Source organism: Magnolia sinica, chromosome 14 (genome assembly GCF_029962835.1).
Source record: "Magnolia sinica isolate HGM2019 chromosome 14, MsV1, whole genome shotgun sequence".
Lineage (NCBI taxonomy): Eukaryota > Viridiplantae > Streptophyta > Magnoliopsida > Magnoliales > Magnoliaceae > Magnolia > Magnolia sinica.
In genome coordinates this window covers 194,254-248,546 of record NC_080586.1, presented here as the reverse complement: position 1 = coordinate 248,546, position 54,293 = coordinate 194,254, and the positions used below count along the sequence as shown (strand labels likewise).

General features: G+C 42.1%; 2 protein-coding genes and 1 long non-coding RNA gene across 3 annotated transcripts; 2 read left to right on the top strand and 1 right to left on the bottom strand.

Annotated features, from left to right (window-relative positions):
• The first annotated feature begins 21,169 nt into the window (after positions 1-21,169).
• On the top strand, positions 21,170-22,596 carry LOC131225451 (uncharacterized). The gene is made up of 2 exons (XM_058220982.1): positions 21,170-21,757; positions 21,933-22,596. The coding sequence occupies exons 1-2, from the start codon at positions 21,470-21,472 to the stop codon at positions 22,353-22,355; spliced, it is 711 nt and encodes a 236-aa protein (XP_058076965.1). The 5' UTR covers positions 21,170-21,469; the 3' UTR covers positions 22,356-22,596.
• A 6,994-nt stretch (positions 22,597-29,590) lies between these two features.
• LOC131225452 (uncharacterized) lies at positions 29,591-31,415 on the top strand. Its single transcript, XR_009161357.1, has 2 exons — positions 29,591-30,931; positions 31,047-31,415. It is a non-coding gene; the product is annotated as an uncharacterized LOC131225452 (long non-coding RNA).
• A 4,232-nt stretch (positions 31,416-35,647) lies between these two features.
• LOC131226088 (CBS domain-containing protein CBSX3, mitochondrial) lies at positions 35,648-54,084 on the bottom strand. Its single transcript, XM_058221773.1, has 6 exons — positions 53,939-54,084; positions 37,360-37,622; positions 36,986-37,067; positions 36,275-36,348; positions 36,112-36,172; positions 35,648-36,028 (listed from the first exon to the last, which is right to left on the bottom strand). The coding sequence occupies exons 2-6, from the start codon at positions 37,615-37,617 to the stop codon at positions 35,886-35,888; spliced, it is 618 nt and encodes a 205-aa protein (XP_058077756.1). The 5' UTR covers positions 37,618-37,622; positions 53,939-54,084; the 3' UTR covers positions 35,648-35,885.
• Positions 54,085-54,293: the final 209 nt, after the last annotated feature.

The window sequence follows — 54,293 nt, the reverse complement described above, 5'->3', positions numbered from 1 at the left end:
GTCCTTGATCCATATGAAAAAGAAGCAGTGCAAGCCCTGCAGCAAGGGGCAAAATACCCGCAGCAAGGCAAGTCAGAAATCGAGGAGCTACGAGAGCAATTACAAATGATGCAAAATCAACTCTAGAGACAGCAAGGGGTGGATCACCCATCCACCAAGTTCAGGGACCTTTGTCCCTTCCCAGATGCCTGGGTACCTCCAAACTTTGAGGTACCAAAATTCAAAAGGTATAATGGTAACGGGTGCCCCACAGCACATCTAAAAACATTTTGTGGGAACTCAATGCGATAGCAGGGATTGATGGAGCCTTGATACGACTCTTCCAGAAGTCCCTTAAGGGTGACGCTTTGGATTGGTACACCTCGTTGGACAGTCATCGAATCAAAACCTAGGAAAAGCTCTCCCAGGCATTAATCAACAGATTCTCATACAATCTGAACATGGCTTCAAGAAGGTCTGACTTGGTTGCCCTGAGATAAAAAAGTGACGAATCATTGTCAGCATACGTGGGACGATGGCGGGCCATAGTAGCCTGAATGAGAAACCCCATCGACGACGAGGAGCAGATATCCATGATCGTACATTCAGCAAATCCCAATATTTCGGGATATCTAATCTTGTATCCCTACGTAAATTTCTCCCGACTCATTCGGGCTGGAGAACAAGTAGAAGCTGGGATTAGAGCTGGAACCATTTCCCCATGGCCACACCAGGCCCACTCAGTCAAAAGAAACAAAGTCGAGGGGAAACCTGTAGGATACGGGAATGGAAACAATCGCTCCTGCACAGCGCACAACGGAGGTTAACAATATCGTCACTAACACTCAGGGCAATCAATACGCTCCGCAACCGGAGTCATAGTAAGACAGGCGGTATTAGCCACAGTCCAATAGGCAGTACCAACCACAGTAAGCCCAACAGGGATATCAGGGACAACCATCTCAACAACAACAACAACAACATTGGGGGAATGCATCAGGCTCATACAAACAGGCAATGTTAGGGAGGAAGTTCACCCCTTTAGCACAGACATATAGTCAGGTTCTGACAATGTTAATGCAAAAGCAACTTCTGACACCACTCCAACCAAGACTTCCCCCTAACCCCTTGCCGCCTGGTTATAACGAAAATCAATACTGCGCATATCATCAGGCTCTTGGCCATTTGACGGACCGCTGCTTCGCTTTGAAACATGCGGTCCAAGATTTGATCGAAAGCCAAAAAATTACGATCGCTCCACAGGCTAACAATGCGGCTCAAACCAACATCCTCTAAAATCCCTTGCCATCGCACCAAGCAGGGCCCAGTACATCTAGCACCTCTACCGTCAACCACATTGAAGGAGGGCAATCCATGTATCCCTCTCCGCATCATTCCATACAAGCAATCATGACCGATACAGCAAATCGGACATGGGGTTACCAACATACGCCAACACCGGAGCCACGGCTAGTCCTTGAAGCAGCACCAGTAACACAACCCCTCATATTCCTGGAAGCAGCACCAGCAATTCAGTCACTCGTAACCCTTGAAGCCGCATCTAACAGGTCACACTTGCAGCATCCCATCCCCCAGGGGGGACACTCCACACCAATACATCCAAAAGCTCGAATTCCGAACCTATCATTCTCCCAATAGGCCCCCCTGATCTAGCCTCGCTAACCTTGCAAGGGGCACCCCCGGTTCAAGGTTCAAAATTTCGGATGCCTCACCAACTGGCACATGGCCAGAGGACCCCTCCCACACATCAAATGGAGGAAGACAACCCCAGTGTCAAATCTCGCCAAAACTTGGTGGTACCTCAAGAGAAATCACCAAGTCTACTACAAACTGTTTGAGCCACAACCCCTCAGCCTCAGGAACCACTAATATACTTGAAAGGAATGACGGTTCTGTCCTACAACCCGAAGGCAGTCCCATGGCATTACCCAGAATGCGCCGAAGTGGGTAACAATGGGAGGTACTTCAGGAGAGATAACCAGAACCCAAAAGAAACCTGGGGAGTTTTGTTGAGGACCACCTGCAAAACTGATGCTGCTTATGACATAACAGCCCAACTCAAGTCCATCCTGTACAAATATCCATCTGGGAACTTTTATACACATCAAGATCACATTGAGAAATCTTTGCGGAGACCTCGAATGATGTACATATCTCTCCTGATGTACCCCCCCCCCCCTCCCCCCCTCCCCGGCGAAATGGTGGCAAGGATGATCGGACAACTCTTAGCACCTCGAGCCATCACTTTCTCCGATGATGAGTTAACTACCTGAGGGTTGTTAACATGGGCGCTCACTAAACATAGTAGCCCGCCACAAGAATCCCACTCGTGCTCATTGACAATGGATCTAACCTTAACATTTACCCTTTGAGGACTGCCGAACGGTTAGGGATAAAACCATCTTCTTTCAGGCCCAGCACCATGAGCGTCAGAGCTTTCGATAATTTCCGAAGGCAGGTTGAGGCAGAAATCGATATTGAACTATAAATCGAACCAGGCCTAACCCTTGTCACATTTCAGGTCATTGACATCCCTGCCTCATTTAACCTTCTGTTGGGGCGGCCGTGGCTCCATGCTATTAGAGCCATTCCCTCAACCCTCCATCAAAGGGTTAAATTCCCTCCAGGAAATCAAATCATCTCAGTGTTGGTCGAACTAGAAACTGTCCTGCCAGTAACGGTTAATATCCCAAAAACTGACATCCCTGTGATCAACATCCAGCACGTGGAGGGTGATGTATCATATCACAGTTTTGAGTTCGAAGTTGTAAACTCAATCGCTAATCCTCGCCCTCTTACTGCTGAACATGTCATTCCCCCTGCTGAACAACTAATCTGGAACTGCTGTACTGAGTTCCACGAGAAAGGTATAGTAGTAAAACCAGCACGTGCTAACATGCAGAGACAGAGATTGGGATATCAACCAAAACCGGAGGATCAAGTTGAAAGGTCCAAAAAGGGGCAACCATTTAAGTGCACACCCATCAAGTCCATCAAAGCTGAGACAGTTTGTGAAGACACAGTGATTCCCCTTGAGGACCACCTCTAGCAGCTCCAACTCTCTGAACATTCCTACCCGGAGCCCGTCTGGCCACCAATAAGGTGGGACAAAATTCTCAAAGTATCAAGAGCACATTTGACGCTAGGGGCGGAACCCTTAGACCCATCACGTGAGGCCAGGGGCATGTAAAATGATCCGCTCACAAAGGACCCAGAACCAGGAGTGTCCCTTGAAGGGGGTACAAGCAAGAACAGGGAGACACCTATCCCCATCCACAATCAAGGGGACACATCCTCGTCACCAGCTCAGCAGCACTAGGGGCAGAAACAGCCCATCCATTAGATTGATAAAGGGAAGTGGGCTTCCCTTGATTGGACAGACATCAGGATACCACCGCAAGGTGGATCTGAGGAGCCCGAAGAGCTCCAGCTCCTGAGCGAAGAGATCGATTTAGACTCCGACTCTGATCTCAGCCCAACAGACATCATGGTCATTAGGACAAGTGACCCTCAGGAACGGACAGAGCAAAGCAACAGGATCGAATGGGGGAAAGAACCAAACTGGACAGCCATCCCCCTAACGATCGAATCAGCCGGCGAACCATCCATGGATCCCGATATCAAAAAAATGCCAATGTAAATAGTAGTTGGTACCCCAAATTAGGACAAGACCAATCATGGTTTGCAACGCCGTCCTGTTCGGGATACCTTGGTGACACAAAAAATTTAGAAAATTTTTAAAACATAAAAACATTACATACTCCCAAAAATACAAGAAATCAAATATTCCTCAAAACCACAAAACATCAAAAAATTCTCAAAATACAAAAAAAATAGAAAAACTTTCAAAAATCACTGTGCCAAACACCTTACACACATTGCAGGGGTTTGAGGTCGACTCATATGATTTCGATTTAGAGTTGGACTTCGAGCTCATGGGTTTGGATGAAGCCCTGGATGAGAGAAATAATGATACAGCTCTCAAATTCGAGGATTCTCTCAAAAAGTTCGAAACAAAGGTCAATGTTGTAGCAGACGATTTTGAAATTGTGAACTTAGGGTCAGCGGAACTCCCCAGAGAGGTGCGCATCGGAAGATCGCTATCCCCGGAATATAAGCAGAGGATGATGGAGTTTCTGAAACTGAGGTTGTCCAACTTCACTTTCTCTTACAAGGACATGTCAGGGCTCGATGAAGACTTGGTGGTATACCGTCTGCCAACAAAGCCTGACATGAAGCTTATCAAGCAAAAGCTATGGAGAATGAAGCCAGAATGGGCCCTAAAGGTCCGTGATGAGATCATCAAACAGTACAACGCGGGATTCCTGGTAGTCTCCAACTACCCAGAATGGCTCGCAAACATTGTACCAGTTCCAAAGAAGGATGGAAAAGTCAGGATGTGCAAGCCCCAAAGACAACTTCCCTTTGCCTCATATCGACACACTGGTAGATAATACTGCAGGACACAAGGTCTTCTCCTTCATGGATGGCTTCTCAGGCTATAATCAGCTCAAGATGTCCATCGAAGATCGTGAGAAGACTTCTTTCATCACACCATGGGGAACTTTCTGCTATCGAGTTATACCTTTCGGACTGAAGAACGCAAGAGCTACATACCAGCGAGCCATGACTGCCTTGTTTTATGACATGATAAACAAGAAAATGAAAGTCTATGTGGACGACATGATCGTCAAGTCTCGCACAATCAAAAGACATTTCAAAAAACTTAAGAAGCTCTTCGATAGGCTAGAAAAGTTCAAGCTCCGTCTCAACCCGCAAAAGTGTGTCTTCAGTGCGACCGGAGGCAAGTTGCTAGGCTTTATTGTCAGTAAAGAGGGTATTCGTGTGGATGAAACTAAGACCAAGGCAATCATCAAAATGCCACCGTCCAAGACTCAAAAAGAAATTCGGGGCTTCCTCGGGCGGATCCAGTATATCAGCCGATTCATCGCACAACTCACTCCGGTCTGTGAGCCCAAATTCAAGCTCCTACGGAAGAACTCGCCAAAGGAATGGAATAACGACTATCAAACGGCCTTCGACAAGATCAAAAGATACCCGCTAAATCCTCCAGTGCTCATGCCACCTACTCCAGGTAGGCCATTGCTCCTATACATCTCCGTCGCAGCAGAAGCAATCAGATGCGTCCTTGGTCAACACGACGATACAGGAAGAAAGGAGCAAGCAATCTACTATCTAAGCAGGCGATTCACGAGCTATGAAGCTAAATACTCCAGCTTAGAGAAGACATGCCTCGCCCTAATCTGGGCAACCCAACGGCTACGACAGTATATGATCGCCCATCCAGTCCTCCTGCTCGCTCGCATGGATCCGTTGAAGTACTTGTTCGAAAAGCCAGCACTGACAGGCAGGATCGCAAAATGGCAATTATTGCTCTCTGAGTTCGACATCACCTATGTCACTCAGAAGGCAATCAAAGGGCAAGCACTGGCCGATCATCTAGCAGCACATTCTTTGCCTGATTATCAACCACTGAAGACCTTCTTCCCTAATGGAGACATCCTCCTAATCGAGGAAGAAGAAGAAAGAAAGGCAGGAGAGTGGACTCTCTTCTTTAACCGAGCTGCAAACTCGAAAGGGAGTGGGGTAGGTGCCATACTCTACTCTCCCGAAGACGTCCCAGTTCCCATATCCAGGAGGTTAGCATTCCAATGCACCAACAACGTAGCTGAGTATGAAGCATGAATTGCCGGTCTAAGAGAGGCTATAATACTCAATGTAAAGAAGTTATAGGTCTTCGGGGACTCGCAACTCATCATCAATCAGACAAATGGCGACTGGAAGACCAAGGATGAAAAGCTGATCCCATACCACGTCTATTGAAGAATTTAATCGAAGAGTTTAAAGAGATCTCATTCTCTTACATGCCTCGAGTTAAGAATCAGTTTGCAGACGCTTTGGCTACCCTCCCCTTGATGCTGGAGATCTCAAAAGGAGTTGCTGAATGGGAACTCACTATTGAACTTTAGGAGGAGCCCGTATTCTGCCTACAGATCGATGAAGTTGAGCCACCCTTGAATGATCGGTCGTGGTACACAGACATCAAAGAATATCTCGAGCACCAGAAATACCCGGAAGGAGCAACACTGATAGATCGTCGCACCATACAACGACTAGCGGCACAGTACGTGATTACCGGGGGCATCCTCTAAAAGCGATCCTCTAATCAAGTCCTTCTTTGGTGTGTGGATGAAACGGAAGCAACGTAGATCATGTCAGAAATCCACGAAGGACTATGCGGCCCACACACGAATGGACACATGATGGCCAAGAAGATCCTGCGGCTCGGCTACTATTGGCTCATGATGGAGACAGATTGTTGCGAACACGTCAGAAAATGCTTCAAGTGTCAGGAGCACGCGAACTAGATCCATGTGCTGGCTTTCGAACTCTACAACCTGACGGCACCATGGCCCTTTTCCATATGGGGATTGGATATCATTGGCAAAATCAATCCCAAAGCTTCAAACGGGCATGAGTATATCCTAGTGGCAGTAGATTATTTCACCAAGTGGATAGAGGCAGCATCATACACCACCATCGCAGCATCTCATGTGGTCAAGTTTATGAAGAACAATATCATTAACCATTATGGGGTCCCTCAGGCCATCATCACTGACAACGAAACTCTGTTCGTCAATAAAAGGATGGGTGATTTTCTCGACAAATTCAAGATTCAACACCATCAATCAAGCCCCTACCCTCCTCAAATGAACGGTGGAGTTCAAGCTGCAAATAAAACTATCATTCACATACTGGAGAAGATGGTGAAGACATATTGTGATTGGTCAAAAATGCTTCCCTACGCACTCTGGGCCTATTGGACATCTGTATGGTCTGCTACAAACGCAACTCCTTACGAACTCGTATACGGAATGGAAGCAGTCCTACCAGTTGGAATCGAAATCCCATCACTGCGGATACTACTGGAAAGCGAAGTCGAGAAAGGCAAATGGCAACAAGCAAGGTATGATCAACTGCATCTAGCAGATGAAAGCGCATGCGAGCGCTAAGCCACTCCCAGTGTTATCAAAGAAGGATAGCTCGAACCTATAACAAAAGGGTCCGAAAAAGAAGCTTCAAAGTTGGCAACATGGTCATGAAATGTATCTTGTCACCAAACTTACCAGATCTAAGAGGAAAATTCAAACCCTCATGGGAAGGACCACTGATCATCGATGAAGTACTCCAAGGAGGCGCTCTTCGACTCACCAACCTGAAAGGGGAAGATCTTCCCGAGCCCATCAACGTCGATAACGTGAAAATCTATCACGAGTAACCATACCTGACTTTGTCAATGATTACAATCGTAAAGCTGCCCCTTCATTCCCACCAAAAATAAAAAGTATATATATTCGCCACCTCACCTATCACAAACATCCGGCGTCTCTCCTAAAAATCTCAAGAAAGAAAAAAAAGAAGAAAGAAAATCTCAAAAAGAAAAGAGAAAAAGAAGAAACACAAAAAAAAGTTCATCCCAAATCTCCAAATAATCCCACCAAAAGCAGCTTACGATTGTGCTCAAAGGCAAGGACAGGAGGTAACCAGTCGGCCAGTTATGAAGGAAATCCATCCGTCACTCTCAGTACTCCAAAAGCCAAATCTCAAAAAAAGAAAAGAAAAGGGAAGGCATGCCTAAACAAAATGGGCGAGTTGAAAACCCGAAAGGGCAGCTCGAGTAAAAACAGCAGGCACATAACAGGCTTGGTGAAAACCTGAAAAGGTGTCAAGGGTAAAAATAGCACAGCTGCCAAGAGGCAGGCAAGATCAAAAATCCGGGACGTAGTGAAAATTTGAAAGGACGTTACAGGCAAAAATGATGGGGAAAGCTGGACATAGTGAAAACCTGAAAAGGAGTTACGGGTAAAAATAGGAAAAAATAAAAAAATAATAAAATAATAAAATAAAAGTGCAGGTACAGGAGAAGCTGAAGCAGCAAGCGCCACAACGAGATATAAGGAAAGATCAACTTTAGATCAGTACTCTAGCAAACTTTGCTCAAATCCACGGAATGCGATCCCGGATACCCTCTCAGGGAACCAAGACCTTAAGGACACAATCTAGAATACTGCATACAATGTGGGCTGAGCCCAAGATTCTGATCCTAATCATCCAAAGCACAAATTCAAACATAAGCGAACATTGGCAAATTTGGCACAAACAAAATTTTCTTTCATTCCTTTAAAATTTTCTTACAAGTGCATTGTCTTCTTTTTTCCACAAAAAGCCAAAAACACAAAAAACAAAAGGTTTCATGCATACATAACAAGGCAGTTAATCAACATCGGGAACGGCGGGTAAGCTCCTATCTCTTGTATATTGACAACCTCTGCCTGAGCCTTTCTATCTCCATACGCAGGTAGAAGGCCTCATCTCTCTCTAGGCGGTGCGTCGCATGCATATTCTCATCATATCACTGCCCCACTGCCAGCCGGCGAGCCATGTCCTCACATGCATGACGAAGAACAACAATCTCGAAGATCAGGTGACCATGCGTGGCTAGTAAGAAGGATGGATCGATAAAAGGGTGCTCCTTAAAAGCCTCAAATGAATCATCGACACAGGAAGAGGATGAAGCAATATCACCCACCATATCCTAATCGGCAGCCTCATCCGCCAAGTGCCAACCCGGGACCTGACAACACAGTGACTGCTCTACCACTCATCGCTGATACGGTACTGTCACCATGGGAGGAGCCCAAGACTCAAGATCCAAAGCCATCACATCCAGGGAGCCCTGCCAGGAAATCCAGATGCGCCTGTACAGAGTGGTCAAATCATATGAAAAGGGGGCATGCCCAAATTCAGAAAAGGCAAAATCTGGGATATCCTGCCAAAAGCCGAACTGCCAAAGAAAGCGCACAGGATGGTAGAAGCAATACCCCCGAGCAGCAATAAAGGAGTGCTGGGGAGCGACAAAGCCAGGGAGCCTCCCAATTGATCTCCCACCCCCGTAACTGAGAAAACATACTACGGTATAACGGCTCGATAGCTTCTGTGCGAAGAGGAAGGCCATCAAGCAACAAGCGCAGCACGTCACCACGACGGGAATCCGGCTTTAAAAGCTGGGGAGTCATCAACAGGTGCTCTCACAACCAAACCTGTAAGAAGATATGGGTCAAGATCAGGTGGCGAGCAGATAACCACGCCAAGAAAAGGAAAGGAAAAGAATAGATAATACCTGAAGGAAGGCACAACAGCCCCGGAGGATGTGGGTCCGCCCCAACGAGCATTCGGTCAGCCCTAGAAAGAGCTCCGCAAGCGCCACGGAAATGATACTCCTACGATGTAGGATGCAGCGGAATACATCCAGCAGAACCACCAACGAGGACTGTCGCCATCCTGAGAAAAGTAGCTCGGCTAAAACACAGAATATCAACGCATTCAGGCACTGAAGCTGGCGGTCCAATCCAGGGGCACCTCGGGAGGTAGAATAGCGATCATACAGGACCACAAGAGAAAGCTCATCAGCCCTGCCCTCCACAGTAGGTAGAGCAGTGAAAAACCTGAACTAGGAGACCAGATCTAAAAGACGGACCAACTCAGACGAAGGAACATAAGGCTCTCGGGTGAGAGGAAGACTAGACAAGTGTGAGAACTCCTCCAATGACAGGCCCAGCTCCAGATTGTTGAAGGAAAACAGGTTCAGGGAAGGAACCCAGTCATACAACGCTGCACTCAAGAGTCGCCAATCTAGGCAGACTCGGTGAAAGTGGAGAACCTCTCGGAAGCCCAAAGAACTTAGCTCAAAGATCTCGGACTCAGTCAGGCTCTCTATCTAGAGGTGCAGTCTCTCAGAGTAGGTGACATGTGGTTGTAATCGACAGGTCCGGACGAGCACACCCTCCACAATCTGGATCCCCAGGTCAACGGGGGAATCATAAAAATGGACATCTCCTCGTCCAGCAATTTTATCTCGTGGTCCTGAAAGAAGCCAGCATCACTCATCGCATCATGCAAGGTGTCCTGGAAAGCCGCAACGGGCGAGCTTGAGCCGCCAACGACTGCCACGTCAGGAGCTATTTGAAACGCACAAGCCCCAGGGGCCGTAACACCCAAAAGTGTCCCAATGGCTGACAGGACCAACACCTTGAGCCACGACCACAACTGCCTGCCCCAACAATGCCTCGGTGTCCGCTCCAAAATCTGAGCCAAGCCGTCTGCAAGAAATTCATCACCTGCCAAATCCAAACCGCTTGGGCCACCAAAATAGGGCCCGTCATCCATCGAGGTCCGATCTATCCCATCAATCTAGCCATCCACCATCGCCATGCTACCATCTACACCACCCATAGACATCACTCCATCAATCCAGCGGTCCACCATCGCCATGTTACCATCTACACCACCCATCGACATCACTCCATCAATCAAGCCATCTCCTACCATCACCACACTATCCTCACCACCCAAACCATCCGTCCTCATATCCATAAATCCTGGCGGCCCATCTAGTATGGATCCATCAAACACACCAAAACCTCTCGTCCTATCCAACCCAACCTTACATCCTCCATTAATGGTGGTAGGAGTAATGTCACAAATGGCATTGATCTCCCCAAAAGAGCCCATTACTCCCCCACCAACCTCCATTAACTCATACATAAACGGGTCCCCTCCACCATTATTGGACCCACCTACCTCCTCACCACTCATGAACCCCTCAATACCCCCATCATGGCTGGCCATAATCAGTTCAAAAAAAAAAAGAGGAAGGAGAGGACAAAGGGAAAGGGACAAAAGGGAATATGATCGGACAGACAAAGGCAGGGAAGAATATCCGGAAAAGGGGAAAGAGAATGAACAGAGAAGAAGGGTACTCGCTGGAAGAAAAGATGAACGGAGGCGGCACCCCGATTACCGCCCGCGGTACTCTAATCATCGCCCTCAGAACTGACATTTTTGCATCGCTGCAGCACTGACAGGATAGAACGGGAGGAAAAAAGTCAGTGGGCAGCATCCCGACTACCGCCCGCAGCAGTTCGGATACCGCTTGGGCCCACTTTCGGGCAAATTTCGAGCAGGGTCCGCTCCTAAAGGCCAGAACCCAAGAACAAACATCCGTACACTCAATTGGGATCGCAAAGGTGAATAAAGGCAATGATCAAAAGGGGAGCAATGTTGATCAACTAAGATTTCATATAAACATAGAGAATACACATCCAAGGATTCAAGATTACATGACACAATAAACTAATCATCATCAGGAAGAGATAAGTGCCTGTATCCTTGCGGTGAAAATGGAGGCCCAAGATCCCTCATCCAGCAAAACGTGCACCACCACCAGGATCATAGCCGGGCTGTAAGATCAGACCGGTGCCATACTACTCGCACTAGGAACTGTACTCTCTGTCCGGATCAACGAAGGCACTAGCATCGTAACCCTCCAAGGCGGTCGTTAACTCTCTCTCAGGCACCGATCTCCAGTCAAAAGGCCCGGACGGCGGGCTAAGTAGCACCATGGGACTACCTGTCAACTGTCAAAAAAGTCTCTCCCCCAGGTACCATTTCGTCACACGTGGATCCTCCAGAATGTGACGTCAACGTGAGGCCTGAAAAGCCTCCTGAGCCCCAGGAGTAAGCGCCGCATTTGATCGAAGGTACAACCTGGTATGGAACTGCAAAAAGGAAAGTCAAGAGCTGAGAGATAAGCAGAAAGCAACACATGGGCAATGCGAAAAAAGGGTAGATCACTCACATCACCCGGAACAAGGGCATCGATATTCGACCTCCAGGCAAGATTGAAAAATAGGCGCATGCGGCTGCGGTTATCCTTATACCACAGCATCATGCGAGGAAGTGGAGGCGAATGATAGATCAAAGTAGGGGCTAAGTGGGAAAAGTGGTCGAAAAAGCAGACCTGCACAAAATTACGATCAGAAAAGGACAAACTAGATCATCCCCAGGGAGATATTGCAGAGATGGAGATCAAGAAAGTACCTCGATGATTGGATAAAAGCTAGTCAAGGATCGACTGATACAACGGCTGACCTTGTCCAACCCTTCATACAAATTGGCCAGAAGGGCCGCATTCCAGTTGTACGGTGTGGGGAAAGTGATGTCTGCCACGAGTGACAACAGACGGGAACTCACAAGCTCATTCCCGTGGCAGAAAATCATCACACTCATAGTGTACAAGATCAAGGCCCGAGCCTTCACCATAGCCGTAGCTTCAGTCTCAAGGATGCGCCTTGCAAAGTTTGACGATAGCCAGAGAAGTTTGAATAGAGGACCAGTAAAATCCGTATCTTCGGGCATCATCCCCAATAATCTCATCCAATCATCCTCAGTGGGCACCGGAAGGTCATCCTCGAAAGGCACGGATCCTCCGTCGTACCCAAGACCCAACTGCATGTATATGTCATAGGGGGTAATGCCCCACTCTCCGAAAGGCAGCTGAAAGGTATGGGTCTTAGGGTACCACCGCTCAGTCAAAGCAGACAAGAGAGACATGTTTGTCCTGCTCAGACGAACTCGAAATAGGTGGGCAAATGGAGTGCGCTCCAAGACCTCAAAGAACAGTGGCTACGGGTCATGGAACCAATTCGGCCAATGCGTCCTGACTCCTTGTCCTCTGAAGACCACGGGCGCACCACCTTCCCGGGCTATGTCAGACAAATGTCGGCCCTCTCTTGGCACATAGCATGGGTCGGGTTACTGACGAGAAGAACTAGCCTCATTTCTACCACGACGGGGCATGCTACACGGGCAAAACACACAAGTAAGTACACTTCCGTAAAAGCCCAAGGCCCATTTCAAAAAGTCCATCTAAAAGCCCATTTCAAAAAAGCCCAAGGCCCATTTTAAAAAGTTCATCTCAAGGCCCATTCAAAAAGTCCCAAAGCCCATTTCAAAAAATCCATCTCAAGGCCCATTTCAAAGAGGCCCATCTCAAGGCCCATTTCCAAAAGTCCAAGGCCCATTTCAAAGAGGCCCATCTTAAGGCCCATTTCCAAAAAAGCCCAAGGCCCATTTCAAAAGCCCATCTTAAGGCCCACTTCAAAGCTCATTTCAAAGGGCCCATACCCAAGCTCATTTTCAAGGCCCATTTCCCAAAAACTTCATTCCAGGGATCACTTTCAAAAATCACCCTCCACCAAAAATCCATGTATCTGGACATGTCAGGAGCATGATCTGGGGCCCACTTCGAAAATCTCACCGGTCCATCATTCACCAAAAATGGTCAACCATTACAACCCATGCCATTAACACACTCAAGTAAGCCCCAGATCATCCATCCAACGGTCCAGATCATCACCAACAATTTCAAAAAAAAAAAAAGATAAAACAAAAAAAATCAAAATGAATAAAGGGTGGGGCCCCTTTTCTTATCACACCCCACTCTAACATAAAAAAACAAAAATATAGCATGATAATAGTCCAGCCAAACATTTGGCCCAAAACGAATCAGTCCCAACGGATCAGATCCAATCAGGATGGCCCAACGGTCCTGATCATGGCCCTCTCCACACCCAAAAAGAAATCCAACTCATTAAAGACTCCTCAAGAAAGTGGCCCAACAGAGATCCAGCAAGAGTTTATTGCCAAGATTACCTGAAATGGAAGGGAGGGGGGAAATGAAAGGAAAATGGGCTGGAAAAATCTCTCCAAGAAAGCTCCAGGGACCATAAATGGGTCCTTGGACGTCCCAAATGGAGGATTTAAATAAGGGAGAGGGTGTCACCAAACGGACCAGCCCACCCTTCGGACCACCGCCCGACCAAAAGCACCCATATGCCAGCACACCTATCCCCTAGGGCGGTCAAGAGCAACCAGTCCCACCCTCTGACCGTTGGACAATATCCAAAAAATGTGTTTTTTAAAATTACCAAAACACCCCCATGTTTCAAATTTACCAAAACAACCTCTAAGTTTTCAAAATTACCAAAACAGTCTCCAAACTTTCAAAATCACCAAAACAGCCCCAAAAACCAAAAAAATCCCAAATTTTTTAGAAAATCCCAAAAAAATTCTGAAAAATCCCAGAAAATTCCAAAAAATCTCTAAAAATTTTCAAAATTTTCAAAAAATTTCTAAAATTTCCAGAAAGTCCCAAAATATTCCCGAGTTACCAAATTGCCAAAAACAGAATGAATCCCCAAGGAGTATAGCCTCAGAAAGGGGTTGTTTCTTCTAAATCATTAGCCCCATTAATTTATTAGTAGAGCCATCTTACTTTTCTATAAATAAAAACCAAACGACGACGCCCACCCGCGAAATCGAACGGATATTTTTCAAAAAATCCAAAAATATATATTTTTCAAATAAAATCCCCAAGGAATCTAGCTCCAAAGGGAATAGCTTTCAAATAAAGTTTTCAAAATCGCACGCGGCGCACAGAACACTGAAGAATCTTTCATATTCTCCAATTGCGGCTAGTGCACACAGCTAAATAAGATTTGATCTCTTTTGGTTTCCCCGAAGGACAATCGAATCCGTACATGATACATATACGATTGGCCCGATCTTTATATCTGGACAGTCGTACAAATGCTAGTAAAAATGAATGGATCTAGCTCTAGAAAGAACCATCAAACTCGAAGTGACAATAATCCATTGTAACCAAAGTATCAAAATCAACAGACTGCATGGCAACAGATTACCTGCACATGCCTAGTCCGGGATGTTCGAAAAATTTGATTGAGTCTAAGTCGGCGTAGTGAGTTCCACGTAAGTCCGCACTAACGCGCAGGGCAGCTAACCACTTTGACAATCAAACAGACCAAATACTCATAGGGTGATTACGTAGCAAAGGAACAACAGACCAAACAGTATGGGAATCCTCATAAAGCCGCGACGAATGCACAAAGGCCCTTACTTTTCAGACTTACCCTCCAATGCTATTAACAATCTGACATGAAAGGGTTGTGATTGGTGATCCGTAAAGCCACGACGAATGCGCAGGAGGCAATCACAACATTTTCCTCAACCCTCATGATATGTGCAAGTCATCTCTTTTCCATACAGCCAACTGACAATGATACAATGGCAGGCAACGGATTCGAGTCACTACCCTTTTTTTCTGACCAGAAGGGTGGGGTGTCCACTCGCTTTGACCTTCGGCTACTTGCAACCTCAGTCAAAGAGGGGCATTTGTAGACACCCCACCCAAGCTACACCTTGAGAAGACTAAGACTATCTGGGAACCATGATCATACCTTAAACCAAACCTTAATCGCAGCCTAAACCAAACCCTGACCAAAAAGTCCCAAAACCCCCAATCCGCAACTTGAAACTGTGATCCAAACTGTTCAGCACACATGCAGCCCCGCCTATACCCTATATCCTAACCAGGACCCCCTTTTACCCAAGCCTAAACCCATTTGTCTAAGCCACAAACCCCAAAAGAAGACCTCCAGGTGAACCCGCACAACGTACAAAACCCACACCTACAAACTCGGCTCGAATGAAGCCCGGGCGGCAGTCTGACTGTCGCAGGCAGTAGTCTGATTACTGCCTGCAGTACTTCGAATGTCGCCCCTCGCGGCCCGCGTGTGGTCAGCTGTCCCAGTGCCCAAAAGTCAACTTTCCTTCGAATTTACCCCTTCAACCTTCACTATTTACCTTTTTACCAACCCCAACAACTAATGAGATGCCACGTGGTATTCCTCTCTCCACAACCAACCATAGCTTGCCACCTCACCTTTTACCCCTCCCAAACCCCACAATTACTATAAGACCATCGGAGAAGGCTATAAATAGCCCTCTCCTCTTCACATTTTCATCAACAACTCTTCACTTCCAAGCTTAAGTGAGAAGGAGAGTGAGAGGGAGAGAGAGAGGAAGAGAGTGAGGGTGAGGAGATGCTCCCAAGCCTTCAAGTTCAGATTTTTCAGCTATCTTCTTAGCCCACTCCTTGCCTTCCTAACCTCCCAGCCTAGCCCAGTTGATCATAGTTCAACCCACATCTTAGCCTACTCAAGATCAAGCCAAGGATCTATTTACATACAAGCATTCATCATGACATATACTCCCTTCTCGACCCTATGCTTCCTAGATCTCTAGTGAACGTATGCTCTGTGGCTTGTCGTACATCGGATCCTGTCACATCAGAAATTCCTAGTGATCTAGTTCATTTTTTTAGTCTTTGCATAAGCATCATCACATCCACCTTCTAGACACGCCGTTGGACGTATGCTCTGTGGTTTGCCGAAATCTCGGATCTTATCACATCAGAAATCTACGTGTGTGCCTAGTCTTATCCTGACCACATCATCCATCCCTTGAGATTGTTTTACCACACAAAGTAGAGACCGTATGTTCATACGGGCAGAGAGGATGCCTAACACCTTCTCTCTTTGTAACCGAAGTCCCTTACCCGAAATCTCGGATTGCAGACCAGGAGTCAATTTAAGGTAAGGAAGTCTTTGAATTTCCCCCCTTACGAATTTCGTGGTTCTAACCGACTATGGGATTTTGAGATTTTTCGGCTAGTGGCGACTCCAACATCCATAATTAGCCTATCACCCCCTAATCACATCACAAATATAAAATCAGCGTAGGCACCGATTTTCAGTGTCTACAAGAATCTGTTCGACCCTCGATTTTCAGGGCGTTACACCTTCTCTAGCAAGCGACCCGCCTATTAAACCCATCTCACATCTTGTGTGGGCCCCATTAGATCGTCTTGTCACATTTCGAAGCCATTCACGTGAAAGTGGTTTTAATTTTATACAATTTGCCCGAGTTTGAGGGAAAAACTCATCACGAATGAAACATCGTTGAGAAAACGGTTCAGAATTAACTCACAATGTTAATGCAGTTGCAGGCCACAGACAACTTTAATTTAATTTAATTTTGTTGTGAAATGATCTTATTGTAAGTTCATGGCTATTTGATTAAAGTGAATTGATTAGATTGGCTGAGAGATAGCCCCAATCATTAATTTAGTGGGGCCCACACCTCAATTCTCGAAAAACATTCTCAACTTCCACGAAAAACTACCGTTGTATGAGGGGTTGGGTGACATAGGGGCATTTTCACCTTTAAAAAGTCAAAAAATGCCCATGAGGTTAAAAAAGATATGGATCCAAAATTTGTTGTCAACGCCCTTATTATGTCATAATTTAGGGCTATTTTAATTAATAACCTTGGGAGGTGCATCCACTGAGGTGGGTGGATCCTTGATTGTGGGGCTCACTTTGATATATGTGCCTTACATCCACGTTGGTCATCTATTTTGAAAGCTTATTTTAGGGAATGGTACAAAAAAAAATAAAAATGAAGTAGATACAAATCTTAGTTGGACCACACCACTGAAAATGTGGTGATTGAATACCCATTATTAAAAGCTCCTCGAGGGTCACCAAAATATTTATTTAAAATCCAACCATTTGATAAGTTAAAAAAGACCTGGATGAAGAGACCACACAAATATTTGGTTGATCCAAAACTTTTGTGGCCTAGAAGAAGTTTATAACGTTCAACCACTACCTTTTTTTATGGTGTGGTCCGCTCGAGATTTGGATCTTCTTCACTTTTTAGATCATGCTCTAAATTAAGTTGTCAAAATGGATGAGCAGCATGGATGTAAGGCACATACAATAAGGTGGGCCCTCCAGTTAGGGATCCACCCACCCTGGTGAATTTGGACCTAAGCCGGCTCCAGCAACTTAGTTTGGGATTTTTATGAAAATGGCTCTATGGTCATTTAAAAAAAATAGCATTTCTTTTCATTTTATACTTTTTCAAACCTTACGTAAGCTTTTTAACTTTTTTAAAGACCAAAATGTGAGTTTTCCATTATCTGATCGTTTGCACGAGGTAGTCATCACGTGGTAATTTGACTTATTTAAAGACATATCCAATCCATTCATTCTCTTCGTGGCCCATTGTTTCAATGAAAATACATTAACCCACTATTTTAATGAGAATACATTAACTTCAGCCTAATGCGAACTCTCTATCGCCCAAATAAACGATAATGGTGTCCATTCACTCTCAATTGTTTCCTTATGGTGTGGTCCACCTGATCAGTGGACATAGCTTATTCTTTGGTACATGACATTTTACAAAATGCCGACTCTAACAGATGGAGTGGATTTGACACATACTCGATGGTGGACCTCATAGACAATATCCTTACGGTGTTAAGGGTGAAGGTCGAGGCTGTCATGTATTGAGGTCAATGTTGTTCATGTGTTAAGGGCCGTGGGGCTTTGGACATAGTCTGTGGGGCCTACAATATGGTATGTGTTGAATGTCCATTCTCATTGGAATTTCATAAAAGGCCATGGTTCCAACAATGAGCCTCATCTGCAGATCTTGTAGACCACAAGAAAATAGTTGATAGTGAATAGCCACCATCATCGTTTATCAAATTTTGTGGGCTACAAAGATCCCATATCAGTGTGAGGTTAGCACCTTCACAAGTAAATATAAGGCCATAAAGGAAATGAATAGATTGGATCCGCCTTCCAATGGGTCCAATAACCAAGTGGTGGCCATACAATGTCTCGGGATGGAAGGTATAAAGCTTCTCATACGCTCAACGTTTGTACAGAGCATTCCATTTTCGTCTTTAAACTTTGTGAGTTGTTACAAGAGCCGAAAAATAAAACTTGATAAAGGGAGGTCAATCCCGTAAAAACAACATACACTGGGTTAGTCTGGTCAAAATCCCACTCTTAATATTTGGTGAGGAGCGGATTACATGCGATCCGGACCTCATCCAACATGGTGCGGCCCTGGGCCAACTTGATATATGTGTAGTACATCCACGCCATCCAAACCCATCCATACGTCTCTGCAACTTATTTTAGAGGATTAAATAAAAAATGAAGCAGATACAAATCTTAAGTGGACCACACCACAGGAAATAGTGCTGATTGAATGCCCACCATTAAAAACTTCCGAAGGCACTGTGACATTTATTTTCCATGTAACCCGTTGATGAGACGATAAAAACCTGAATGTAGTGTGTGTATATATATATATATATATATATATAAAATTGTTAGAAATTTGGATCTGCTTAATTGTTGGGCCATGCTCTAAAATAATTGCAAAAAAATGGATGATCAAGTGGGTCCCTCAGTCAGGACGGCACCTAATCCACTGCGGATTTGGTGGTGACTCATCCATACTGGACGGACACGGATTGCGTCCTACCCCTGCCCAAGGTAAACTGTCCGGGCAGGGCTCTGTGGGGCCACAGTGATGTAAGTGTTTTATCCACGCCGTTCATCGTTTTTATCATATCATTTTAATATATTATTAAGCTAAGCAGGTCCATAGATCTAGTGGACCACACCAAAGGAAGCTGTAGTGATAATGACGCCTACCGTTGAAACGTTTCTAAGGGCTATCGTGATTTTTTTATTTTTTATTTTTTAACCATCCAACCCAGTCATGAGGTCATGTAGACGTGGATGAAGCGAAAAAACAAATATCAGCTTGATCTAAAACTTCTCCGGCTCACAAGAAGTTTTGAATAGTGAACGTTCAATCCCAACTTTGTGGTCCACTTAAAACCTTTACCTGTCTTATTTTTTAATTGTCCCTTAAAATGATCCGAGAAAAACGATAAAAGGCGTGGATAAAACACTTACATCAGGGTGGGCCACACAGAGCCCTGCCCGCCCGGACGGGGTAGGACGCAATCCGCGTCCTCGTGGATGGGACGGGGATTTCCTGCGAGGCCTTCCGTGGGAAGTTCCTGCGTAAGGATGCTGGGGGGCCCACCAACATGTTTGTGGGAAATCTACCCCGTTCATCTGTTTGGAGATCTCATTTTAGGACAATTGAGAAAACATCAGTTGGATTCAAAACTTAGGTGGGCCACACGAGAGGGAAAATTGGAGAAAGAAATATAAACCATTGAAACTTTTCTGGGCTCCACCTTGATGTTTATATGCCATCCAAACCGTTTATGTCATTACCACTGGAATGAAGTGAAAATACAAAAAGTTTAGCCTTACAAAAATCTTTTATGTTGACAAAAATGTTTCAACGGTTCTCACTATATTCCCACTGTTTTCTCTCGTGTGGCCCACTTGAGTTTTGGATCCACCTCATTTTTGGTGGAATATTTTAAACTGAGCTTGAAAAACTAATGAAAGGGATAGATTTCTAACAAACATGGCGATGGGCCCCACCCGGCATTCTTGCTTAGGAGGAACTTCCTTTCGCGTCCTCTTGAATGCTTGAGCTGGGTTTCTCATCCAAGCCATCCATCAATTTTTTCCTGCTCATTTTAGTACACAATCTAAAAAATGAGGCATAATCAAATCTAAGGTGGACCACAATGAGAGTGTGGTAATTAAATGTTAAACATTAAAAACTTCATTGGGCACAAAATTTTTGGATCCTATTGGTAATTGGGTTTTCCGTTAAATCACGTCTAACCATGGATTGCAAATAAACATTATATTATAAAAGGGGTTAGAAAGTTGTTAACATAATCACCGATGTTTCATGCGCTGTGGCCTATCTGAGACAACCATTTACTTATAAAATTTTAAAAAAATAAAAAAATTAGGGATAATGCTGGATGAATTACGTGGATAAAACAAATACAACATGGCTGGGCACAAAATTTTTCAGCACCGACCAGTACCGAGGTGTGTACGGGCGGACGCGGATTTCCTGGAAAGCCTTTCCCACGAAGTTCGTGGGAACACAGGTGGGGTCCACTGTGATGTTTGTTAGAAATCCTCTCCGTACATCCGTTTTGTGAGTTAATTTCACTACATGAGACCAAAAATGAACCGTAACCAATTCTCAAGTGGGCCGAAAACTTGATAATTGAACATTCATAGAACACAGAAGCTTTCAAAGGTAGAAATTTTCATAACAACCTATTCCTTTAATATGGCCCACATGAGTCTTTGATCCTGCTAAATTTTGGTCTCATTTCCTAAAATAATTCATAAACGGATGGACGGAGTGGATTCCTGAAAAACATCACGGTCCAGTGCAGGAACTTCAGGCATTCGCAGGAAATCAGCGTCCGGTACTGGCGCCGTCACTACCGAATCCGAGTCCGATTAGGCGTCGCTGACGTGTGAAGAGAATCCGAGGTGGAGCAAAAAAAACGCGAACAAAGTGCGAGAGAAGCGCGTGGGGGAACGTGCGGGCTGGTGCCTAATGCATGCTTGCCACGTAAGCCACGTATTATAAAAGAAACGCAGAGGGCGAAGTTAGAGGGGGAATTCCATTGCGTGGAGGAAAGAGAGAGATAGAGGAGGAATCTCTTACCATAGCAATCGATCCGCGAGTGCGAGAGAGAGAAGAGGCGGCCGCTTGTCTCTCTATCTCTCTGTCTCTGGTAGATAGAGAGATTTAGAGAGGATTATAAAGCGGAAGAAATTCATATCTGTCTCCTTCTCTTGCCTTGCCTTGCCTTGCCTTTTATTATTATTATTATTATTATAAAACAGAAAAAGAAAATCCCATTCATCTTCATCTCGTTTGATCGGAGGGGAAACAAGATCTCTCTAAATAAGCAATGGCTTCTTCTCTGGCTCTAGGATGCGGGAAGGTGTTTCTAAATGCAGACAAAGAGGCCCCTCGTTTCTCCCGATTGCAGCTTCACAACCGTCGGTATATGATGCGATCAACTTGCTTCAACGAAAACGAAAATCTTCAAGGAAGAGGAGGAAACATGACAAGTCGTCTTTCCATTTATGCACCAGATTCCTGCAAATTAAGGGAAAAGAAGATGAGCTTTCACGAGGATCCCAATCCCGTTTCCCTTGATAAGCTCGACGAATGGATGAGGGAATCTGTTACAGAGGTTCGTTTAAACCTGAATTATCTTTTTCTTCTTTTTTTTTCATCTTCATATCCCAGCAACAAATTTAAGTGCGTTCCTTTTTTTCTTTTTTCTTTTTTTTTTGAGAATGCTTATATTAAAATGAAAGAGAATTCATGGATTCCCCCCTTTTTATCCTTTTCTTTTCCACAAACAGATAGTGAGGAATATAGGAGAAGCCCCTTTTCTCGTGCACGTCTACTCCAACAAGGGAGATGGCTCTTCCTCCACAACGACAAGATTGGAGAGACAGTTGGCAATGTCGGAGAAGTGGCCTTACATTACAAGGAGGTGGAAGGAAAGGAGCTGCCCCACACCAGATGGGGTTATTTTAGTAGAGGAACTCAAGGATGATGAAGATGGAGGTGTGATGAATTGTAGTGTTGGCAGTCAGTGTTCTAGAGCATGGGGCATAGTCATCCAAGGAAGAGGGCTTGATTGTGCTGCTTGCTATATCTTGAAGACGAGCAGAATTTGCTCATCTGTGGGCTTCTGCACCCATTTCTGCCTGGTGAGGGCTAAGTGCTTTGGTGAAACAACTGAATTGCAGCTCAGAGATTGTTGGTTGAAGAAGCAGTGAATTGCCATTGATTGGTTCAAGATCCCCATCATGAACTCAAAATTCCCCTTGCTGTAGACTGTTGTGTTTTATTTTCTTAATCTCTTTTTTCATTTTGGAATTTGAAGAATTCTTCGGAAGGGGATTTTAAATACTCCTTTGCTGGGATGAACCTCTATTAGAGGAACGCATGTACATACTGATCTTTAATCCTATTAAAAAGAAATAAGAAGAAGAAACCCTGAAACTGGGGCTTGTTTTACACCATTGGGTGGTTGTATTGAGTTTACTGCTTATTCCCATTTCACTTTTTATGGTTATTATCTCCCTGCATTATGCTTTACTTATGGTTATTGTCCCACTGCATTTATGCTTTACTTCTTTTCTTTTTTCATCTCGACCAAGAAAAGGGGGAAAAAAAATCAAGTGGAATAAAACATTCTATACCCTTGTATTGTATGATAGAATTTAAAAGGAACAACTGAGATAATGGGTGATTAAAAACAGAAGAAGGCAAAAAGGCAAAAGAAACAGTAAGGAGAGAGGGAGGGAGGCTTGATGAAAGCAGGCTTAGACATCATTCAATCTGAAGAAATGTGGGGAATTTGGATCCCTTTTTTTCTATTATGGTCTTCCCAAGTGCATTCGCCACTTTCCTCTGATTCCTTCACTTTGATCTCTCTAGGTGGCCAATCATCAGGTGGGGCCCAATGTGTTTACTTGGTCACTCTGTATGAGCTCATGGCCAGTTCCTTATTCTTTTGCCCATCTGCCATTTGTGCATTGCTTGACTCTACACCAAGAACTAGTTGGGGACATAAGATAACATGAGAGTTGAGGAGAAAGCTCTGTGTTACACTTTATAGTAAAGATAACACTTGCAAGCAGTGGGACTCATATTAGGTAAACACTCCTTTGTACATAGACTTATACCTTACATATATGGCTTGGATTGTGCCACGTGCCATTTGTCCAATGTCACTGCGTCTCCTATGCTACCACAATAATGCATTGTCAATGAGGTTCATGATAGTTGTATGTACTTTGGGCTCTGTCCTCCAACTTAAAAGCCTCAAAGTACCACTCCATTTGCCACAAGAAATTCTTGCATTCCTTGATTTCTTGTCCCATTGAAGTAATTACGGTTAGGCATCCTAATCGGTGACCTCCCTTGGAGTGGTCCATCATTGGCTATGAGCTTCTCCATGATGATGACCCTGGCACACCACCACCATCATCTAAGCCTTATTCCAATTAATTGGGGTTGCCTACGTGAATCCTATTCCGCCATCCCACTCTATTAAGGGCCATAACTTCAGTTTTTTTTTTTTTTTTTTGACGCACACACCTTCACAACCACACACCACAATGGGTACTCGAACCCATGACCTTAGTGTTGAAACTCTTGTGAGTCTACCACTTAGCCATGAGTCGGGACCCGGGTCGTAACTTCAGTTGGACAATATGTCATCAAGTCTTTTCGTAATACCTCCACCCATATCCTTATGGGCCTTCCTCTTGCCCTTTTAGAGCTTTCAATTTGCACCGACTCACTGCTTCAAACTGGCTTAGTTTTTTGCCTCCGTTACACATGGCCAAACGATCTAAATCTACTTTCCCTTATTACCAATTGGTGCTACTCCTAAGTTCCCTCAAATGCATTCATTTCTATTTCTATCCTTGTCTTTCCACTCATCCATCTCAACGTCCTCATTTCAGCTAGACTCAACATGTTGTTCCTTAGCTGCCCAACATTCTACCCCATGAAGGATGATTGGTCCCCTAGCACACACCTCACTTTCAATGCTTTCAAAGACATGCGGCCTTAAGTTTCAATCGCTTACATTGATTTGCTGATAAGAGATTCTTAGCGTGCACTTGGTAGCAGCCTCTCTTTCAAAATAGAAGCCATTCTACACTCTAGAATAGCTTCTATAAGAGAAGCTGCCAGAACTTTTTCAAAATTAGTTCTGCAACTATCTTGTATCTTGGGGATCCTTCAAATCGGTGATTTCACCAAGGCATAGGCTATACTTGGGAAAAGTTGAAAGCTCTATGATACTATGCATTCTTGGCTGAAGGAAGTACAATATAGGAGGAGGGAACACTAATTCATGATGGCCCGTCTTCAACTTCCCAAAACAAATGAACTACTTTATAGATCTAAAGTTCATTCACTTGAAACTCGGCGGAGTCAACTCTACTCAGTGAGATTTCAAGCTGAGACACTGGGAAACTCAATACTAACATTGACTCAGAATCAACTCGTACAAACTTATTGAGTCAACTCAACACGACACACCATGACTTGAGCCGACTCACTCGCCTTTGGATAGGGTTTTATTAAAAAGGTAAACAAGGGAATAGTGAGGTTCAAACCCCAAACCTTTAAAGAAGGGAAGCAGTGCTCTTAACTAAGAAGTTGTATGCTATGCTGTTGTTTTGTATTCTTTTCTATATTGCTTATACTAAATGTAACTATTTTAAATATTTATGTTTCCTAATGTTTTTGTTTATAGTTATCAAACATTGAGTTGAGTCAGTTGAGTATTTGAGTCAACCGGCCCCGGCTGAACACTAAATCAAGATGTTTTGGGGGGTTTTTTGAACTATGCACTACTTGTTCCAATGGCTTGTGTGGTTCTATGATAAATGTTCCTTAGTCCAAAAATCTGGCCAATTTATTTCTTAGGTTGGATGCACCTCAGTGAAGATATGGATGGTCGATCATAGGTCCACGTTCAGTGTCATGTGGTGTGCACTCAATGAGTGGAGAAGCCTCATCCCAAGGATTCACAGATTCATAAGTAATACTACCCTGCAAACATTCCACTCCCTGCTCATGTTTAGTGCTTGAGGGTGTTAGCATTTCCAGGAGAAAACTTAACTGCCATCTCAAACAACAGTGGGTGGTGATTCTTCCAACATGCATGTGGCATACAGTCACTTCAATGCAGGCCATCCAGTGGACTGTCGTAGGGATTTCAGGCCAATGAACCTGATAGGCAGCCCGTATAAGATTATCTAAGATTTTTGGAATCAAGGCTTCATTGTGTTATAGAGCCTATTATTACCCAAGGGGTGTTACTAAGGGGAGGCACATTTTCAATGAAGGGCTTCACACATTAGCATATTGACTTAGGATATATGTAAGGGAAGCCAAGTGTAATCTGCAAAGTGGATGTGGGAAAGTTATATGACTATTTTAATTAGGAATTTCTCAAGTACATGACAAGGAGAATGGGCTTTAGGGTTGAGTGGAGATTGGAGAAGATAAATTCCCTGCCACTCAGTGCTCTAAAATAAACACAATGATCAATCTACTATTCAGAAAAAATTACAGGGATGGAGAGAACTCATAAAAAAAACTCTAGCTCTCTCCCCTTTGAGGCTCTCAAAACACCCAAAAACAACAAAAAATCGTAACTATAACCTAACCCTAACATAACTTACTCTAAAAGACACTCTTTCAAGAGGGAATTGTATAAATAAATAAAAAAAAAAAACCCTCTAAGGGTCCATGTTAGTCATATGGGCTCATAAAAGTGAATAAACCCATAGTGATTTTGGCGTCACAATTTTAACAATCTCCACCTTGATAGCAAAATCACTTCACTACCTTGCCAATCTTCTTATAAACATCACCATCATCGCTTTGTGCATACCCTATCTCTATTCCTTTCTTGCCATGCCCAGAGAAGTTGAGCAAAACTTGAACTTCTCTGGAGGAACGACCTTCGTAAGCATGTCCACTGTATTCTCACCAGTGTGAATCTTTTCAAGAGTAACATCTCCTTCTTTTAATATCTACCGGATAAAGTGATAAAGTGATGACGAACATTAATGTACTTAGTCCGGAAGTGATATACCGAGCTCTTCGCCAAATTAATTGCCCTCTCACTATCACAATGCACATACATGATTTCATGTTGAAACCCCAACTCATTCATCATCCCTTTCAACCAAACAACTTCCTTAAATGCCTCTGTTACTGCCATGTATTTAACTTCGATAGTGGAAAGTGTAACCACATACCAAAGCTTATACATCCAACCGACAGCTCCACCTGCTAGCATAAACAAGTAACTGAAAGTAGACCTTCTATTGTCCGCATCTCCTGCATAATCCGAATCAACAATGCCTACGAGTCTCTCCTCTGAATCTTCAAAATAGAAGACGTAGTCCATCTTACCTCATACGTACTGAAGTAACCATTTCACCACTTCCCAATGTTGCTTGTCTGGGTGGAATTTGACATGTGTATGCTCACAACACCAACTGCATGTGAAATATCCGATCTCGTATAGACCATGGCATACATAAGACCACCAACTGCGCTCGAATAGGGCACACAAGACATACCATTTTTTTCATCTGATGTAGGACATAGTTCTGAAGAAAGTCGAAAGTAAGCAGCGTGGGGAGTACTAACTGGTTTTGCCTTTTCTAGTCCGAATTTGACTAGAACATTCTCAAGATACTCCTCATGCGTAATCACAACCATCTGGGCCTTCACTGGATTCAACTGAATTAGCTTCCTTCGGCAAATCACCTGACTTTCCTTTTAGGCTTTGAAAAACTGACAGTCCTTTTTTAAATGTCTCATCCTCTGACAATTCCTATACTTCAACTTTCCTTTACCTCTCGACTTGGACTTAGATCGCGGTTTCCCTTTCTCTCACTTAGACAATCTTCCCCGAGCAAACAATGCATCCATGAAGTTATCTTCATTGCTGCTTTCATGTCGCAATTACTTCGACTGGAAGGATACAATAACGGTCTCGATATCCAAAGTATCCTTACTATAGAAAAGAGTATCAACTAGATAGTGGAACAACTTGGGGAGAGATGTCAACAAAATTTGGGCATTGTCTTCCTTCTCGATCTTCACCTCTACTATCGTCAACTTGCAAACCAATTTATTGAATGTGTTAATATGGTCAGATAGATCCGATCCTTCTGCCATTTTTAGAGTATAAAACTACCTATTTGGAAATAGACGATTGGTGAGAGATTTCGTCATGTAAATACTCTCTAAATTCGCCCATAAACGTACAGCAGTTGTCTCATCTATGACATTGTAAAGAATTTCATCGGCCAAGCGCAATTGAATTGTATTAGTTGCCCTTTGATCCAATTCATTCCAATCTTCTTCCTTCACAGATTCCGGACGATGCTCTCTTTCCTAAGGAGTGCAACCCTTGCTGAACTAGGAGACTTTGATCTTCAATCTCCATAGTTCAAAGTTGTTTTTACTCGTGAATTTCTCTGTCTCGAACTTCACACTCGATCCCCTCGACGCCATATCTCAAATCCAAACTAACAAACCGACCTGTCTCTGATACCACTTGTTGGAGAACTGGCCTTGCAGAAGCACCTTAATCTAGATTGAAACAAACAAGAGAAAATGAAAAATCCAAACAACTATACATAGAGAACACTGTTTTTACGTGGAAAACCCTTGTGGGAAAAAACCATGGCACAAAGCAACGATCAATCTACTATTCAGAGAAGATTACAAGGATGGAGAAAACCTACAAAAAAAAAAAACCCGAGCTCTCTCCCCTTGGAGGCTCTCAAAACTCCCAAAAACAACCAAAATTCGTAACTCTCCTAACCTTAACATAACTTACTCTAAAACCCACCCTTTCAAGAGAGAAATGTCAAAAATACCCCTCCCAGGGTCCACTAACACTTGGGCCTTGTTAGCATGTGAAACATGGGTCATATGGGCTCATAAAAGTAAATAAGCCCATAGTGATTTTGGCGTCACAATTTTAGCATCCCACACAAATGGGGCACACCTTTGACTCTTAGGTGTTGGGGCATGGAAAATGTGAAAAACCTGTTCGTGCAAGGAATCTCCCTTGAGATCGGAAATGATTTTCTCATCCATTTTTGGAAGGATCAGTGGTGTGATGGTAGACCTTTATGTGCAATCATTGAATCACTTGTAGATTGGCTCTAAGGATTCCAAGATATCAATTCCTAACCTTGGATGACAGTTAAGTGATGTGGTCATCAATCCTCAAGAGGAATCTCAAGGACGAAGTAAACTTCTTCATACTATTGGAGCTTTTGGAAGGTGTGGTTAATTAAATTGGACAGGATAGGAGTTATGAAGTGGACTTCTTTCATATTACTAGAGCTTTTGGAAGGTGCGGATCTTAATTAAATAGAGAAGGATAAGAGAGTTTGGAAGTGGGATGCCTCAGGAACCGTTTCTATTAGCTCCTTCTATGCAAACCAAATGGGAGTTGGAGTAGCCCTGATGACGTTTTCTGGAATTCCAAAGGTCCCCTGGGAGTTCTTGGATTCAAGTGGGTGATGGGCTGTGACATCGTGTGGCAATTGACCTCATTAGATAGCAGAGCACTAGTTAATGCTTGCTTTATCTGCATCAAGAATACAGAATGTCTGAATCATCTATTTGTTTAGAGGCATGTATGAAATTCTATTCATTTTCTGTTTGTCACTGAGGTGTGGTGGTGGCATCTTAACCAATTTGGGACAGCATTTGATGTTCAACATGATTGCTAATCTCGAGGCATGGATGTTTGGTTTTTGTGAGTGCAAGGGGAAGCTTCTTTGACAATTATGCTTCCTAGTAGTGATTTGGACCTTGGAAGGAAAGAAACAATGGCTTCTTCAAGAATGGGAAGGAAGACCCTAGTAAGGTGATCGATTGTGTGTGGGCAGAGTTATCGTATGAGGTCCGCAAAGGAATTCACAGGCTATGAGGGAGTTTTTCTTCAAGTAGTACTGGTTGGGACTTTATTGTAAGGTTGGTGCATTAGCTTGCCCTGCCCCGTAGAGGCCGTAAAATTTTCCTTTTGCGGGTCTTATCCTGTTAAAATCCATTTATCAGTAGATAAAAAAGAATGCAAGTTCTTAACATTTTTTTAAAAAACTTTTATTGCTGACTCTATTGTAATATTCCACGAGGTGTCCCAATGAGGAGGCAACATGATGAGCATTTTAGAGAGGAGGATGTCGAGATGGATGTACAGTAAGACTAGGATGGATAGAATTAAGAATGTGGGCATCTGAAGCAACCTACGAGCAGCCAAATATAATATGATGAATGTTGTTTCTGTTTTCACCTATAAAGAGCAGCCAAATAAGAGATAATAAGATGGTGATATGTTCATCCATTTGCTATGGAAGTCGGGGATGACCTTGCAGGGGTAGGAACTTTGGTTAGTTTTTAAGGGCCTGGAAAGAGGATAACGGAAAAGGCCTTAAAAAGGGTTTGGAAGGCATACGAAGGTCTGTCCACTTGACGAGGATAGAACCTTAGATAGGAATGATAGACAAACAAGATTCATGAAGCCAACTCCTAATAGACAGGACAAGGCTATAGTGAAGGCATTGGTTTTTGTACATTTTTTGAAGATAATAAATTTGAACAAAACAATGCAAGGACAATAAAAACCGGCGTTATGATGTTCGTATCAAAATGTACTATGATAAAATCATGCTTTTGAAAAGATATTTTGAACGTTGGTCATAACATATCCCATTTCCTTTTCTTTGAATTTTACAATTAGACAGGCAGTGGTACTTTAACATGTTCTACTGGTGTCGTCAATCATTTTGAAGGGTATGAATGCAAGTAGCACCTAACTTCCTACATGAATGCAGGGCAGATGTGTACAAGATACTGCCATTCATTCCACAGGCCACCATATATGGGCCATGGTTCACAGACTAGATTGATTGGATGATCCTAGCCACTTGATCAGAGCAGGCCAAAAAAAAGGGCAGTGGGGATTTTTTTGGTCAAATCGACTAGTCCTACAGTCCTGGTGTTACCAGGTCCGATGTGTTGGGACCTACCTGACGATTGTGTGAGGAGCTTGTACATGTTTGCCACGTGTCCCATTGGGAATGTTATTCAGTAACATGTGCAATAATTTGTGTTCAATTAAGATTCCTTGTAACAGGCAGGGTCTGGGTTGCAATATACACCTTAGCACATGCCGTGTCACCATTCACAAAAACCAAGTACAGGATGTGTGAAATGGCGCCTGGAATTCTCTACCATACAGTTTTTAACGGTTTCTAGAACGCACTATGCCAACAACTAGATTACAATATCAAAGGAGTGGAGAAAACATGGCTATTCCACTCCTTACTTTCATCAGATAACTGAAAGGAGAAGATGGTCCCAATGCAGTTAGGTTACATGGTCTCTGGAGAGAAGCTTATATCATCAGAGCATGCAAATTTAGGTGCTTGATAATTAACAACAAGACTTTTACTTTTGGCATGTCTTAATCATTGTGAAGGTATTCTAGCATGTCGGGATGGATATATGAACATAGTGATGGGGCAAACTGAAGAATATATCAATGGTCAACTGAACAATAAATATGGCAATGCTTTCATCTGAGGAATAATGGTAACATGTGTCCATTTTTCCTACTAAACATGATTTTTGCTTTTGATTGATGGAAGGCCAGGATGTCATTTTTCTCTGTTGATGCAGTTCTCTCTCTCAGTACATCAAACAGGACACTTGCAGAAGGGGCTTAGAGAAAATAGAGGCGTTTCTTCAAGTGAGCTGAAGACTTGTTGCAGAAACCACTTGGCAGGTAGCTTTGATTTGCAAATGAATCAACATTTTATGAACTTTGCAGATTATCCTTGCAACCATTTGGACCAAAAACTTCATTAATTAGACAGATCAAAGCAACTGTTTTCTTGTAGATGTCATACAGTAAACTGACAACATCAAGGTTGAAACTTGAATGGAGGGAAAGACATCATTCACCATACTACTGCATGTGAATGGTACATCAGATAGAAGTATCTTGGTTCTTGGAGCAAATTTTCTTGTTCTCATTTGCTTGTTTTGATTAAATCCTAGTAGTAGCGTATTTAAAGCTCAGCACACTAGTGTATTGCATTTTCTTTATTGATGCAACCACAAAGACCCTGGACGGGCTCTTGGATGCCTTGTTGCATCAGAAGCACCAATCTCAAAACAGTTGGGTACGGGTTCTATACCAGTGTATGCACATGATTCATGATTAGCTTACTCCGGATAAGCATTAAACTCTCACATGCAAAACTTTAGTAGACTTCTCCTGGGGGAAATGAAATCCATGGAAACTTAAGGCCCCGGTTGATAGACACCTAAAAATGAGTTCATCTCATTTTGGTTAACAGTAATTTTGTATGAGAGATCTTGATCTCTAATACATAATGAGTCGATATTAACAGTAATTATGTATCAGAAATTGCGATCTCCAATATCACAATTACTGTTAACTAAAAAGAGATGTAATCACTATTCACTTCTAGGCGTTCACCAAATAGGGCCTAACACTTTTCTTCTTCTTCTTCTTCTTCTTCCCTTTTTTTTTTAAAAAAAATTTCGGGAATTCCAAACTAGTGTTAGGCTGCAACTGCAGTGGAATAACACTGATAACCCCTGCCCATCACGCTAGGTACTTGGATAAGGGTAAGGATAAGGCATACCCCTTCCTAGATACTTGAAATCCAAACCTACCAGTAGGATTTTCAGCTCTAGAATTAAGTAATTAGAATTTATGGTGAATCACACCAATTGAGCCACAAATTCAACTTCTAGTGTTGTCGAGGAAGTATTTATACATAATTATACTTGAGAGAGTACTCATTCTTACTTGTATCCATGTTGTGAATTTTGATTTTGAGGATCTGCAATCCAGATCCTTGCCTTAACTTATGTCCGTACCATTACTTGGGGAAGACGGGAATAGTATGTTCCAAATCTCCTGTAAATGCTGTATCCATACAACTGGCCTGCATGTGTCATTCACAACACATTGTATCCAAAATATATTTCATGGTGGACATTACTGTCCTTGCTTTGCACCTGGCTGGTTGGGCATTCATGTTGCTGCGGGGCTTTTGTTGCTTTATTTGATTAGGTTGGAGTCGATCACCATCTTTGTCATCAATGTAACCTACTATATGCAACATCTTCAGCCTGCTCTTGAATGCATCTTTCTTTCTGGTTCTGCGTTGTAGCATTCCTCTGCATGCTTGCGCAATTCAGATGCTTGCATGCATGTATTGTTGGGGGGCATTCCAAGCTATGAACTGTGTGAGCCAATGGTTGACCTGTCTGTGCACTGTTGGTGTTTGAATGCCATGTGGCACAATGCAGGATTGTAACCTCTTGAAATGTTGTATTTATGTGAAGTTTCAAGGAATGGGCCAAGCTAGATGAATATCAATGGCATTTATAGTGTTGATGATGAGAAAAGAGAGAATAGAATGCAAGAGGAATGAGACGATTAGGCAAAGCTTCATATAATGATGTATGAGTAAACTTTCATGTTCCATTATAAGATTCAAGCTCAAGAAGCATGGAAGGGTGTTATATGCCTCATCCACTTGCCTACTTACTGGCTGTGTTCCTGGCGTCCTTAAAACCTTGTGAATGTATATTGCATCATCCATTGGTAAGCCTTTCTACCTACTGGAAAAAGGACAGGTGAGATACTGCATTATAGGCAAGTTTGCTGGAATGGTGCCAAGATGACATGGCAATATTGGGTTAGAACATGGGCTCCACATGATCATGGAGAGAGTTATATTCTTCTTCATCAGTGCCATTTGAATTTTAGCTTACAAGACATGGACCTATAAGGTAGCAATGACCAAGGGAGGAAACTTCCATTGACGGTGATTGATCACAGACCTATTGCTGGTAAGTAGGTTGTTCAGTGTGGGACATGATTGATATTTCAATACGCCCATCGAGACTCCCAACAGTGACGCACAGATTCCAGCATGTGTAATATAATGCTATTTGGGCTGTGTATCTTAGACTTTTTACTTGATGAACAATGATGGGTGGCAGACAGATCATTACAGTTATCCTTGCATGTCAGGCAAGAGGTGGTTTCCAACCTCTTTATGCCATGATCTATTCCTATCACTAGTCTTTGGTTCCCCAAGGGCATGTAGTTTGCAAAATCTGTTTGCTTATCTTCATGGTTCACAGTTTGTGAAATTCCCATTACAGGAAATTGTCTAAATACGTCAGCTGGACTTGAAAATGTATAGACGGATTATGTAATGGTCCACCAAGAGTTTGTAGAATCTGTTCAGTTCTAGTTTTTACAAGTGCGCCTGTGGTTCGTTGATCCAAACTGCTGATATAGTGGACTCACCTTCGAAGGCCTATGGCCAAAAAACTAGTTTGGAAAATCCATGCTACAGGTTATTGAACTGTTTTTTTTCCATTTAACATGTGCCATTGATGTGTTTTCTCTCATATGCATCTGTTTGTTGGGCTACATACTTGAGGGCTAGGATGTTTTCATCTAGGAGTTTTGGCGCATGATCCATCCACAGCAGGGCCCGTCATATCAAATTTTAGATCAATGAACCATGGCCTCTGCTTATACAGGATGAGAACCTGATGGATACTGTATAAACATTCTACCATTGCAGAGAGAAATACCACTCCAAAATACCATTCTAGATACAAAGGAATAGAAGTATACAAGAATACAGGGTCCAGTGTGCCCAAGTACCAGTTAGTCCATAGCCTGTGATTGGCATACTTTCATGATGAATCTAGAATATCTGATTCGTGGAAGAGCTTGGATGGGCCATACCAAAACTTGCACTCACAGGAATTTAATACTACCTCATCAATCAACTATTTTTGTATGGCAAGGGAAGGTTTAGAACAGTTGCATGAGGGATCAGAAGCAACTGAGTGCTGCAATTTAATAATTTGTTTGGTTTAAACTAGGGCCTCATTAGCAAGTGCTGAAGATCTTGTAAATTGTAACCAATGGTTACATACTCGAATCCATTAATATGGAACATTTTCTTTTTCAAGTGGAATCCTCTGCTATATGAAAGAATAAAGGGTAATTTCAATGTTACCTCCCAATTGAGTGGGATAAGGACTTGACAATGATGATCGTTACTTCCGTTGGGCCTGGATCAAATTGGCGCTGCCAGTTGATCAAATCCCTGCTAACTCAGCCTATATTAGTAGATCAACCAAAGACTTCGGTGAGCAAGTCCCACGCAACTCTGGTTTATACAGTATGAAAGGGTCAAACATTTCGACTTCATGTTTATTTATTTATTATTATGATTTTTATTTTTTTACCAATTTTAACCTCTAAACCTTAGATCTAAGTTATTGAAGTCCCTAGAGATTTAGGAGATTTCAACATATAAATTCGAATTGTTCTGAATAAACTCCTAAAACAAAGGTAGATACGCCTTTTCTTCCTTTTTTTTATTAGAAAAAACATAAACTCAATTTCCATAATATTAAAGCTGTTTTTAAGGGTTTTTCTTCATCGATTCTGAAAAGGTGATCAATGTTTTATTTTTTTTTTTCAATGCAAGCCCTTTTTATTATTTAATTATGAATACTTAAAACATTAGATTTTATCAATTTGACATCTCTTCATCACACCAATATGATATCTATCAGTTGTACATCAGAATAACTAAAATTTAGCTTAAAACTAGCCATAGGTATCATCTTTTATCTTTATTAAAAAAATAATAATAATAATAAAATGTTATATATTAACCCTCAGAAATTGTTACATAGGAGGCGACTCAATACCAATCAAGACTCAAACGAAAAAGGAGGGAAAAAAGAAAAGAAAAAAAGAGAGACTCATAAAACGAAACATTTATGGTAGTCAAGATCTACCCTTCAACCACAGGATCCTTGATGGCTGACTTTCACTGTCAACCTGATTCACAGCCTATAACCCCTTTACATCCCCTTCTCATCACAGCTGCTGACATGGAGTTAATCAGGGCTTCAGTGGCTCGAAAAGCATCTGGCATTCCCCTAACCAAGAGATTAAAAATAAAATAAAAAATAAAAAAAAGAAGACCTATCACATGCCATAAACAAGCAGTTGGGGTGGTTAAACCCATACCACTCGTGCTCCCAGCACAGGAGCCCAGAGTTTATTAAGAAATGCACCTTTCTATCGGCTGACAGCTTGCTTAGGCCCATCCCGCCCCCCCTCCCCCCCCCCAAAAAAAAAAAAAAACGTGAGAGCTTGATGTGCACCTATCTTATGAGCTTATTCATGCACAACCAGCCGAATGGTCTCCATAGATCACCATTAAATAAACCGTGCAAATGTAAGAGAGCCTATTTCTGGTTCAACTCCCACACCAATGGAAATGCATCATGCTCGCAAGATGCTTCCCAGAAGGGACAATAGTCATGATGTGGGACTCGTCCTGTCTATATTATCAGCAACTGAAAGAAAGAACCATCTAAATCTGTGTTTCCAGATGTGCCAACCCCAAAAGTATGAGAGACTAATAGCTAGTGCTTCATCTTAGCTAGCAAGCGTGGATGATTGTCTAGTCTTTATATTATTGTGACAACACATCTTATTCACAACCAGCGGACAGACAACTCAAAAGACTTGGGAAGTACGGTGAGAAACACAACACAAATATGTACAACCATTCCTCGTAAAACCCACTTGAAAGTCTCTGCTTCAACATCAGCTTGTCATCATCAGCAGCATCAACACGTCCAAATGCCTAGTAACCCCCCTGTATATAGGCATTCAGGCGGTCCAGCTCCTCCCGGTGCTCACTCACTACAGCTCGAACGACATCTCCAATGGATACCATGCCAATCATTTCCTTGTCATCAATCACCGGAATGTGCCTGATGCGGTTATCTGCCCACATCAAGACCACATCATTCTCAGTTCATTTGAACCAATTCATTACTCACTGGACAATGTGCAATTGTGTTATATACCTGTCATCAGCTGCATTGCCCGGAGAACCTTGGTGTCAGGTGTCACTGTGATGAGCCTGTTCTGTTAGCAGAAAAAATAAATAACATAAATTCACCATTAAACCTTTGGTCTGGAAAATTGCAATCGACAAGGAATATCAAGGCACAAGTGTGGAGGTGATACCTCCTCAGTCATAATGTCCCCAACTTTTGTCGACTTAGAAGATCTTCCCTGCACAATGATCTTCCTGAGATAGTCTGGAAAATTGAAACAAAAGCAGATACCGTTAAGCGTTTAACGGACAGTGTATCCACATTCCACACACTAACAATTCTTCAGGTTATAGATGGCAGGTCGCAAACTATACATTTAGGATTTCTTATTTTTAGATGCATTTTCCTTTTCGTTCTCTTTTATAAAGGGAGAAAAACAAGAAAATTCATGCACGTTTCCTGCAAAAACTCAAAAGTAACAGAAATCCTACAAAACAAGTATTTAAACCATCTAGGTAATCCTAAAGTTCTTATTTATTTATTTATTTATTCCCCCCATGGAGCACCACTTGTTCCTACAATCTATTGTGTTTTGCTAGCAACCTAGCCTTAAATAAATGAGTTGCATTTTCCTTTTCGTTCTCTTTTATAAAGGGAGAAAAACAAGAAAATTCATGCACATTTCCTGCAAAAACTCAAAAGTAACAGAAATCCTACAAAACAAGTATTTAAACCATCTAGGTAATCCTAAAGTTCTTATTTATTTATTTATTTATTGGGAAGAGTAATTTGTTTTCCCCCCATGGAGCACCACTTGTTCCTACAATCTACTCTGTTTTGCAAGCAACCTAGCCTTAAATAAATGAGTTCTAAAGCATTTGACATTGAAGATTTTGATGACCTCTCTCGGTAATAATTCCAGCAATTGACTTTTGCTCTCCAGGTTTTACCACCACCAAAGCACCAACATTATGTTGAGTCATCTACAATGCATGTTCAAATCAAGTTATCAGTTTCTAGATATAAAAGCAAACCACAGAGCCCAAAAATAAATACATAAATAAATATAAGCTCTGCATGCAAAATTGAAGAAAGATCCTTATCACAAGATATAGGACGGTCTCATATACTTTTTCTTAACAAAAAAGAAAAACAAGAAAAAAGAAAAAGAAAAGAGAACGATCCTATATCTTTTAATAATGATGTTTCAAATAGACATTCCCAAGTTTACATAGGATGCACACGTCATAACTCTAAAAGTACAAAAATTCATACCGACTTCACAGCATCATAAACACTGTCGTCTGTTGTGCACCAAAGCCAAGACCCATCAGCACTTTTACCTTTGCCCTTCAGAATGTCAGAGATTGTGGTACTTTCAAATCCATGCTCTTCCAAGCGAGCAGAGGAAACTGACTCAAAACGCGAAAATATAGCAGGCCGCATGACTGGGTCCAAAATACGAACACGTTGTAGAACTGCCTGCCTAAGAATGTTTCCATGCGATCGGATTGCTTGAATTGCACCTCGCATTTTGCCTGAGAAGATGCACATATTACACTATCAAATGATAAGGGTTTGCTACTAAGTACCCGGCAGTTTTGGGTTTGTTATTGTGTTTGTCTGTTTTCTTATTCTCTTGCTTTTGTTTTTGCTTCTTTTATCTCGTGTTTTCTTTTTTTCTTTTTCTTTTTTTAATGAACACTTTCTGTAAGGCAAACAGGAAAAACAAAAAACAAAAAAAACAAAGCAGAAGCAAAAAGTTGGTTTAGCAACCAACAAAAAAAAAAACATTACAACTGTCCTCAACACATTTGAAGATTACAGTTTTACCTTATTTTGAAGAACAAAACTATGAAAACCATGAGTTGGACTTCCAATCACCAATTCTAGCGTTCATTTTAGGTTAGATTTCTCTTTTCTTGTTCTACATAAAAAGAAAAAAAGAAAAACAAGTACTGTCCAAATTGCACAGATTTTTTTTTTATTTTTTTTTCCATCAATAAAATATGCCAACTCAATAAGGACTCGCAGGAAACTCGGAAATAAAATTTCAAAAGGAAGACGAAGATGTAGAAGAAGAAGAGAATTTGCCCACCCAAACTGAAAGATTGAATGTAATAAATAAATTCTGAAGTACATGTACAAAGTTCAACACAGCACGAGTTCGGTATTCACGGCATGGATTTCCTTGAATATGAAAAGGAATATGTAACTCAGACAAAAGGTCCTAAAGAGAGACTAGTGTTCGCAATATCGTTACTATCGGCCGATATTATTGTTATCGCTGGCCAGCAACACGATATCCACTGAAACCCCTCAGAAATTACCCCAAAAAAAAAAAAAAATTCAGATTTCTAGGTATCAGCCGATATATCGCACGATATTGCACCATTTTTTGGCTCGCATAATTACAAAAAATAATAATAATAATAAACCAAAAGGAAAAAAAAAAAAAACAGAGAAAAGCTTTGAATTCAACAATCTCGATTTCCTTACCCTTTTTTCTTCGAACAGAAGTAAGATTCAAATGGTGCACGAGATTTCGGTGAGAAATCTGCCAAAAAAACCTATAGATTTGGATTTATTGAGGGAATTTGAGAGTTTTGGAGAGATTTTAGGGTTTCAGAACCTTTTTCTGTTTAAAAAATGGGAGCAGATTAGCTGTTGATAGGTTGAGTGGCGAGATTCGCAACTAAAGTGACGTCAGCAAGTTGTGTCGGCCCCACCATGATGCATGTGTTGTATCCACACCGTCCATCATTTTGGAGAGATCATTTTAGGGAATGAAACGAAGAATGGCAGATCCAAAACTCGAGTGGACCCCACCACAAAAAACTGAGGAGACAGTGATGCCTACCGTTGAAACCTTCCTAGGGCCCATCATGAGATTTTTTGGTGATCCAACCTGTTAATAACTTAACATGGACATGAACGAAGGGATAACATAAATATCAGCTTGATTGAAAACTTCTGCGGCCCCAAGAAGTTTTTAATGGCGGGCATTCAATCCTCATTGTTTTCTGTGGTGGGTCCACTCAAGCTTTGGATCTGACTCATTCTTTGGCTCATGCCCTAAAATGATCTCTCCAAAAAGATGGACAGTGTGGATACAACACATACATTATGGTGGGGCCCACAGAACTGGTGCGGGTACGTGTCACGCAAAGACCAGCGCTGATGCTCCTCACCTCCGAGTTGTACGAACGGTCCAAAGGAGACTAGTAGCATGGCCCCAAAATGATGTATTTATTATATCCACACGATTAATCCATTTACCAAGATCATTTTAGAGCATTAGCCCAAAAATGAGTCATACCCAAAGCTCAAGTGGGCCACACCACAAATAGAAGTGGGACAATGATTCTCACCATTAAAACATTTGTAGTACCCACCATAACGTTTATTTTCCATCCAATTTGTTAATAAGGTCACACAAACCCTGATGTAGAGGAAAAACAAATATCATATTGATGCAAACCTTCTGTGACCCCTAAAAGGGTATCAATGGTAGACGTTCAATCCCCCACTGCTTTTTACAGTATGGTCCATTTGATCTTTCGATCTATCTTGTGTTTCGGCTCAAGCCTTATGACAAGTTCACCAAATGGATGGACGATTTAGATATAACACATACCTCATGATGGGACCCACAGAACTTGGTGATGTTAACACACCAGCCAGATCGATGGTGTGTGGTACACCCGCCAATCTGCTTCCCCTGCTGGTCTCTTTAACTCAGATGAACCTCCGATGCGGGCTGTAGGGTCTACTAGAAGATCATTTTAGGGCATCAGTTCAAAAAATGAGAACTTTTTAAGTCTCAAGTGGACCACACCACAGGAAGTAGTGGAGATTGAACGCTTACCATTGATAACTTTTCGATAGGGACAAGTTTTGGATCAAGCCAATATTTATTTTTTTACCTTCATTTAGGTTTATGTGACATTATAAACAGGTTGGATAGCCAAATAAACATCACGATGGGCCCTACAATGTTTTGAACAGATTAGATTGCAAATAACTCAATCACCACTATTTACTGTGGTGTGGTCCGCTTGAGCCTTAAATCTGCCTCTTTTTTAGGATCATGTCCTAAAATGACCTGTCAAAATGTGTGGACGGCGTGGATAAAACATATATAATATAGTGGGCCCCATACAATCCCTGATAAGTCCGTCCATCTCTTGTTAGGTACCCGCAAAGCCTAACTTGGGCGAGACTGCGGAACCAGCAACGTGGGTGGGCCCGCTAATTGTAGGGGCCACCTAGATGTATGAATTGTATATACACGCCATTCATATGCTTTTTCAACTTATTTTAGGCCATGGTCCTAGAAATGAATAAGATAATAGTGTCAGGTGGACCACACCATATGAAATAGTGGTTAATGATCATGGAAAACCTTATGTGGGCCACAAAAGTTTTACGGCAAAGTAATATTTGTTTGTCTTTCATTCAAATCTATATGACCTTATCAATTGGTTGTGTTTTCATACATGTCCTGATACATATATAAATGTTACGCATCATATTTGAATACAATGGTCTTAGTTCAACCGGACAACACATAGCTTAGGACCCTATACAAAGGAAACCTATTATGTGCACTTCTTTTTTGAGATTTTATTATTTAAAAGTGTGTATTAAGGTCTTTTTTAATAATCCATGAAGTTTCATTGAAAAATTCTTCAGCAATTTTCCCAATGTTTCCCCATATTTCCCAAAAAGTGCGATAAATTACGCGACACAAACGATATATCCCATGCGATAACCGATATGTATTTGTATCCCAAGGGTGCCATACATGGTGCGATACCGAAATTTCGAACACTGACAGAGACAAGGCAGAATGGAAGTGATCAATAAGAAGGGATCCTTCCAGAGCTACCAAATATGAAGGATGGTCAAGGCGAGAAGAGTTGTCAAATATGAAGGATGGTCAAGGCGAAAAGAGCTGCAAAATAAGAAGAACAGTCAAGGCGAAAAGAGGAGTGTTTTAAATCGGGTATGGGAACAATCATAGAGATGCCATGGGGGGGGGGGGGAAGGGTGGTCAGCATAGGCAATCAGGAAGACATGAGCCTTCTTAGCAGAATTGCTAGTTGAAGAAGGTATGGGGCTCAGGTGGAAGCTTCTGGAGGGAAGATGTGCACAGAAGAAATTGGAGTCAGTTGTTGTCTCAGCAAGCATTGACAATGTTACAACAGCATACGTCATAGGTTGGGTGGGCCTAACATGGGAACAATTAGATAAGGAATTTCTTAGTGAGCCCTTGAATCCTTGTTATTGGTGAATTGTCTTTGAGCTCCACCACAATATTGCAAGAATCTTGACAGGAAGAACGAAACTTTCAAATGGCCTGTTCTGTTCGACTCATAGGTGGTTGGAATGGTTTCGGGTGGGAGAAACATGTACTTGAGATGCATGCATGCAATTCCTCTCAAAGAATGGTAGCAGCTGGTGTTTGTTGCAGTCCACTCCTGTTATGGGTCTGTCAAGGAAATCAACAAGGAGAATGAGAAGAACTATAGTCTATGCGCAAAACAATCAAGAAGAAGAAGACAGCAGGGATTCCATCTCTGGTGAGCATTGGGTGGAGGGGTCGATCTTCGATATAGGAGGTGTGTGAAGACAATGAAACGGGTGGGTAGTTGTTCATCTCAGAGCAACAAGGTTTACAGAAATTGACAGGAAGATGAGGACGATGATGCACGCGTTCCTGAAGTCTGCACCTCTCCACTTGAAAATCTTGTGTAGGGTTTGTGTCAGCCATTGATGTGGTGTGTAGGTTGACCCGTCTTTTAGTAGAGAGATTTGATGATGATAATGTGAAGAAGAGAGGAAAATATTGAGAGAGAAGAAGGAGAGTTTGGGAGAGATGTTGTGTTAGGCTTGCTTGCCCTAACACATAATATTTTATTATAATAAAGCATATAGTACACCGCATTAACCAGCAAACCACATACACAACACATAGCATTCTATACTCCTCCTCAAGTTGGAGCATAGATGTTGATCATGCCCAACTTGTCACGAACACGATGAAGAGCATCTCGACTCAAGGACTTTGTAAAAACATCAACAAGTTGATCCCCAGATCGAACAAAAGAAGTGACGATTTCCTTAGAAGCGACTTTCTCCCGAATAAAGTGACAGTCGACCTCAATATGTTTGGTTCGCTCATGGAAAACTGGGTTATGAGCAATATGGATGACCCCTTGGTTGTCACAGTGAAGAGGAACAGGATCCGAAGGAGGATAGCCAAGTTCTTCAAGAAGGTTGCGAAGCCACACGAGTTCACATGTCGCATGAGCCATAGCACGATATTCTGCTTCAGCCGAGGACCGGGCAACAACTGGCTGCTTTTTGCTCTTCCAGGTTATAAGATTGCCACCTAGGAAGGTACAGAAGCCGGATGTAGAGCGGCGATCAAAAGTACTACCTGCACAATCAGCATCGGAATATCCAGAAAGATGAAGATGACCATGGAACTGAAAGTGGAGGCCAAGACCCGGGGCTGATTTTAAATACCGAAGTATGCGGTAGACAGCCGTGAGATGGGAAGTACGGGGAGCTTGCATGAATTGGCTAACAACCCCCACCGCAAATGAGAGATCTGGCCAAGTAATAGTCAAGTAAATAAGCCGTCCTACGAGTTGTCGATACATCTCGGGATCAGTAAGGAGAGCACCATCATTTGGTCGAAGCTTCTGTGAAGTATCCATGGGAGTGGTAACAGGCTTGCACCCTAACATGCCGGTCTCCATGAGAAGATCGAGCGCATATTTTCGTAGTGACAAGACCAATCTGGATGATGAGCGAGCAACTTCCATTCCGAGGAAGTAGCAAAGAGGACCAAGTTCCTTGATCTCAAACTTAGTCTTCAAAAAATCTTTGACCTCCCTCATTCCAGCAGAATCACTACCGAACAGAACATTATCATCCACATACAATGAGAACCATAATGCCCGTCGATCGTCGATATATAAAGAGAGAATGATCGGCATGACTACGAACAAAGCCAAACTCCAAGAGAGCCTGACTAAATTTTTCGAAACATGCACGTGGGGATTGTTTGAGTCCATAAAGAGCCTTCTTTAACCGGCAGGGTTGTGAGAAGCAACAAAGCCTGGAAGTCGATGCATGTAAACTTCCTCTTCAAGATCCCCATGGAGAAATGCATTCTTAACATCAAACTGAAACAAGGGCCATGATAAATTAACGGCCAAGGAAAGCATAACGTGAATCGAATTAAGCTTAGCCATCGGAGAGAATATCTCGAAGTAATCCACACCATGAGTCTGTGTGTAACCCTTAACAACAAGATGGGCTTTATAGCGATCAATTGAGCCGTCTAGAAGAAACTTGATCATATAAACCCATCGACAGCCAACAGGTTTATGACAAGGAAGTGGCACAAGGTCCCAAGTATGATTCTTCTCAAGAGCAGACATTTCTTTTATCATCGCCTTCGTCCAATCAGGACTCTGAAGAGCATGTGAGAGAGATCTAGGAATAACCTGTGATAAAAGGGAAGCTGCAAACGACTGAAAAGACGGTGAAAGATGATCATATGAAACGAAAATTATTAATGGGGTGTTGAGTACAAGATCGTGACCCTTTGCGCAAGGCAATGGGAAGATCTAAACTCGAGGTAGGAGAGTCACCTGAGCTAACATCCAAAGTGAGCGGAAGGGTGGATGGCTGAGCGTGTGAAGATTTATCTCGACGATGATACACCTACAGAGGCTTAGGCTCACCCATATCACCAACAGGATGCTAAATAGAGGGGAGAGGAATTTTTCCATGATCGCTAGTAGAAAGAGGATAAGAGTCATACTCCCCCTGACTCGCAAGAGGATCACAAAGGGAACGGCCAGGAGTGGAGAAAAAGGAAATATCCTCAAAGAAAATTACATCGGCAAAGACATATTTCTTGCGAGTCAATGGGTCAAAGCATTTATACCCTTTCTGAGTCCAAAGATACTCTAGAAAGGCACATTTAATTGCCTTGGGGCTAAGTTTATCATTACTCTCATCCAAAATTTGAACAAAGTATGTACAACCAAAAACTTTAGGTAGTAGAGGAAATGGATTATCATGAGGATACAATATAGTAAATGAAGATTTGTAAGACAGGATATGTGAGGGTATACGATTAATAAGAAAAGTAGCAGTTAGGAGAGCATCACCCTAAAAATGTTTAGATAAATGCATACCAAGCAGAAGGGTGCGAGCAATGTCAAGAAGATGACGATTCTTTCGTTCTGCAACACCATTTTGTTGAGGTGTGCGAGCACATGATGTCCGAGACAAAATACCACGTTCCTGTAAGAAGGATAGAAAGGCAGTAGACATGTATTCCCCCCATTATCAGAATGGAGGGATTTGATGGAACAATGAAATTGAGTGCACACTTCATGATAAAACATTTTAAACGCATCAAACACTTCACTTTTAGATTTCAAAAGATAAATCCAAGTCATGTGTGAATAATCATCAATAAAGGTAACAAAATATCTAAATCCAAAAGTCGAGGTAACCGGAGCTGGTCCCCAGACATCCGAGTGAACCAGATGAAAAGGTTGAGATTTCCTCCCAGAAGAGCTAGGAGGAAACATAGCACGATGATGTTTAGACAATTCACAAATATCACAGCATAATGGTTTAGTGACAGATAAGGAGGGAAACAAAAGTCTCAATCTAGCTATGGATGGGTGGCCTAAGCGACAATGCCACCGAGTCATGGACTCTCGATCTAGAGAAAGGGAACTAGAAGCGGCAATGCGTGTATCATCGAGAAGATAAACGCCTCCTCGCTCATGCTCCCCACCAATCACTTTCTTCGTCTGTAGGTCCTGAAACAAACAATAAGAAAGGAAGAAGGTAATGAAACAATTGAGTGATTTAGTAAGAGAGCTAATAGACAATAAGTTTAATGGAAAACGAGGCACATGCAAGACTGAGGACAAAGACAAGGAAGAAGAGAGGGATGGAAACAATTCCAGAGATGGGAGATTGGGTTCCATCTGCGACTGTGACATACTGAGTGGGAGGAGAAGGAGAATAAGAAGAAAAGAATTGAAACTTACCAGTCATATGGGAGTAAGCTCCGGAGTCGATGACCTAGGAGGTAGGAGAAGATGACGCAAGAAGGGCAGTACCTGACTAGGCCGAAGCTGCGGGAGAAGGCTCAGGAATATCATGAATATGAAGCCGCATAAGGGCATCATATGCAGCCCGAGAAATGATAAGAGACTCCCCTGAAGTAGACTGCTCAGCTATCAGGGTGGAAGACTGTCTCAGAAGCAACCGTGGATGCAACAGAAGTAGCGGCACACGCAGGACGACCATGTATCTGCCAGCAATAATCAATAGTGTGATTAGTTCCACCGCAATGTGAACAAATGCGGGAACTATCACGTACTCGTCCACGTCCGCCACAACCACGAAGACTACGGCCGCCACGACTGCGATCTCCCTCGCGGCCTCTACCACGACCACCAAAACCAGAAATGCGCCCTGAACTCAAGGATGGTACCTGAAGACCAAGAGAGGACTGATCGCCAGCAAGATGTGCTGAACGCTCGGGTGGCATAAATGAATGAGAAGGATGAGTAGAGACAGTAGCACGCTGATACATGGCATAGACTGTCGTCAATGGGGGAAGAGGATCCTGCATAACAACCTGATCTCGAACATGAAGATAATCAGAACTCAACCCAGCTAGGAACTGCATGATACGAGTATCATCCCGCTGCTTATGAGCATGTTCATGATCCTCTTTACATTTGGAAGGAAGGTGTTGATACATATCCAACTCATCCTACATACCCCAAAGCGTCGAATAGTAATCTTTTAAGGATCTTGAGTTTTGTTGGAACCGACCAATTTCTTGAATAAGCTGGAATACCCGTGAAAAATTCTAAGATTCCGAGAACATGTTATGAAGCGTATCCCAAATGCCTTTAGCCGAGGATAAAAACATCACTGAGTGGCTAATCGAGGAATCCATATTATTCAACAACCATGCAAAAACTTGATAATTCTCCTTTGTCCAAGACTTGTAAATAACATCTGTAGAGCTTGGGGGATCATCCAAAATATATAACAACTTATTGCAGGCTCCTAAAAATACTTTTACAGATTGTGCCCATTGAAGATAGTTGTCACCATTCAACTTAGTGGAGGTAATCTGTAAGGGGTTGGATTCAAGAGACCCTATGCCAAGAGATGAGGGCCCTTTGTCAGCCATAGGAGAGTTTAAGAGAGATAAATATATGCCAAGAGAGCCCCTACACCAAGTAAGATTGATTCAAACATCTCTATCTCACTCAATCCTTCAAGATAATAAGAGATAAACCTCAAACAAATATCAATCATCCAAAAATACCAAGAAATGCAGTCAAAAAAGCCCTAATCAAGTGAAAACAGCCCAGCCACACGTCCGTTTGAGGTTAAAAACCTCTCAAACAGTGATCTTAAGTAAAAAAATCCACAATGGGTAGCTTGGGAGGAAGATTTCGGTCCATCTTGAGCAAAGAAACCAAAGAAAAGCTTACCGATTTGAGGTAGATCGAAGAAAAACGGAAGATGGGGCCGATTTTCGAATTTCTCTATTTCGCCCAAAATACCATGAAAGGAGATCCAATAAATTCTGAAAAAATCATGGCAAATCTTCTAAAATCAAGATCTATCAAACCCCTAAACTTTTAGCTTAAACGGAGTCCATGTGTCCATACAACGCTGACATCAACCGTACGACTGCTGACGTCAGCAAGGTGACGTGTCGCATCTCAATGTGTTGGATGCTTTGATACCAAGTAGAGAAAGATTTGATGATGATAATGTGAAGAAGAGAGGAAAATATTGAGAGAGGTGAAGAAGGAGAGTTTGGGAGAAATGTTGTGTTAGGCTTGCTTGACCTAACACATAATATTTTATTATAATAAAGCATATAGTAAACCGCAAGAGAAAAGGGAAGTATGCACATGCACTTACACTAACCACCAAACCACATACACAATACACAACATTCTATACTTTCAACAGTCGAGGGTCAGATGCATATTGCCAGCTTTCAATTGACATTGCATGTGGTGGACAACTGTCCCCCTAAGCTCTCCATACCCCAACCCAGCATCATCTATGGGCCTAACTGGAGTGGTGTGACCAGCAGAAGCAGGCTTTTAATTGCCCATTGTCCAATCCCACTTATCCTCCCTAACTTTTTTTGAAGAGTGCTGAAATTTTATTGGAAAAAACCACCAAGACAAAAGTCAAGGGGGAAAGAATACAGCCCCAAATTACAACTTAAAAAAAAAAATAAAAAAATAAAAAAAGAAGCAAAACTATACAATCTTTGACACCCTTTACGGCAACCCAATCAAGAACATCTCTTTTGGACTTCCAGAAAATCTCCTCCCACAGAATACCTCAAAGGAGCCTAAAATTTTCCTCTATGTTGTCCACCATAGAAATTTGAGCATTGCAAAATAAAAATGTTGTCCGCAAACTACAAATGAGAGTCGCAACTCCCTTCGGGGGACCCTTTGAAGACCGATATAAGACCAATTTCTTCACCTTTAGCTAGCATCCTACTTAAGGCTTCCGCAGCCACCACAAACAAGAACAGAGACAAGGGGTCACCCTGCCTAAGGCCCCTAGTAGCTTTAAAAAAGCCTTGAGGCGAGCCATTAACCATAATAGAGAAAGATGGCAATGAGATGCAAGCCTTCATCCAACAAATCCATTTACTGCCACACCCTAACCTTTAAAGCATGTAACCAAGAAAACCCCCAATTAACATGGTTGTATGCCTTTTCAATGTCTAGTTTGCATGCCACTCCGCTCTTGCCTTCCTCTTTAACTAGGCCCTTGTGTGGTTGACAACTTGGATTCTTCTAAATTCATATACCTTTGTAACATATCTAGGGAGGGATGTATGTCTTTTCATTGGAAGCAATGTGGTCCACCCACCAGCAGGTAGCATATATCGAGGGTGTCCCAGGTGATGGAATGCTCAATAGTAAAGATCAATGGTTTGTTGCAATTGGCGTGCAAAGAGATTGAAGACAGTGAGATTGCATTAATCTTTTGCTAGCTGAGCCATTTGCCTACTCATGCCCCAATTCTTGAAGGTGAGGATAGCAATAGCTGGGCTGTGGGGGTGGAAAAGAAGGATTAACCAAGGGTACTGTTGATGACTGTGAGGCTACAGAAAATCAAGGAAAAGTTGCGAATAACTGGTGTTGAGGAGAGGATCCAGCATGCCAGCAGATTGCTGGGGGTCTCCTTTGGTGATAATGTGGAGGACTTGAAAGCTCTGCTGTGCTCTTGGAGGAAAGAGAAAGGCAGATGTAGGGGAAGAATTCAACATCAATTTAAAGAGTTCTACGAGAGGAAGGGAGCTCTCTTAAGCCTCGTATCCTCCATGAACTACAAAAGAACTGGTACAGGTCAAAGAGGCATGATAGCAGGCAGGAGAGACGTTGCTCAAAAGATCCTCAGGCTATGTGGATTTGGTGATAAAAGGGGGAAGGAAAACTTACAAGTTCTTGAATGAAGCTTCTTCCATGGCATACTAAGGGGTTTGGATTCCTAAATGCAAGATTACTAATTAAATAGGCTGGCAAGAGTGAGGAAGTGCAGTTGCTTACCTTTCAAGTGTCACTGTGATCTGAAATGTTGATGTTTTGCAAAAAGAGGATTGGTGGCCAGGCTCCAATTCAGTTTTGGTGTTATTCAAGACTGTAAGATATTGCAACCAGTGGATGTTCTCGACAGTTTACGGGACTAAAAACTTGAGTCAGAGATCAAGGTTTTAGGCAAAGTTGGATGGCATGAGTCTGATTTCAATGTTTTTAGATTTTCCTATGACCACTCCAATGAAAGCCATATAACCAGAAGCATGAGAGACTTTCTGATTAGGTGCACAAGCATGAATTGATCAACTACCAATGGGAGGAGTCAAATTCACATGTAACAAAACAGGGAGTGGCCATAGATGACAAGGAATGATCATTTCCCTGTGTGCATAGCTGTCCTAGTCTTGGATCATTGTCCCATCGTCCTTGAGTCTGCAAAGGGGTCATGGGGGGCACATTTTGTTTTGCTTTGAGCATGTGGTTGGAAAATGGTTTTTTTTTTTTTTTTAATGATTCCATATCTAAAGTAAAGGATTCTTAGAGTTCTTTTAGCGTTGACAGTTGGGCAGGTCAGAGATGACAAGAACACTCAAGCTGTGGAAATGAAGAGGAGAGGGCAATGTGGCATCAGTTAAAACTCAATTTTGAAAAGAAGCCAAGGAAGAAGAGATCAAGTGGAGGTAGGGGTGAAGGACAATCTAGCTTAAAGAAGATGAAAACACTAAGTTTTCCTAGCCCCATACCTTGCACGTTTGCACCACAAATTGATGCTATTAATTTAGAGCACTCCTGTAAGCACTTATGGAGGATTGGCTGAAAAGTAAGGTGGAAAAGCACTCGGAAAAAACGAAAACAATCTTTCAGCACATCACCAATATTGGTCAATTGCTCATTGCAACCACATTATACCGAGTCTCTTTGTTCAACACCATTCCAGTGAGAGGCTGACACATCCTTCTTGGTCGTCATTGGATTTCTGAGTGCAGACTACAACATTGTGGTTTCACCATCACCAACACCCATACCTTCATGGGCAAAGAAAGATCACCCACCCTATGAAAGAAGATACACTGCAGGAAAATGACAAGTAGAACCATTCTTACAACTCTCAGAATGATAAGTATCATGGTAACCAGTGTTCGAAGTATTGGTTATCACTACAAGTTTCGCTAGCCAGGGATATGGAAACAATATCGATATCGTTGATAATATCGCTGATAACCGGAAATGCGGGGAAACATGGGAAAAACAATAGAATTTTCAGCAAAACTTCAAGAGATGTTAAAATATATATATTTGCATATTTAGAAATAAAAATTACAAAAAGAATGCATATATAAGAAACCATATGCTGTTATAAGAAATCAGTCCAACCATCCCATCCGGCCTATTTAACCATCCAATCTTCCATCCAAACATCTATCGATATTGCAAAATATCAACACATGATATTTCATCAAGAAATCATCAACAATTAGAAAGGAAGTGAAAGATTGTGGTCTCAATATCGCGCATATTGCGATATCGATAATATCGAGATATTATCAATATTATCAATGACAAATTGAACACTAATACAACCATGTGCCCATGAAAAAAAATTGAAATAAATTTTTTTTCTAATAAACAAAATTTTGATGATATCAATACATTGGTGATATTATTGAAATATCGTCAATACACTTATGATACAATCATTACCTAAAATTTACATACTCGAAAATAGTGGCGATGCATTGGCGATATTGATGCATTGGCAATACAAGCGACACCTAGAATTTACATAGTTGAAAATATTGGTGATTACATTAGTGATATTGATACATTGGCGACACATTGCTAATATCTGAAATCTTTGATACTACCAGCGTTATCATTATCGCTACCAGTGTTATCGGTATTGCTATGATAGAGAAAAAGATAATATCGGACATACTTCGATAATATCGGAGATAATTCGAACACTAATGGCACCATGATCAGGAAAGAAGAGGATGTACTGACAAGATCTGAGGAACTGGACAAATAACACAAGAAGAGGGTGCTGGCCAAGATCCTAGGAATGCTTGGAATAAAACAAGAAGAGATCTGTCTTGGCCAAGAACAAAGGATCTAGACAAATAACACAAGAAGAGGATGTGGTGGCCAGGATCCAAAGAGTTGAACAAGTAACACAACAACCGAAAGTAAAGAATGATCCCATGGAAACAACAATTGCAAGAGGACAGAAAAGAAAATCAACCAGAATCACACCAAGTTGACAACAGGAACACTTCATCATCAACTTCCGCATGGGCAGAGCCCAAATATTTCAACAGTTAAAGAAACAGCTTACAATGATGGATATTCAAAATTAATGAAATTTGTTTCTGTGTTTGTCCATGAAGCCGTATTCTCCAATCTTGATCCCTTATTTGGATCTGATTATTTGAATTCTGATACAAATCAGGACTTTCTACAACAATATAAAAGAACTTCATGGTAACTGGGAGTAAGACTGATTTAATAGACACTACTTCTACATCTGATCATGTGGACCTCTTCTTTTACACGCGTGCATGTGAGCAGGGGGCACAAGATAAGAAAAAAAAAATGATGAAATCTTTTATCCCACGACAAGGTCAGTTGGAAGAAGAGCGAGCATCTTTACTTCTCAGGATTTTTTTATTTTTTTATTTTTTTAAAGGATGAAATACATACAACATACAACTTGCACCTGATGTATTGAGGAGAATGAACAGTGAAAACTTGTCTTGGTTCCATGCATGTGCAGTCACCCTAATAGAATGCTCCACCTTCCTACTGCCTCCATTCTCATAGGCAAAAAGGGAAAGGTAAGGAATTCAACAACCAAATGCATACCCCACTGGAGTAATGTGAACTCATCCAAGTTTTATTGTGGAAATTCTTTTTCTAGATAATTGACAAAAACATTATTCATAAAAGAGAGAGAGAGAGAGAGAGAGGAAAAAAATCCTAGCACAAACATTTAACCTCACCATACTTTCTTTAGTCAAGAGCATTAACAATCTTATTTGCTTCTCTACCAGTGAAAGAAAAAAATGTTTAACCACAAAGTGATAGCATAAATCTTACAAAAGTAATAAATATGATAAACAAGATGTCAAAGAACAGATGAAGAGGTTTCCACATGCAAGACCACATTTCTCACTTGAATTAAGTTTCCAAACCATGAAAAGATCTAACTTGAATTCGGAAATCAGATTGCTTCTTCTTCTTCTTCTTCGTCTTCTTCCTTCTTTAAAGACCCTTGAAGCTCAAAAGAATTAAGATCGAAAAATGATATCCAAGTTGAGATAAATTGGTCCATCTACCTCCTTAGGGCCTGTTTGCTTTCCATCTCATTTCATTTAATCATAATTATGTATTCAAGATGATTTTTTCCGTAAGAACTACAAATAAACCAACAGTTTATATAAACTATGATCTCTAACTACTAATACGTCATTGATATTAACTAAACTTGGATGAATTCATTCTTAAGCGGTGCCCAAATAGGCCCTTATTTATTGTTAACTGGAAATGGAGAGAGTGCCACTCCTGACATTTCTATCCAAAGGAATCAAATGACTATATGCATATAAGGTCTCAAGTCCAACGGTTGGACAACAATTTATGGTCCGCCAAGTGGATAACTTCCAACTTGTTAAGTGCTTGTGACATCCAATCCTCCTAATAGGTTGGCCCCAACATGAGGATCACCTAATGCAAATATCAGCCCTATCCACGCATCAAATGAGCCACACTATAGAAAACAGTGCATAGCCACTGATAAATAGGAAAATACAAGTGTGGTCCACTTGATGAGTGGATAGGGCTGATTTTTGCATTACATGTTCCTCATGGCAGGGTCGATCTATTGAACAAGTTAGATGTCCAATGCACTTAATAAGTTAGAAGTTATCAGCTGGGTAGGCCATAATCCATGCTTCAACCAGTTGGACTTGAGATCCTCCCTCTCTCTGTGTTGGTTTTGCTAAAGCCCGCAAGGCTTTTAATTGGCATATGGGATGCCTAACAATTTGAACTGTTAACTCTTTTGTACAACAAGGGAGAAGCCAGGGTGCAAAAATCACACCAATCAGATTATCCTAAACATCCAATCACTAGCATAGAAAATGGACAATCAAGATTAAGCAGAGAAAGAAAATAGGTCCAAACATCATTTTTAAACATCTATTTGATAGATCCCACTTTGTATTTGCTTATGATGATTCCAAAGTAGCACTTTGGTTTGATGATTCTAACCATGTGATCTATGCCTCTTAAATAAGAGACAGTTCTAACAAATTGCCAGCGTGGTGGATTGACATTTGGGTGTCCCACATGGCATCCAAAAGGTTAGGGGATGCTGGATGCGGATTGCATGTGAAAACCTTTTGAAGGAAGTTCCTGCGCTGGGAAGTAAAGTGGGGCCCTCCGTGATGTTTTTGAGAAATCCACCCCATCAATCCATTTTTCCATCTCATTTTAGGATAAGTGGGTCATCCGAGAGGAAAAAAGTGGGATTGAACGGCCACCATTGAAACATTCGTATGGCCTCAGAAGTTTTGTATCAGGCTCCTTTTCTCGTTTCTCTCAGTTCATCCCAGTGGGAATGATCTTATAAATGGTTTGGATGGCATATAAACATAAGGGGGATACCAGTAAGGTTTCAACAGTAGGCATTTCTTTCCCCATTTTTCCATCTCGTGTGGCCTAATTGAGTTTTGGATCCGCCTCACTTTTTGTCTCATCTCCTAAAATGAGATGGCAAAACGGATGGACGTAGTGGATTTATCACAAACATCACTGTGGGCCCCACCTAGATTCCCAGCACAAGAAAACTTTTAGCAGGCAATCCAAATCCCAGGAGATTAGCAAAAACCATACACACAACTTCAAACAAACAAAATCAGGGCTATTTAGTGAGAATGGAGTGAGCATCCATCTCGCAAATGATCTGATCCCAACTCATCTCATCTCTGTCTCATCTGAAATCAGAAAAATAACAAACGCAAACACCGAGAGATGGGAATTGATAAAAATAGAAATAAAAATGGGATTATTAGAGAAACCCTGATTTATACATCATAGTGGGAGACAGTGTAGTGTGTATGATTGATCCAGACTTCAATCCTGGCCAATGTTACCTTTCGAAGAAAAAAAAATACAGAGAGGGATTGAATGACGCCCTATCTTACCTGATAGCAGATGTACCAGAATACAATACGAGGGAAGAAATGGGAATGCAGCCGATCGCCAAACGCCGCCTGCGCGCTTCCCTTCTTATCAACACCGTTCAACTATTTATAAAGACATGTTGCTATCTGCTCGCTCGCGTGAGAAAACGCATCAGATTCGCGCAATAGTTAACAACACGTGTCCATCATCCAGATCGTTTCCAAGGTAGGTTCCCTCGCAGCCAGGCCTGGCCCAAAACTTAAGCAAGTCCATTCATCAGGTAGGCCCCACATTTATATTAAATATGAAGCGTCGGTTATTTGTCTGAGTGATTATCATTTTTCTTACATGTGTGGCCCTCCGATTTTCGGCACT

Coding starts and splice junctions, on each gene's coding strand:
- LOC131226088 (XM_058221773.1), bottom strand. CDS start 37,617: ATGCGAGGTGCAATTCAAGCAATCCGATCGCATGGAAACATTCTTAGG. Junction 36,173..36,274: donor GGGACATTATGACTGAGGAG/GTATCACCTCCA, acceptor TTCTGCTAACAG/AACAGGCTCATCACAGTGAC. Junction 36,029..36,111: donor GGCAATGCAGCTGATGACAG/GTATATAACACA, acceptor TGATGTGGGCAG/ATAACCGCATCAGGCACATT.
- LOC131225451 (XM_058220982.1), top strand. CDS start 21,470: ATGGCTTCTTCTCTGGCTCTAGGATGCGGGAAGGTGTTTCTAAATGCA. Junction 21,758..21,932: donor TGAGGGAATCTGTTACAGAG/GTTCGTTTAAAC, acceptor TTCCACAAACAG/ATAGTGAGGAATATAGGAGA.